Consider the following 71758-nt stretch of genomic DNA (forward strand, 5'->3'; position numbering starts at 1 on the left):
AAAAAATTTACTCCCTCAACCTAGTATTGGTGTTGGAAGAGTTGCTACCCATATCATTTTTTATGGCTTGACCGATTAATCTCTTTATATTTTTTATTTATTACCATGATAGAGATACAAAATTTATACTGTTATTTAACTGTGATTAATGTCCAAAATACATATAAAATACATAAGGTGTATTTTTTCCTCTTTAAGTCCCCAGCGTTAGTAAAAGACCCTTCCCCACACCACACACATTGTCTGTATCAAATCATGCATTCAAACGTCTGGTGTCTAATTGTCTATAGACGTGCGTCAAAAAAATTGTCTATAGACTGAACCATGTGCCCTTAATAAAATAGGGATAAGAAAAAAATAAAAAAAATAAAAATTGGGACCTCAAACTCATCGGATATTAACACAAAAAATAATTATTAGGATAAAAGCATGGCATCGGATATTTACGTGTAGTGCTCTGAATAGACAGAATTAGTTGGGCTTTTTTTTTTTTTGGAAGTAATGTAGTTGATGATGGAAATGATGAGCTCAGGTACGGTGCAAAAACCCTCAAGTAAGTATCAACTTAAGACTTGTATATGAAATTGATTAAATGTATGTATCTTGATAATTTTATAATATTCACCGTTATTCTTAAAAAAAAAATTATAATACCGTAATTCTTAATTTCTTTATAAAGCTCAAAAATATGCATATTTTTTCAATCATTCATCTTTAATTAAAAAAAAAACATATGTAATACAAAAATAAAATAAAATAAAATAAAGAAAATAAAGTTTAGAACCCTCTCTCTCTCGTGGCCTAGCCTCCGCCACTGTCTCTTTCAACACACCTTTCATGAAAACTACCCATACACACCATCATCATCATGTATCCTTTCTGTCAATTCTAAAAGGAGCGCTGTCTTCTCTTCTATCTCTTATTTCATGTCCAACTTTATTTTATTTTTATTTTTTTATATATTTATATACTTGTTTGTGATTTAATGGGCCAAACTCCAATTTACTCTTTATTCTAATTAAATAACAAAATATAAATATTGTGGGTTTAGCACCTTTCTCAAACAAAATTTTACGGTATATCAATATAAATCATCTTTTGAAGGATTAATTAGATGTACATTTCTTCAATCCTTTTAAGAGGGCTATCTAGATGCGATATCTTTTTAACTCTCGAGTTTATAAGACACAAGTTGTACAATTTGATTGTTCTTAAACTCGCTTTTTAAAAGCTCATTCAACTCATCGCAAATGACTTTTCACACTTGTTATCTTTTTTTTTTTTTACTTTATTTAATCAACGTCTTTTTTATCGTATTTATCGCAACACAAATCATTTATTTAGAAGAACCCAACACAAAAACATTTTCTATCCCATAATTACGTAGATTTGATTTCTCCTTCGCATCTGAAGATACGTAGGAGTAAAAAATCAGTCTTATCACTCTAAATTCTTATTTTCACTTATGCCATGTTATGCCATGTAACATTGTTGTTAACCCAAAGCAAGGAAGGAACAAACATTGAAACTAATTAATATAATGATACAATTATGTAATAGTTAATTAAATAATTATTAGGTAGTTGTTAAATAATAATTTAGGTATTAGTAAGATATATAGTATTTATATTAGGGAGCTTCTACGGTACATTCGAATAATTTGAATGTACCGGTACATCAAGTCAGTAAATTGATAAATTAACGATTATTTTTATGAATTAAAAAACTATTAACCTATTATTATATTTTAAAAATGATAATATCATAAGAAAAAACACAATATATTGTTTATATGCATGATAATAATTTTTCTAATATTTTCATAGAAAAAAAATTCAATATTAACTATAATGATGAATAAAAATTCAAAAAATATCAATTTTAATATTTTTGACAATTTTGATGAATAATATTTAGTTACTATAATCATTTTAATGATAAGAAAAATGATTTCCTTTAAAAAATATTCATTTACATATTAATTTAGTTACTTGATGTACCGGTACATTAAGAATTATTACATGTACCATAGAATTTGCCTTTATATTATTAGTTGAACTTTTATGTTATTGGGTTATTTTATTTGGCTTTATGTCCCTTAGGCCCATTAGGAGTATAATATATATGTAGTGTTTTATGCACTTTAACCTAATCAATGAATTTATCTTTTATGTTTTCTAACTCTCAATGAAAGCACCAATATAAGAGAGTTAGAACTACACTAGTGAAAACATAAAGAAAAGCATAAAAGAAAGCAAGTAAAATAAAAGATAAATTCATTGATTTCATTGATTAGGTTAAAGTGCATAAAATACTATATATAATATATATAATACTCCTAATGGGCCTAAGGGGCATAAAGCCCAATAAAATAATTCAATAACATAAAAGTCCAACTAGTAATATAAATATTATATATCTTGTTAATCCCTAAATTATTATTTAACTACTGCCAAATAGTTATTTAATTACCTACTACCTAATTTTCTATCATATAACATGAAATTCACTTCTATCCAACAAAACATTAGGATTTTTATTTTTATTTTATTTTAAAAACTCGATATCCGATCAAATGATTGATTAATTTAAAGACAATCAATTGTAAAACAAAGCAAACTTATTTATACATAATATTGTATTTGATAACACTTACTACATCTTTCAAACTTATTTAGCACCTAGTTTTTTTGGGTAACCATGTAAATGGTACGAAATACTAGTCCCTATATAATAAATTTGAACATAATCAAATGTTTGTGTCATTTGAAAATGTACTTGACAATACCAGGGAAATGGACGTTCACAAAATAATCTTCCCAATCAATCTCTTTTGGGTCGAAGTAAAATAAATTTGTCTCTGTTCCACTTTGTCTTGCTGCCATCCGCAACTTCTCTAGGTTTATATCATCAAATCTGTGTGCCATAATTAACATCCTCTGTCTTAGTCTATAATATAGTACTTTAATTTCACAACAAAAAAGTCCTCAAAATTGACACAATTTCTAGAAAAAATTGAGACCTATTCGGACTTTTTAGGCCTATTTAGACCTCTTTTTAGGGACCAAACTGATTAACGGAGATGTCTTTAAGGGACCTATTCGGACTTTTTTTTCTTTAAGGGACCTATTTGGACCTTTTTTTCTTTAAGGGACCAATCTGAAATAAAAAATGTCTTTAAGGGACCATTTTACTAATTAAGCCTTAAAAATCTGACATCAAATTTAAGATGGTCTGAACATTAGTTTATAAGTGTAAACAATTTTCATCTTACAAATCAGTTTTATAGGTTAAATTAAATCAAACTTCCAATTTAAAGATTGTATCAGAGTTTCCTCCATGATCCATTGGGATGAGCCACTGTCACCCACCATTTATATTCACGCACTAAGCTCAGTAGTGTTAGGCGTAAGGAGGTGTGTTAAGTGTCTCACATTGGATGTGAGATGGGTTGAACGTGAGTTTATAAGTAGAGATGATTCTCATCTTACAAATCGATTTTGTAGAGTTGAGTTAGATTCAATTCTCATTTCTAAGAAGTTTGAAATTCGACTCAACAAACTATTTTCTAGCTCGAATTCTGATCGATTAAAGCTAACGAACAATCAATTCAACTCGATGGCTCGAACTCAATTCAACTCAATGGCTCGAATTAATTGGACAAAAAATAACCTAAAAGGATTATATATATGTTCTTCAACAATTAAAATTCAAATATCAGTCAAATAATAAAAATTAACCAAGAGCCATATAATTTACGACCAATGATCAATTTTTCCTAGAAAATAGTTTTTTTCATAACTCTCAGATATGTCTCTTATGTTTTGTTGGTGCACTTCAATAATAGGAAAAGGGAAGGGTGTAAGAAAGTATATTTTTCAATGTGAGACTTGAATAGTAAAATTGGAGAGGGAGTTTCTGAGATTTTTAAGTGTTGGATTTGACTAAGTATCCTACTTTGAGCAATAATATAATAATTAAAACAACTTTATTTATCTTATGTTTGTTTATTAAAAAAATAGATAAAAATTTATATGACACAAGCATAACTCATCAACATACTATAGCTTTTGCATACCACAAATATAAAATTATATGAATAATTATATATATCGATGTGATTTATGAATTAAACAAGTCGAACTATACATGGTTTAAATCCAACTCATTTATTTTATGAGTTTAATTTTAAACTCGAGTTTAATTTATTTGATTCATATAACAAGTTCAACGAGTTAATTATTAAATTGATCTCAAAGTATTTGACTAGCTTCAATTCTTGTCAATCCTATGATCACTTGTTAATCTTTTGAAGTTTATCCAAATAAGTGTATGGTCACCCTAAAATACTTATAGAAAAGTTAAATAAGAAAGTTTATATAAAATATTTATATAAACAGTGTCTTACATGCCCTTAAAGAATAAGTAAGGTCGGTAAAGTTCCGCCAACCGCATCACAACTTGGATCTTCCTGTTGAGCTCAAGATATGTTCCCTCAAAATACTGGCACAATGCTAAATTGACCAGCTTCAATCCCTAATAAATGAAAAAATGTTGTCAAAAAGGTAGTATCTACTTGTTATGATCAATGTATAAAGAGAAACAATTTTTTTACATTAAATGTTGAAGTCAACTATTATGTGTATTTTAAAATAAGTGTAAGTTGCACAAAATAAAAATTAAGAATGAGAAAAATAAACATGGATATATTTATAATTTAATGTTCAAATAAATATCTAATAAGAACCTTTAACGGAAGAATGTAGCGAATGAGCATATATCTTTGGAAGCTATCCATGTCGGTTAATATGGTTACTTTGCCAACTTTAACAGCCATTCCATCTTTGTTAATCCATGGTTTTGCCTTGAAATATTTTAGTCCATAATCCTGAAAATTAATGTATCTGAATGGATTTCTAACCGAGGAACCAACATGATATACAACATCATTACATTGATTTGCGTGAGCCACCATAGCTACTAGTATTGCATTGACCACCATGTCAGCTGGTATCTGTTAATCAACAAATATATTAAATAATTCATCCAAAATCATGAGAAATGCTCATGGAAAGGATGGAGGGCGATTATTTTCCTTATTATGATAAAATAGGAGGATCAAAAGTGAAATTAAATTTATATTATTTTTTTGAATATTTATGTATCCAAGAGTATCCAAGAAAGTATCGGTATGCATCCGAGTGTCCGACATGCATACTTATTCTCCTATATTATTTTAAAGAATTCAAGCTTAACCAACAACTCACCACATCAACAACACAATTGATATCTGCAACGAAACATGATAGTTTTCCTTTCCCATAAGCAACAGCTAAACTGTCAATAGTTCTGTATAAAAAAAATTATAAGAAAACATTCCTTATCAGCAAACATTTTTAATTTTTCACATGTGACTTTATAGTACAATAGTTACAATTTTGTAGCAAATCACATACATTTCTAACATTGTTGAGTTCTGTGTTTTTGTTTAAATTAATAGATTAGATAATATGACTTATGTTATTGGACTTTTATATGGTAGTTTAATCTATTAAGTATTATTATATATTACTTTTGTAAGTCTTTGCCAAAGGAATGCTATTGCAATCATATAAAAAACATGGGTGAAATGTCATCTCCAATCATTTTTGTGGCTACTCAAAACTCAATTTATGTCTCCCCCAATATTTTAGATGGGAAAATGTCTTTTTATCCCCTTGCAAAATTAGTGAATTTTCATTTATCCTCTGTGCAAAAAAAAAATAAAAATCTATTTTCCCCCCTGCAATGTGAAGATTCTCTCATTTTATGCCGTAGGTGGAAACCTGGACAACTGATTGTGCATCTTTGCTGACGTGACGTGGCATGCACATGTGGAAATACATTTAATTTATATTTATTTTAAAAAATCCACGTAAGTTAATTTTTTTTTAAATAAATTTTTTTTTCGAAATTTTTTTTCTTAAAACTTTATTATTATTTTTTTTCAAAAAAAAATTCTTAAAACTTTATTATTCTTATTTTTTAATAATTTTGTTTTAAGAATTTTAAAAAAAATAAACTTATTTTTTACTATTTTTTAAAATTCTTAAAACTTTATTCTTTTTTTACATTAAAAAAAACGTAATAATAAAGTTTTAATAGTTTTTTATAAAAAAAATTACTTTTTTTACAGTAAAAAAAATTATTAAAAAATAATATTAATAAAGTTTTAAGAATTTTTTTTTAAAAATAATTTATTAGCTGACATGGATTTTTAAAAATATATATAAATGTACACTTGTATTTTCACGGGTGCATGTCACGTCATCAAAGATGCACGGTCAGATGTCGACTTGTTCACATAGGGGGAAAAATGAGAGAATCTTCACATTACAGGGGATAAACAAAAAAAAAATTGTGCAGGGAAGTAAATGAAAATTCGCTAATTTTGCATGGGGTAAAAAGATATTTACCCTATTTTAGACCCTTTAAAGATCCAACCGTAGTGTCAGAACCGATGATTTGACTAAAGATGTTCAATTATATTAAGTTGTGGTATTTTAAATTTGTGAAGTGTGATATCAGTTGTAGTGTCAAGATAAGTTCAAATAGGGTGACACCAAAATGGAAGAGCTACACATAACAATATATATATTAAAAAAATTAGAAAGTTTTATATTTACCTGACACCCTCAACCCAACCAGGAAAAGGTTCTTTTAAAGTACTTGTGACAATAGCAGGACGTAAAATAACAACAGATAAATTTTCTTTCAATTGTTCCACGAGCATCTCCCCAAGTGCCTTTGTAAACACGTATGTGTTTGGCCATCCATACACATTTGCCCTAAAATTAAATGAAATACAATTATAGGAAAACTTGTTTAATTTTTGCAATGTTATGTAATACTCCCTCCGTCTCAAAATATAAGCAAAAATTAGTCAAAAACTTGATATATTTAGTTTAAAATTTAGACCAAATATTTCATTTTTGTTGCCCAATTTTTACTTATAAATCTAAAACGGATCGGGAGTACAATTTTTTTTTCTTTCATGAATTTCATAATTAAATGCTGACATATCTAATATCTTCCAGTTAGAGAAACACAAAACAAATATTATAGTTGTGTCAAAAAAAATATATATTATAGTGTAGACATGGATATATGCTAGTGGAAAAAAACACAAGGTGTAACTCTAAATATATAGTGTAGATTTTCACAAACCTTGTAATACCTAGGTCCTTCATGGCCACTTTAATTTCTTGCTCTGTGGCTCCTTTCTCTTGTAGCTCACCCAATTTTTTGGTTATTAATCTCTTTTCTGCATTGATATCTAATCCAGCCACACCATTTAATGAATCACCAAAGAGATAGGGGCTTTCTAGTATGAGTCCACTTTTTTCACCACATACATAAGCTGAAATTACGGTATAAAAGTGATTATGCTAATCAATGTGAACTTAGGCTAATGCTATTCTAACTTTCTAACAATATACATTGAGATTGATTTTTTTTTAAATGACAAAATATATTATAATAGAGAGAAGAAGAGTACAAATATTGGGCCAAGCAGGACGATGGAAACTGACAATCCACCAAAACGGTCAAAAACTATAATACGCCGTTTTCCCCACAACTATTGATATTAATTACTCCATTCGTTCCTTTTTAATTGTTACATGCAAAAAAATTATATTCCTATTTATTTGTAATTTTCAAAGTTTGGTTTGTCAACAATATACTCGCTTATTTATTTATTATAGAGAAAAAAATAAATTGAATGAGATGAAAAATAATTAATAGTATTTTAGTAAATAAAATAAAATAAAAAATAGTATAATTTATATTTTGTCGTAATATATGTGTAAAAAATGACAATAAAAAAGAAAGAGAGTACGTAATACTAACCAGTTGATACATGGACAAGCACTTTAAGTTTGATACATTGTTTTGCAAAGCTCATGACATGCTTTGCTCCAAATGTATTGAGACCCAATGCTATATCATACCTGTATTTACAAGGAAAAAAGTAAATAAAGAAAATTAATGATTTTTGAAAAATTGAAGAAGGAGAAAATAATTCTTAATAAAAGTGAAACTAATAGTAGTCCAATCAATAATATATAAAAAATAAATAAAAAACTAAAAATAATATTTATTTTTGAAGAAGCTAAAATGTATATACTAAGAGGTAATAATAAAAGGAGTACAAATACCTCCCAAGCAAACAAAAACACTCCAAAACAAAAATAGATAAGGCCCAAACAGTCAGGCCCAAACAAAAACAGAATAAAAACCCCTTAGCCCAAACAGAACAGAAACTACTATACATACCCCCCAATCAATAATACATACCTTTCATAAAAGTTAGTAGTTGCAGCCAAATTTATAATAACATCTGTTTGAGAGGAAATATCTTCCATTAAATTGGAACCCTTCAATCCTAAGTCTTCACAACTGATATCTCCAGGCACCACAATCAACTTTTCAGAAATAAAGGACTTGAAATTTTTACCCAATTTTTCGCGTAGCAAATTGAACAAGTCCGTTGCTAATATCTACATGCCAAAAATATTAAACACGTATTAGTCATGACCTTAATTAATTAACAAAATGAGAAAGAAAAAAATGTGTGCGCGCCTATCTACATTAATGGTCGAGAGAAACTTAACAATAATTTTAGGGTCTTGTTAACATGTGCATATAAGGTACATATTAAGGTATGAAAAGTTAAAATACACAAAATTTAACAATAAGTAAACGTTTTTTTAACAAAAAAAAGTAAGTAAACGTTTTACAATTCAGTTATACTCTAATCTAAAATCGTTCATCTAACGGTAGTAAATCCAAATCCCCCCGTGTTGTTGCCCCGTGAAAACAAAATCATAGGATAGTCATGTGTGATCAAAGAAAAATCCCATAAAGTATTTTTTTTTTTTTTGAAGGAATCCCATAAAGTATATAACTTCACAGAATCACATCACATTCATATTAATAGGCTAGTTGCTATTATAGATTTTCAGCAGGGTCGGCCCAAAAGACCTAAAGTGAATTTTAAAGTGAGATTTTTTTGTAAACAAAAAAATAAAAGAAAAATTCTTTTCTATAATACAAAGTCTCAAATATTTTTCCATTTATTTATAGAATATAAAGGCTCACATTATTTTATATTGTGGAAGATACTATTTTTTCTTTTTCGGAGGCCTTTGTCTTTATTTCGAGTCCATTTTTTTTGTGTCAATTAATGAACTTGTGACTTATGAGAGGCATTTTATCTTGATGATTTTTTTTTCTTACATTTCTCACATATTTTCCTCTTTTTAACTATATTCTCTCTCGCATTTTTTTCTCTTTTCAATTTCTTTTCATAACCAAACGCACCCTTATAGTTTTTTCCTCAATATCAATATTCCAAAATGATATATCTGATACACTACTGATACGTCCGGTTCATATCATGGCTGCTTAACACTCTTCTCTTTAATATTTCATTTACCAATTTCAATATTTTTTTTAAAAAATTTGGAAAACAATGTTAAAAATGGTGGATTCTGTCAACAAAAAAGATGTATATTAAAAATTGTGTCTCGAATATAATTTTTGGTTTACTATATATATTATATGTATCTCAAACGTATTGTATCTTATACTTTTTAATGAATAATGTATCATCATGTCCGATTTATCCGATATTCGTGTTGTGTTCATGCTTATTGGATTATTTTGTCATTTTTGAAAGATAGTTTATTGGATTAATCAATTACTAGTCTTGATTTTTAAATAACGTGGAAATTTTCTTTTAAAAGAATACAAGGTGAATAGAGTTTTCACTTATTGTTGGACTAGATGATTTTTTATAAAGTATAATTATATAAAAAATATAGAGAGAGAGAGAGAGATATGCAATTATACCTGACAAATGTATTTGTAGAAATATCACAATAAAATGTGATTTTATAACACCTACATTATGCATTCATTTACCTCATTTTGCAAGCGACTAGCTGCAGATTTGTGATCAGATGCTCTTAAAAGAAGAAAAAGCTTTTTAACATTTGGTTGAACTCTCAATACCTTCTCCAAAAATACTGTAAAATACATGAACAATATTTATCAAGGAATGCATGCATATATGTACATATATATAATATATAGCATCAAAGGAAGGAGGGAGGGAGAGATAGAGAGGGCATACTTTTTGCAAGAAAACCAGTGGCACCAATAACTAAAATGGTCTTGTCCTCGAGAAAGTGGAGTATGCTTCCTACATCTTCCATTGTATAGGAAACCGAAAGTGTATAACAAAAAAATATAGAAAGAAAAGTGGCTTCTAAAATGGATGGAAAAATCTAATGCAACTTAGTTTCATATTTATAATAAGAGAAAAACCAAATGTCGGGATATATATCCCGTTAGACTAGCTCAGTTGGTAGTATTGTTTTATTTGTTTATAATCGGTCATTTAGCTCAACTGATATTAATGAAATGCGTGCATTTTCTTATAGGCTGAGCAGGGTCATGGTCCGCCTTAAAATATTTTTTCTTTCTATATAATAATAAATATATATATTCGCATTGATATATATATATATATATATATATATATATATATATATATATATATATTGGCAAATCCAGATAACTGAAAATGATAAATATAAAATAGCCTTTACTGTACCGTTTGGACAGTTTGAATGGAATGTACTTCCATTTGGATTAAAAAATGCTCCTTCTGAATTTCAGAAAATCATGAATGATATTTTTAATCCATATTCTGAATTCATAATAGTTTATATTGATATATATATATATATATATATATATATATATATATATATATATATATATATATATATAGGTTTGCTAATTTAGATCCACCTAATATATATAATTGGTCATTTAGCTCAACTGATATTAATGAAATGCGTGCATTTTCCTATATATATATATATATATATATATATATATATATATATATATATATATATATATATATATATATATATATATATATATATATATATATATATATATATATATATAGGGTGTTCTAACTTAGACCCACCTAAAAACATGAAGGTTTAAGTTAGCAAGGTGCACTTTTTCACTTTGGGCAAAAAAACCTTGACATTTAGTTATTTTACACTAGAAAATTGAGGGTTAGTTAGGTAAATTTTATTAAATGTTGATGCACTCATTTGCTAATTTACACCCACTTAATTATAAATATATGCAATCTAAATAAACAACATAAGAAATCAAAAAATGACAACTTAAGAAAACATGTTACTCAACTTTGAAAATGTGCACCTTGCTAACTTAGACTTTCATGTTAAAACATCAAATCAGTTTTACTAAACTACCCTTGGCTTGAAACTATATTAAAATAGTAAAAAAAGGTGTTTTGGTCTAAAGTGAAAAGGTGCACCTTGCTAACTTAGACCTTCATGTTTTTAGGTGGGTTTAAGTTAGCAAACCTCATATATATATATATATATATATATATATATATATATATATATATATATATATATATATATATATATATATATATATATATATATATATATATATATATATCTTTGCTAATTTAGATCCACCTAAAAACATGAAAGTTTAAATTAACAAGGTGCACTTTTTCACTTTGCACAAAAAACTCTTGACAAAATTGAGAATCAAATTTACAAAATTGTCCTTAATTTACAATTGGTTTGAAATAATGGCAAGTGGTTATTTTTGTCCAAAGTGAAAAGGTGCACCTTGTTAATTTAGACTTTCATGTTTTTAGGGGTGAGTCTAAATTAGCAATTCCCATAATATATATATATATATATATATATATATATATATATATATATATATATATATATATATATATATATATATATATAATGATACGTTAAATGACATATAATAGTTTGTCGCTTAGTGGTAATTATATTGGTGTAATTGAATAATAATTCAAGGTATGTGTACAAAAATATTTTCGATGAGATAATAATTGAATAAGAAATCCCACAAAACGTTACTTTTGTGTTGTACATATGTATCATAATGTCTGAATCATGTGCCCTAATAATTTATCTCAACCATGTGCCCTAAAAATTGAAGGGGTAGTTGATAGATGGTAGTTAAGAAGTTCCTTAAGCAAGCTGCAGTATTTTAGACAGTGATAGTTAACATGATTACTATGTTCATAAGAAGTGTTGTTAATATTAAGATTAATTAAAGTTGTCCTTTTTTTATGCAAAAAAAATGTTGTCCTTTTTAGGTAGCCGGCTATTTAAGGCACAATACTTTCAAAAGTATTCGTCAAAAAAAAAAACAAACTTTCAAAAGTAAATACTTATATTTATAGGTAATTTGATATCCTTACGTTTGTTTTACAATAAATACTCACGAGTGTCGTCCTACTTTTGATTTGAAATCCTTAGGTTTGTTTTTTTTTACAATAAATAGTTAAATACCCACACAGTGTTCGCACCACTTGTCCTACTTTTGATTTTAAATATATAATAAAAATTATTTTATAATAGATATAAAATATATAAGGTGTTAATTGACTTTACACTGTTTGATGATATTATTTTAAACAAAAATATAACTAGTGCTTTCGGAGTACTAATTAAAAAAAATTAAATATGGTAAAATATTCTTAAAATTCATGTATTCTATTTTTTAAAAATATCAAAAGTATTGTTTCTAATACAAAACTTATTATTTTGATTTTCTTAATTAGTGCTCGGGAGGGACTAGTTATATAGCATGACCCTATTTTAAAATACATAATTGTTTATTGTATAAGATAAGATTTCAATAAAATTTTATTTCTCAATATTTAAACCAAATTCTAATAAGAGGTTTTGTTTTAGATTGGGCCAAAGTCCAAATGTAAGGGACTAAGTCCCAGTCCATGAAAGATGGAAATTTCTTTTCACACTTCTCGCGCGTTTTTTTTTTTTTTTTGTCTTTCCAATTTTACTCCTTCATAAGTTGTAGGTTAAGTAATAAGTATGTAAAAACATCAAAATATTTTGATAAGAAACACCGTTCGCAAGTTAAAATATGAACTCTTCTTTCACCCCATAAAAATATTTTGAATGAAACCCTATATAAATGAGTGATTAAAAAATAAAAATAAAAAGATATTTCAATTTATAGAATTTGACGTGCATGTGATCGGTTTCAATTTATAGAATCATACTGTACGTGTGATTGATCGATATTACCTAAAAATCATAAATCATAAACGTCTAATTCAGACAATAATAATTATGAACACACAAATCAATGTGCTTTATGCTCCAAATCCACAGGAAAAACAGCACAATTAATCATTAAACAAAATTACTAACATTTAACAGTATACATTGGATTTTTAACTGAGAAGAAACTCTTAATTTATTTTCCCTTATTCAACATCTTACAAGAAGCAAGTAACAGGTTGATGGGAGAAGATAGATGTGACACATTTAGTTCAAATTTTTGGTACCTTTGAAGTGTGTGTTAATGCTTTGGAGACAGTTTATGATTGCTTCCTATAAAGGGTACTTACAGATCCTATATTAATACACTCCTACACTCTGAATATTACCTCCAACTGTGAGATGCATAAGTTTGGAACCTTCTTCCTTGATTTATGCATATTTGTTAACTTGATCAATCATGTATATGGAAATTTTGTTTGAATATTTTCCAGTTGGTCATTTATGACTGCATGGTAAGAATACTTCTAATCCAATTTTTTCGCATCGGCACCGACTTCATTGTCGGTTGCTAGTGAACTGCTCTCAGTTGGTTTGGTTGCTGGTGGTGAAGATGACTTAGGTAAAATGAGATTCGTTTGGTTTTCATTGGCATCGACTGTCTCATACTCGGATAACAGGTCCATGAATTCATTAAGCAATCTCTGGACTTTTCTGTTCGACGCCATCGATGGAAGAATATCTTCCCTGAGAAGCTTGTGTTTCCTCATTCCCTGCAAATATTCAATAAGAAAAATTGAGATCATGGCGCAATTATTTGGTTTTTGGTCCAATAGAGATTGCAACATCTTAGAGTTTGACATCTTTTAAAGAAATATGTGAGGTTGGAGCTAAAAAGCTTACAAGTATAAAAGGATCCCATGCTAAGTTATTTGAATTTGAAGATGGTTCCTCAACCATCCCTGTTGGAGGTCCAAGGAAACTCTCACAAACTTCCCTTAATCGAGATTCATCTGCTTCTCTGCAATCATTTCATAATCATTGTTATGTACAATTACAAAAAGTACTTAAATAACGTGTAGAAAACAAGGCCCCAGTGCAATTTATATAGAAAACAGAATATATGTAGAAATGCATGTTTAATGCAAGAACAATAAGGTTAATTAAATGGAATTTAGTAAATATCGAAACAAAAAAGAGAAGAACAATACCTTGCAAGAAAGCGTACGTAGGACAATAGGCATTGGCGATATTCATTGGGAGATCCCAAAGCCAAGGAAGAAGCCAATTGAGCTTCCAAATGAGCACGTGTCTGCACTCCATCATCAGTCACTCTGAAAAAATATTCGGATTTAGTAAGTATTCCTTTCAACATAAAAATTATAATAAAAAGATGGCGTGGAGAAATTAAATACAGAACGTGAGCTCAGAAACTTAGATAACAAGCACATTCTATTGTAGATATTTAGCATGCATAGATAAATATTAGTATATTACAGTCTTTATCTATCCAGCATTCATATCCCCCTTTAACACAATTTCATATTCATACAGTAAACAATAGCATTTGCAAATCAAGAACCAAAACCAACTACAGGCTGTGTGATGGCAATCAATCAATACACACCTTGTCCAACCAGGCTTTCGAGCCAAATATTTTCTGAGATCAACCTGTAAAGCAGCCAGCTCACCACTTTGAATTGAACCTAAACTCCAAGAGCTAGCAAAATTCGATGCAGGGAAGCAATCATCTGCAACCCTCAACCAACACTTGACACTCATGTCAAATAGAAAAGCATGGCGTGTGGCCAACACAACAAGAGGTGAACCAGATTTTGATAGCTTTGCAGTTATAACTTTAATAGTTCCTGAAAAGAAATGGTAAATTTAAATCAACATAAGAGTCGCTGAATAAAATGAAAATTGTTGAGAAAATCAAGGCAATTCTAAGACCACTTAGTTGAAAATCAAGTGCATGCAATATCAAACAGCTGTGTGTAATATATGGTACCTGCATCTTTAGTGGTTGAGTTAGGACTTGAAGCAACTAAAGAAGTCAATGAATCTTGAAGGAGACAAGTTCGATTAAATAAATCCCATAAATAAAGGGATCCCTTTCTTGTCACCAGCAACAATGTCCAGCACTCATCACAATCTATAAATGTCGCTGCGGATCCTGTCATCATGGTAGGCATTGCTCGTCTCCCACACTTTGTGTAAATCTTCAAAAGGAAGCAAAAGACAGAAAGTACATAAGCTAATATTATTCGAATTAATAACATTTTATGAAGGGTAAAATATGTTTTTGGTCCCTAGTTTCACAGAATTTTTGTTTTAGTCCCTGAAGTTTATTTTCACACTTTTTAGTCCCTGAAGTTTTTTCACTCAAGGTTTTTAGTCCCTACTTTTAATCAAACTATTGTATACTTTCACATTTTTGAATGATCTTATATATTCATGTTTATAACATTATAAGAACATCTCCAATAAAAATTTAGATTTTTTTAACATAAGATGAATTATTTATGAATTTTTATATGCAAAAAACTAAAAAATTCATATTTAATTCATCTCTTGTTAAAAAAAATTAAATTTTTGTAACAGAGATTCATATAATGTACTAAACATGACCGCAGAAAAAAAAATTAAAATTTCGAATGATATGCACGAGTTGAATGAAAAGTAGGGACTAAAAACCTTGAGTGAAGAAACTTCAAGTACTAAAAAGTGTGAAAACAAACTTCAGGGACTAAAACGAAAATTCTGTGAAACTATAGGGACCAAAAACATATTTAACCCTTTTAGGAAATCTGAATAGAAAATATAATCGGAAAGAAGGTGCAGAACACAAACAAAGAATATTAAATAAGCTATCCATCTACATGCAGTGGTTTGCAGTTTCACCCTCAATATGTTATATTTATGGGATATGCCGGGCATGAACATTAACAACCTGTATGGACTTCATTGGTGCAAAAAAGATGCTACCAAGATATTAAAAGGCATAAGACATGTAGTGAAAGGAAAAAACAGATAAGTTTAACTAAGTATTGAAATATGATGATGAAAGTCTTAGGAAACCAAGCAACAGAAAATTTAGTATAAAGGGTGTTCAGCCCAACTGCCACAGCTACCTATATAATCACAGCCTACATAATATCAGAAGTGTAGACAGAAAAGCTGAAGTAAAAGACGACCATGTCTATACATAACAAATGTAGAAAAACAATTTACCTGAAGACATCCATCTTCACACCCAACTGCCCAAAAATTTATGTTGCCAGCTAAAACGGTGACTTTTCCTGATATCCTATCCGACCAAAGTGTTTGATCCCCCCTTGTACATACAATTTCTGTTTCTTTCATCATAGACGTATTTCCCAACCCTACAATGTCATTTACTGTGTGTTCTTTTGGGCGTGCTTCCAAAAGAATAGGTGAAGTATCTTCCCCTCCTTTCTTGTCAAATACTCTAATAGAAAGTGTAGCACTACAAGCAGCTAAAGAACTAGAAGTCGTTGAATTTCCCAACTGCTGAACATTGATGCCTCCATCACCGGAAGTATCTGGAATTTTTTCAATTATCAGGCCATCAGAAATTATGGCCCTAGCAGTAACCCCAGAACATTCTTTTAAATCTGAATGTCTGATATGTGCACCTCCCAATGTACTAGCTCTTATGTCATCGTCGTTAGAAATAGCTTCGTCAGAATTCTTTCTGCGTTTAGAAGAGACAAGAGGAAAATCAAGTGCTTGCTGAGCTGCACCAGAAATGTTTTCCTGCTGAACTGGCATTCCAACTACTACCGGAATAATTCTTTTACGGCCATCAGGGCGTCTATACTCTTTTTGCTTAACGGGAATAGTATTCCGACTGGAGGTTGTAACCATGTTTAATTCATCACCAACAGGACCTCCATTCTTCTTACTGTCATCAACTTGAGGCTTGGCATTATTTGTAGCAACGCTAGCCCTGGCACTAACAAAAGCATTTTCCATTTTCTTGTTTTGTTGGGCATCAGTAACCACCTTTTTGCTAGATGTTTGCTTGGTAGAAGCTGCTTCTAGCAGTAACTGTGCCGGACTTTCTGCTAAGTTTACTTTACAACCTCTCACATCACCGTAACGACTTTTTTTCACCTCATCCAGCTCAACATCACCTAAACTCTGACCAAGTTCTTTTACCTCAAAATGAAATGTACCCACAGATCCATCCAAAGAACATGCAAAAAGTGAATATCCATCAGGGCTCCTGTTTCAAAACAGAAAGGAAGACAAATAAAGAAGACTCAATCAGAGAAATGATAATGTCAAATCTTAATAAAATAAATATCTATAAATAACATATCAAATGCAACAACTAGATATGAAGAGAAATACCAGGATAAATCCACAACGCTTTGAGTAAAAAAATGCTTGGCAACAAATAGAGGACGGGGACTAGCAGTAGTCCACACTGTTATAGTCCGATCCTGACTTCCGATGGCGATAACATTGTAAGGCTGTGGTTCTTTGGATCCTGTCTTGGAAGCACCGTTGCTCCACCCGACAGGTTCAGGCTTCGCTTCCTGAGAATTAGAGGAACTCTTTTTAAACATAAAATGATTGAACTTCACCACAATGATTGGAGCATTGTGTCCTAAGAAATCAAATGTTGCAGACCATTCGCCTCTCTCAAGAACAGGAGCAGAATGCCTCGGCTTCTTAAAACCATGAGTAGTGGTAATGAAATGACCACAAGGAGACCACCCAAGCCGTCTGAAAAAGGTTGATCCGAGCTGAAAAAAAGGAAATATTGATTAGGAAATAGAAAGTTAAATTGGATGAAGAACAATTATAAATATAGCTTAGTTGGTTTGCATTGTCAGTATAAAAAAGTTTTACATACGCATAAAATCACATTCATATCTTACTACATAGATAATTGCGGAGATATTTCATGAACTAGCATAGTAAAGTGGCACAATGATGAAATGTAATCGGATGCATATGTAAAACTTTTTTGCACTGGCAATGCATACCAATTAAATCCGGAAAATAAGAAACTTACTGATTTTGACCAGTGACCATCTGTCCTATGTGCAAGACTCCAATCACTAGTTCGCCAAATAATTACAGTTTTATCGTCAGATTGACTTGCTATAAAAGAGCCAATAGGATCCCAAGCAACACCCTTAACCAGGCTAGAGTGGCCCCTTAAAACAGCAGTGCAAATACCATTGCTCATATTCCATACATGGATAGTGTTGTCCAAACTCCCACTAGCCAACGAAGAATCATCAGGAGACCAATTAAGATCCACCTACTTCAACCATGGACAAATAGATCCCAAGTTAATGATGATAATTGAAAATGTAAAAGCATTCGGATAACAGGCCCGGTCATAAGCCAGTATTGAAAACTATTAATTGAAAGTTTCTGAAAATGAAAAGAGGTTGAAAAAGGAAAAGATATTGCATTACCACATCAGCAGAGTGTCCTCTCAGAGTCATTACAACTTTCCAGTTTTCAATATCCGGAGGCTCTCCACTGCCAAATTCCGTGGTTCCTGAACCAGGCTTTCTCTCATGAATTAATATTGCCTGATCATCAGACCCTGATGCAACAAACCTTCCATGTTTAGCCCACCTAACACAATTGACAGACCCAAAGTGATCACGCAGAGTCGCAAGAAGCCTATCAGAAGGGTCATAATTTTCCATGTCCGTACTAACAGACTTCATATTCCATATGCGAACCTGCACAAAACATAGTTAAGAATGTAACTAAGTGGAAACTAATCCAAGTCAGTGTGGTCAAATAGCAGCTATATAGCATAACAGAATTCGAACAATTCTCTTTTTTTTTAACTGCAAGTATATTTTTATTAATAATCAGGTCTATGCACAAGATGAACAGAGACCTGTAAAAAGAGGGACTACAAAGCAAAGGTGCCATATATAAGCGGAACACCAATAGAATTCGAACAAATCACTATTATTCCATGATAAACTATTTATTTAGTACAAAATGTTGTCAGATACTACTCCAGCCTTAATTATAAGCAAAAGTTTTTTCGTCATATTGATTGAATAACTAATGTATTTGTTCTATATTATCAGCGCTATAGCAATGTAGCATAGTGAAATTTGAACAAACCACGAATTTTCACGATCCACAATTGACAACATTGATTCAATTTCTTCAAGATTAATAATTAACAAGCTCAATTATGAAACAATATTAATTAGAGTAACAAAAATTGAAACACATATATACCTTGTGGTCACCACCACCAGTAGCGAATCTGAGTCCACCAGGTTGAACATCAATGGAGAAAATTTGCATACCTTCATGTCTAACCCAACTAGGTTTTTCAGCAATCATTTTCACCGAAAAAGAGTAAAGTGAAATTGGGGGAAGTTGAAGGAACTGAGAGAAGTTTAGCAACTAAGCTGAAAACCTAAAGAGATTCCTACGCAAATTGGTCGTAAGGATTTCCCTCAAAGTTCTCTGTAGAAACTAGAATCTAAATTTACTGAATTTGACACATGTAAAATCAACAAAGGGTTTAGCAATTTTCACGAAGGGGAAAAATGGAAAAACAAAACATTAACCCTAAAATAATTAAGTAAAAAAAACCCTTAAAATAAAACAAAGATTTTCTTAAGTAAAAAAAAAAAGGATTTTCTTGAACAAAAAAAGAAAGATTTTCCTATTGTTAAAAAAATAAAATAATATTCAGTGTAAAAAAATATTATTAAAAGAAAAGTACAATAAATAGCCTAAAAGATGAAGGACAAACATGTCAAAGTAAGTATTTAAAAATCGAACTTATATATATTTTTAGTTGATGTTCCAACTTTTTTGAACTACTCGAATTAAAATGAAATTGCAATCAAACATCAAAATAATTGAATTGAAGTAAAAGTTGATTCAAAGTTCAATATAATCATTAACTTCTTTTTTTATCGACAAAGTCTAACTATAATACGAATACGAAAAACTCCTTTCTAGGACAAAATATTTTTTATCTTTTAGATAGAATGTTTTACGATTTTTCGTAGTGATTATATTTGTCGGAGCGGTTTTTTTCTATGGACATTTATCGGAGAGATAGTCTATATTTGGTTCTACGTTTGGAACCTTTAGAATTAATTCTAGAGATGTAAAATTAACTTTGACATGTTTGGTTGCTCTGAAGTAGAGTTTATTTTACCTTTAGAATTAGTTCTAACTTGAAGCTAAAATTCATAAATTTTGAGTCTAAATATAATTTTTACGCTAAAGTTTTTCAACTCACTTAATATTTTTTTCATTTTTCGATAAAATAATAGAAAACTTATCAGTAGGAGAGAAAGATATACAAATTCTTTTTTGTTTATATAGTTAGCAATGAGGATCTGACCTAAAACATCATGTATACTATCCAAGCTCTTGGACAAGGCTTTATACAAATTTGTTTTTTACAGCAAAGATATACATATTCTAATTCTAAAAATAAAAAAATAATGTCCTTTTGAATTTAGCTCAGTTGGTAGGGACATTGTAAAGATATATAGATTCGAACAGATATTTTTAGATTGAACGTGACACACGTGCGTACTTCAACTTAGTACTCCACATGTCACTTTCTGTCTTGTTCCGCCGCAAAACCCAACACTATATCACATTCACAGATTCACTTCAAAAACAAACACCATTTTTTTGTGTCTCAATTTCCAAAGTACAGTACAGTAACATTTTTATCAAACAAAAAGAGCATGAAACTAAACCCCTCTTTAAGAACACTCACCAACACTTCAATAAACCCAATTCTCAGACTTAAACATTATTATTCCGTTGCAATCAATACCAAGAAAACCCCATTATGTTACACTGAATGTGATCCTCACATTGCACAATACCTGTTTGATAAAACTCCTCAGAGACTAACAACCCTTAAAGAACATAACCAATTACTCTTTCGTTACTCTCGCGATAATCAAACCAAAGAAGCCCTCAATTTGTTTGTGTCCCTTTTTCGTTCTTCTTTACAACCTGATGAATCCACATTGTCTTGTGTTATCAAACTTTGTGCTAGTTCCTTTGATGGGAAAATGGGTAGGCAAGTTCATTGTCAATGTGTTAAATTTGGACTTGTGTATCATGTTAGTGTTGGAACTTCACTTGTTGATATGTATATGAAATCTGAGTCTGTTGATGATGGAAGGAGAGTTTTTGATGAAATGGGTGAGAGGAATGTTGTGTCTTGGACTTCGTTGCTCGCGGGTTATTCGTGGAATGGATTATATGATTGTGTATGGGAATTGTTCTGCCAGATGCAGTTTGAGGTGGTTTTTCCTAATCAGTATACTGTTTCTACTGTAATTGCAGCTTTGGTTAATGAGGGTGCTGTTGATTTAGGATTGCAGGTTCATGCCATGGTTGTTAAGCATGGTTTTGAGGATGCAATACCTGTGTGCAATTCTCTGATTAGTATGTATTCAAGGGCAGGGATGTTGAGAGATGCTAGAGATGTTTTTGATAAAATGGAGAACAAGGATTGGGTTTCTTGGAATAGCATGATTGCAGGACATGTGAGAAATGGGCAAGATTTTGAGGTTTTTGAAATTTTTAATAAAATGCAACGTGCAGGAGTTAAACCTACTTATATGACATTTGCTAGTGTTGTTAAGTCATGTGCTAGCCTTAGAGAATTGGTGTTAGTAAGATTGATGCAATGTAAGGCTCTGAAGAGTGGTTTTACCACAAACGAAATTGTCATAACTGCACTCATGGTAGCATTGAGTAAGTGCAAGGAAATGGACGATTCGTTTAGTCTATTCTCGTTGATGGAAGAAGGTAAAAATGTGGTGTCATGGACTGCGATGATCAGTGGTTACTTGCAGAATGGTGGCACTAACAAGGCTGTGAATTTGTTTTCTCAAATGAGAAGGGAAGGTGTTAAACCAAATCATTTTACATATTCTGCGATCCTTACTGTGCAGCATGATGTTTTCGTTTCCGAAATGCATGCTGAAGTTATCAAAACTAATTATGAAAAGTCATCTTCGGTAGGAACTGCACTTTTAGATGCTTATGTTAAGTTAGGAAATACTAACGGTGCTGTTAAAGTTTTCAAGATAATTGAAGCGAAGGACTTGATGGCATGGTCAGCAATGCTCGCAGGATATGCACTAACAGGAGAAACCAAAGAAGCTGCTAAAATCTTCCATCAATTGATAAAAGAAGGGATCAAACCAAACGAGTTTACCTTTTCCAGCATCATCAATGCTTGTGCTTCTCCTACCGCGGCATCAGAACAAGGAAAACAGTTTCATGCCTATGCAATTAAAATGAGATTTCATAACGCTTTATGTGTAAGCAGTGCTCTTGTTACCATGTATGCAAAGAGAGGCAATATTGATAGTGCACATGAAGTTTTTAAAAGGCAGAAGGATAGGGACTTGGTTTCTTGGAACTCAATGATCTCTGGATATTCACAACATGGCCAGGCCAAAAAAGCTTTAGAGGTATTTGATGAGATGCAAAAACGAAACATGGAAGTGGATTCCGTAACATTCATCGGAGTCATTACTGCCTGCACTCATGCTGGCCTAGTGGAAAAAGGTCAAAAGTACTTCAATTCAATGATCAATGATCATCACATTAATCCAACAATGAAGCACTACTCTTGCATGATAGATTTATATAGTCGTGCAGGGATGCTGGAAAAAGCTATGGATATCATAAATGAGATGCCATTTCCTCCTGGTGCAACTGTGTGGCGCACTCTCTTGGGAGCCGCTCGAGTACACCGCAATATAGAGCTCGGAGAACTTGCTGCTGAAAAACTTATTTCTCTTCAGCCAGAAGACTCGGCTGCATATGTCCTATTATCCAATATGTATGCTGCAGCAGGAAACTGGCAAGAGAGAACCAATGTGAGAAAACTAATGGATAAAAGAAAAGTGAAAAAAGAACCAGGGTATAGTTGGATTGAGGTTAAAAACAAGACATACTCATTCTTGGCTGGTGATTTGACACATCCTTTGTCAAACCAAATTTACTCGAAACTTTCAGAGTTGAGTATCAGGTTGAAAGATGCAGGTTATCAACCTGATACAAACTATGTATTTCATGATATTGAAGACGAACAGAAAGAAACTATTCTTTCTCATCACAGTGAAAGGCTGGCTATTGCTTTTGGGTTAATAGCTACACCTCCTGAAATTCCAATCCAGATTGTGAAGAATCTTAGGGTCTGTGGAGATTGTCATAACTATATCAAGTTAGTATCACTCATTGAACAGAGATATATTGTTGTCAGAGATTCAAATCGGTTTCATCACTTTAAAGATGGATTGTGCTCATGTGGAGACTATTGGTGATATTTGAGCTATAATGTGTTGTTTTGAAGATGCTTAAGCATCATGTGCATTAGAATTCTTTTGGCAAAGAAAATTTTAAATTAGGCGAGACACACTCTCATGGCAAGGTCAGAGAGAACCGTCAATTTCATTGAAAAATTAGAATATAATTTATGTATAGTTTACCAATGGCGGAATTACGAACTTGAACCCAAGGCATGGCAGGTGTGAGCCAAGGTACAAAGAGAAACCATGAAAGCTTCTCTGTGAAGCATAAAGTCTCAAGGAAGCTTTATGTAAGGAGACTTGTCGGATTAGGAATTGAAATCACATGTACATTGCATTGGTTCTCTGCTCTAAGTGAGATAGGCCATGGTAGATATTGTTCAACTTGTGAATAATGATCCATCAACAGAACTTTTAGAAAGTATGCTTTTAATATTTGCTATAACAAAAAGGTCCATAGCATTTCTATAATTTGTTAACTGATTGCAGGAATCCTCAAAAGTCCCAACCAATTTTGCTTATTAACTGATTCAACAAGTAATAATTAATTTAGTTATTTCATCTATGTTTTGAGAGTAATTGGTGTCCAAAATTTATGTAACTGAATTATAAGTACACAAAATTTGGTAATGTAACCAAGTCAAATGAGCCATATTTCATATTATAAGTGCAAAAGTTACTTTTTGAACCAAGTCATCCAAGGCAAATACATGAGAAGGACGGTTCCAGTTCCATAGAAAAGTTAAGGTTTGAGTTTTGGCACATGTGAATAAGTCACATTTTCTTTAACTTTTGCAGCTGGTACAACCAAGCCTCATTCAGCCTCTCAAGAACATTCCCGGAGTTAAGATCTTCGAGTAGGCTTTCCTCACACGCATCTTTGAGATCGCCTATGTCGTATTTATTGGCTGCTCCGAGCAATGAAAGCCTGTGTTTCCAAAAATCTCCAGGTTTTATTGTGCCGTACATGTAACTTAGAAGGGCCGTGCAGGATTCTTGTGACATTTCTTCTGTGTGGATTGTAGACGACTCTTTCTCTTCGCTGCTGTCACGATATGAGGCCAGGAATGCAGGAGAAGTTGCGGACAAGACTGCTTTATGTGCCTTGAGTCTGCTGTTATAATGGTGAGGTCAGCATGTATAGCTTCGTCAAGCATGCGAGAGAGGCATCGGAGAGTGTTTGGTTTGGAGTTGCAACAGATTGCAGTTTTCCATCAGATGGCCATATAGAACTGGCTTCTCCACCCTGACTCTCCGACGGGAAAAAATTAAATCAAAGGGTAAGTAGCAACAGTCTAACAATGCTAGTCAATGGATAAAACACTCGATATGAAAGATGACATATAACAACTCTTTTTAAAAAGAAATATGATTTGAATAATATATATGCTATTAAATAGTAGTTAGTTGGGAGAGATATAGATTAAATAGAAAGATTATTATTAAAGTACTTAATTTATCCTCGTCAATTTTAATATAATATTTCAAATCTTCTATAATTTTACCTCAAAGATATGAAACATATAACAACTCTTTTTTAATTAAGAAAAAGATTTGAATAATATATGCTAAGCAAATAGTTAGTTGATAAAGATATATGTTAAATACAAAGAAAAAGAAAAATCTTTTTTATAATCTTGAAGATATTTATCGCAAGGATATTCACACACTAGTATATATATAGTATACTATTGAAAATAATCTTGAAGCATTCCTTCAATATTGTATCTATCTTCTTCATTCAAGTGCTCCAGCTCTTCAAGATGAATGGCGTTGTTGTTCATACTCTCACTAACAAATCAACAACAAAGCATTGTCCTCCTCACATTCAGACTACCGGATCAAAGTATTGTCCTCCTCACAAACGGCCTATTGTGTCGCACTCAAAATTGAAGACGAAAAAATTTTATGCCGGCTCTCCTATCTTCTCAATGTCTCCATCTCCTACCGTTGTTCCACTACCAAGTTACATAATACGGAATACTGTAACTCTTGGGGCACCATGTCCTGTTCAAAATTAATGTTATGATATATTGTAACATTCAAAGTATATACATAGGTACTAGCTATATAGTTTAGAGTACCTTATTTCTTCACGGGTTGGTCTAATCTCCATAAACTTTGTAGGCATGCAGTGTTTACACTTTTCACTACTCAAACAACTCGTTTGGAAATGAGATTTGTGTGTTTGAGTCCCTTTTTTTAGGATAAGTTAGAATATTTGTAGGATGTCAAGTGTAAGATAATGATGAAGATAATAAAGATGATGAATATGTTGATCAATTTTTTATGTTTATTTATTTTTAATAGAAAAATATTTTAAAAAATAAAATATCGTTTGTGGTTGCCGCTTCAACATTTCTATAATAAAAAAAGGAAAGAGATAAAGGGTTAATGTAATATATCATACTAGTTAAATAAAAGTATTAATTAAAATATATGTATGCATTTTAATTAGGTTATGAAAAATCAATCAAAAATTGGATATGATTCAGCAGTTTTCACAAAATGATATCGAAACACGTTGAGAATATTATTCGATTTTGTGCAGTTTTTATTTTTTTCTTTAATTTGTTTCAAATTTTAATTTGAATAAGCTTGAATTTGAGGTTGCTGATTCTTTAAGTGCAATATTATTTGATTATGTATCCGGATCCTCGGCTGCAGCTTTGTCTGCTGCTCTCCCTGCTGCTCTCCCTGCTGCTGTACACTAACCGTTGGATTTACTGTTCCTTTACTCAAAGGCTGGATTGCCTTGGCTCTATTATTCAATGTAGCGCACATGATAAATTTTTCATTGAAGCTTGTGAATAGTCATCTGCACACATTATTTTAATTTCTTTTTGAATTTAATTTATATGCATCATCGGTGTAAAGTTATTTTACACAAGCGTCCAATAATATACTGACACATCATGTATGGTAATTAAAAACACATGATGTGTCACATTCATTAAATGACGTGACAATACATCATTTGATGTATGTGTAAAAAATCTTTACACCGACCGTCCACAACAATTAAACTTTTTATTTTTTTAAAGTATAAATTTCCACTCGGGTTTTTGTTGTGGAACTCAAACAAAATAATGCTTAAAAATATAATTTGTTATATATGTTAAATTTATATACAAAGAAAATAAATATTTAATGATGTGTTTACAACATGACTAAAAATTTGTGACGGAAAATATTTGGAGACCAAAATTTGTTAAAATTTTTTTTAGGAATTAAAAAAAAAATCTATACATTTATAGAGACGAAAAAATTATATAATCCAAAAAAAAGTTGTTTACCAAAAATGTTTGTTTCAAGTACCTACAAAAAAATTTAGCAAATTTTAGTAATCCAGAATATTTTAAATTTTTATAGGAGAATTTCCTGTAATATTATAAACAAAATGAATGCAAAAATTCATTCAAAAATATGGAGTAGGCATGAGTTGGCTTAAATACATGGACAAAAAATTGTGACAAAAAATATTTGGTAGACCAAAACTTGCGAAACTAAATTTACTAATATTAACATATAAAATAAATATATTTTTAAGTATCATAATTTAGAATTTATAGAGTAGTTTTTTTTTTTTGACAATATAGAATAGTTTTGTTAAAACAATATTAAAATAATATGTACACATGACTATTCACACCTTCAATGAGAAATTATTATGTGCGCAACATTGAATAATAACAGCAAGACAATCCAACGGTTGAGTAAAAGAAGAGTGAATCCAAGGACTAATGCACAGCAGCAGGGAGGGCAGCAGACAAAGCTGCAGCCGATGATCCAAATTGCAATAGTATGTGTTAATATCAACTTAATGAACTTAACACATCATAAAATAAAATCGAATGTCTTTTCTTTCTTTTGGGGGTAATTAGTTAATGAGAATCAACAACCTCATTGAAAATTTTCAATAGAATTTTTGAATTTATCAACGGTAGAATTTTATACTTGAATTAAAATCGCCACAAAGGTTAAATAAGTTGTGTAGAAGATAATTGGTTGTTGTTTAATGCAAAAAAGGAACCGATAATATAGGCAAATCTATCAGTCACTCACTGAGCTGGAAATGTAAGACACAACAATAACATCCCCAACAATACGTCCATATGCGTCGCTTGAGATTATTTTCATCAGTGGATTTGTGCTCGTTTGAGATTTTTTAATTAATGAATTCAGTATGTCTTTCAGCAGTAGTTTGATGCAGCATAGCTGCTGATTATATATCATCCATCTTGAAAACTGAAAAACACAAACCTATCACTACCGCAAATTTTGTGCAACCTCGATACCATACCAACAAAAGAAACCACCATGACATAAGTTATTTTTCTAACCATTTCAGATTCCAATATACACAATTCAGGAGAAACAAAATGAGAGTATCCATCGTTATAAATCCACCTCCGCGCAACGGGGAAATTCACATCCCCAACAATAACATTAAAGGATGTGTTTCACTTGATCCAATAACTAAACAAATTACACATTATAACATATCTAAAACCTCTGGATCTTTTTGAAATGAAAATTTTTAATCTGCATTAACCTTCTTCTCCAAATTCCTTTGTGAACTTCTCATGAACCTCAAGGTCAGTTTTGCTTACTGTAGGCCTTTGTCTTGCCAGAACCTTTTCAAAATCTGTTCTCGTAATAGGAGGTGGAAGGATCTGCATAAATTTTAAGGTGTTAAGTATATCTTGTGCTTCAATTAAAGATATATATTTTGTAAAACAACCTAGTTCAAAAACATCACAACTCTATTTCTCCGATTCTAATATTAAAATTTAAAAAACAAATCCCACTGCCATCAAAATATATAGTATATTTGAATACCTGAGAAGCAAGTCCTTTTGTAGCAAGATCCTGCATTGTAGTTTGAACTGCACCTTGTTGCTTTGGTCCACATGGGATCCACATACCCTCTGGACTTTTAAAGAAGAACATAGCATCTTGGGTTTTGCGAACAGGTTCAAATAAAACATCCTTCACCTGAAGAAGAGAATAAAAAAATATTTAAAAGAAATTCATCAAGTAAAAGATTATTGAAACCAGTTATTTTTCATATTAGAAGTTAAGCTTACGCAGACGGATATATCTGAACCAGAAAACCCATCTGTCCTGCTAGCCAAGTATTCAAAATCCCTTTCAGTCAAATTATGAGGAGTATCTCCAAGATGCACCTGCTCATTTTATCAAGCCAAAGAAACAAAACGGTAAACCATTTGCTAGATTTTTATATCAAAATAAAATTTAGCATTTGATAATCATGCATATTTCCCTTGCCTTGAACATGTGTTGGCGAGCCTTCAAATCTGGTAGTGGAATATAAATACGCTTATCAAAACGACGCCTAATGGCCTGCAAATACAAATTGATTAGTCAAAATAACCTTTTATTGACTCTATGGGGTGATAAAAGCAGAATTATTTTTTTCTCACCTGGTCTAAAGCATAAGGTGTATTTGTTGCTGCAAGAACAAGAACTTTCTGATCATTGTTTCCTACACCCTATGCAATAAAGAGAAATATAAAAGGGAGAACATAAGCCAAAACTGTTGGAAACTACAATAATGCTTAAGAACAAAAAAGTGTATCAAAACAAACAGACCTGATCCAAAATACATTGTAAGAGAGGAATTCAAATATACCATGGATGTAAATATTAACTACTACGGCTTAGAATTGTTTAGAAACCAATAACAGACGATATGCTGAACAAAGGAAAACATGGAACTAATGATGGTTCAAGTGTTGCAGATATTGCACACTCAAACATCAGTTAGCCAAAAGCAGGACCAGCATGAAACAGCCCAATCTTAATGCACTATTCCACTACTATGGCCCGACCTCTCATTTTAAGACAAGAATAATTCATTGAAAAATATTGTTTAAAATGAAGGCTTAATTCATTTTTGTAAGGAATATTTAGGGGACCATCAAGAGACTTAAGACTTTGACCAGATTTGTTCCCAAAACCATAAGGGTTTTGGGTTAATGGGTCTAACTTATATACTCTTCGTTTTGTTCATTGTTAGCCAATGTAGGATTTCTTTATTTCACGTTTCACACTTAGATGCCCAACATTTTTCACTCCAACATAAAAAATTGAAGCATGAATTACAAAATTAACAAAGCATCCAGAAATTATCCGACATCTCCAAGTTCGTGAAATTGAAAATCAAATGTATCGGACAGAAAAATATAAACCAAGGAAACCTACATTTTAAAATGAACAAGAGTACAAGCATGCACTTAAATGGGATAATAGTGAACTATATAACTGAGCCTAAGTTTTGCATGATGCAATTCAATTATAACTTACTACGCTGCTTACTATGCTTATCAACATATCCTCACCATACAACTATTACCTGCATCTGCACCAAAAGTTCTGTTTTGATTCGTCTTGAAGCTTCACTCTCATTGCCTTCTCCACGCTGGCCACATAGGGAATCTATTTCATCAACAAATATGATAGAGGGGGCATTTTCTCGGGCCATTTGGAAAAGGTTTGAAACAAGTTTTTCACTTTCACCCATCCACTTTGAAACAAGATCTGATGAAGAAATACTGGTGAAGAATTCAAAAGTTAAAAATGCTGGCAAGAATATATCAAAAACAATTTAACTCTGCAAAATTTATTCTGTTCATATAAACAATAGAGCAATTTTACCTGAAAAATGTGGAATCAGCCTCAGTTGCAACTGCCTTAGCTAAATACGATTTCCCAGTTCCAGGAGGTCCATACAACAAAAATGCTCTCCATGGTCGTCTTTTACCTGAAAAAGGCCACAGCGAAGCATAGTAAACATTAAATAAAATTCCACATAACTATAAACATTCAATAAATGTAAATCTCTTATCCAGTCCATATATATAATTAAAGTTTACGACTCCCAAATTTATGGGCTGAATGAAAGAGAAAAAGTATGTAAAAATTTGTAGAACTTAATTTGAAAATAGCATTGCACTTGCTGGATAGAACAAATGTTGTCAATCGCAAATCACAGAAAATAGCAGTTTATTCAAATTCCACTATGCCATAGTGCTATAGCCCCGCTATAGCGTCTATTTGACAATACTATGTACTACTACATATCCTATCGCGGAACAATAGCAATTTGTTCAAATTCCGCTAAGTTATAGCACTATAGAGCCTCTACTTGACAACATTTGACATGCTCAATCCTAGATATCCTTATACTATCGTATCCCCTCTCCCCCCAAAAAAAAGACACAGAAACATATCCTTTTAGTTCATTATGCATAATTACTTTCAGTTGTGTAAATTTAGTAACTAGAAGAGAAGCTAATATTGAGAATGCAACAAGAACTACATAGCACGGTCACTTCAGATTAAATGCGTATACCGACACATTCAATAACTTCGATTTTCTTAAATTATTACTAGTGCCTACATGTCAATGTCTAATGTTAGTGCTTCATAGAACAAGAGTCTATTTAGATTCATTTATATGAGTTAACCTACCAGCTAAGTATTTATGAAACCGTTTGAAAGAGCTTATAAAAACAACTAATGACATTTCCTTAATCCAATTTCAACTTATTTCTATACACTCTCTATGATAGCTTATGAAAACAACTTATAGCCTATATAAAAACAATTCAATGATAAGCACATACTATATCCTATAAACGCTTAATTAAATTGTTTATCCAAACAGAACCCAAGACAAAAACACCAACAACAACAATAATTAACCAACCAGTAAAAAACTGAGGAAACTTCACAGGCAAAATAACAGCTTCTTGCAAAGCCTGTTTAGCACTTTCCAACCCAGCAACATCATTCCACTTAACATTAGGTTTTTCCCTAATAATCGCCGAATTCAACCCCGCCCTAAGCTTCGCCTGTTCCGGATCCTCTCCATCACCTCCACCTTCACCACCACCACCACCACCACCACTACCATCCTTAGGCTTACTCTTTGGCCTTGTAGCAACAGCAGCATCACCATTAGAAGCTGGACCAGGTCCACCATCACCAAGTACAGCCCTGATCTCTTCAGCACGACGTAAATACTCGGTGAATCTCTGCTTAATAGCTTCTCTGATTTTAGGGTTCTTTTCGTACTTCAAATGAGTTCTGAAATACTCCAAAGCGTTCATATATAAAGGAAACGCTTTTGCATAGTTACCAGCATTGTCTTCATGAACCGCTTGTTTCACGTACTCTATCGCTTGTTCCTTGAAATTGCTGTACATGATTTTTCAACAATGAGAAATTGAGAATTGAAATCGGGAAAATTGAAATTGAGAATTGGTGTGTGAATGAAAAAGGGGAAACCCTAGAGATGAAGCGCGATCATGGTCGATTTTGGGGAGATGGTGGTGAGGATCTGATCGGAAGAAAGGGGAAAAGAGGGATGGAGGAATCTGTGGATGAATGGTTTGGTATTTGGTGTCTCAAAAAGCGCGTTTCGAATAAGTTTTTGTGAAATTTTTCGTCCTCAACTTATGAAATACGGAGTATTGGGTTTAGATTTGATTTTGTAAAATTTTTGGGAAAAAAAAATTTAGTAAAATTTATTTTTGTTTGCACAATAAAAAAAAATTAAAGGACATAAGTTAACGGAGTAAAAGAATGTTACACAAATAATTTTGTCTGCAACATCACTTCACGTATGTATGGTTGTTATGAAACTACTTATATGACACATAAGAGTGGTGATTTCTCATTTTAGTATAAACTTTCATTACACCTACTACTTACCATTTTAAACTCATAAAAAAAAATGAAATCTATAATAATTTTTCTTTGATAGGAAATATATAATAATTTATATGTACTTATATATACTAGCGGGCCAGGCAGGCGCGGAACGCGCCTGCCTGTGTCTAACTTATGTACCAAAAAAAAAGATACGCCTTATGTTATGGTGAGTTTGTTAATAAAAATTTTTTGTTGCTACTAAAAAAAGCAAGGGTAATGTTGATATTATGAAAATTATACCCCAAAACTCATGTATTCTTTTTATATATTATAGTATAGAATAGATATAGATGAAAAAACCATAAAAAAAAAGAGGAAGTTAAGGGCAATTATGGAATAATTAAAAAACCATAAAGAAAGTTAAGGGCAAAATGGACCAAAAAAAATCCAGCTCAAACTCCCTTATCCCCTATATATATATATATATATATATATATATATATATCTGTGTGTGTGTGTGTGTGTCTGGTTAAAATATGTTAAATATAATCGATCGTTAGTTGATTCAATAGTGATTGACGTTGAACTTAAACTTTTATTAGATATGGTAACCCTTATTTGGCAGAACTTTGGGGAGTTTTGGAGGGGTTTAAACATGCTAGGCGTTTAAATTTTTAAGTTGTAGAGGTTTGCTTTGATTCCCTTGTTGTTGCGCACAACATCACTTCAAATAAAAGTGGTAGTCATTTTGAAAAATCTCTTGTGAATAGAATTCGAAGACTCCTAAATCTTGAGTGGGGAAGCCGTGGTGCATCATTCTTATGGCAAGGTGATTTTTTTGTGTATATGCATTGGCTAACGAGGGGTGTATATTGGAACATGGAAGTGTTTTCTATGAGGCTTGTCCCTAAAAAATTTAGTTACTTGTTGATGTAATAGGTGTAACTAAAGCTGTAAAAATGGGTCACGCTATCAGGCGTCTCATTGGTCCTATATTTTTACACGGGCTGGACTTCAAAAAATGAGGGCGGACCTTATCGGGCTGGGATAGGCGGGCCAGACTTTTTCATGGGTCGTCATAGTCCTGCCCCTCGGGCTTTTGGCCAGCCCATTAAAGAATTAAAAAAATATTAAAAAAAGTCTATAATCTTTTTATTGTTACTAGCGGGCCAGACAGACATGTTCCGCGTCGGCCTGTGTCTAACTTATGCCTAAAAAAAAATATGTCTTATGTTATGGTGAGTTTGTTAATAAAAAAATTTTGCTGCTAAAAAAAACATGTGCTTTATGTTATGGTGAGTTTGTTAATAAAATTTTTTTGTTGCTACTAAAAAAATCAAAGGTATTGTTGCTATTATGAAAAGTCCACACCAAAACTCATGTATCCTTTTTGTTTTTTGGTACAATGTATAAAACTTGGAATATGGTTAAATTTACTAAGGATAAATTAGTAAGTTTGATATTAATTAATTTTATTATATTAGAAGTATAAGTAGATATAAAATACTGAGCTAAGAGGTGAAAATAATAATAATAATAATAATAATAATATGACAAAAAAATTATTGGATTAGGATGAGAATATTTGTTTGAGATTTGTTTGTTTATTTGATTAGGATAGAGAGAAAGATATTGTTGTTTGGGAGATTATGTGAGAAAATATAGTGATACGAATTACCGGAGATTTAGTTGAGAAATATAACAAAATTTAATCTATTTTTTTAAAAAAAAAATATATACTACGAAAATTAGTGGAGCCAATCCATCAAACCATGTAGGCCTTTGCTTATCGGTCGGACTAGACGGGCCAAACTAGACCGATCCTTTATATGACCTGGCCGGTGGCCATTTTTACAGCTCTAGGTGTAACTATCCCTCATTTTAATCATATGATAAGTTGTTAATTAAGACAACTTATCCTACTAATTTATACCAGATTAATAGGCTATATACATGTCTAGGGGATATCTGGTGGCTGTGCCTTAATACGTGTGGCGCGTATGTTTTAGGGGTACTTTCTTCGGACACAAATATAAAAAAATAATAATTAAATTTTAGTCATTATTATAAGCATAAGTTAACTAATTTTAATCTAATTAATACTATCATTCCTAATATACCCTTATTTAATTCTATTTTATTTTAGGCATTTATTTCACTTTTATGCTTTTCAAAATGGGCAATATAGTAAATTTAACTCATGTTTTGCATTAAATAAAAAAAATTAACTACACTTAATTAAATTTCTTAAACACCGCGTAAATAGTTTTTTTTCTTATATTTATGTCCGGAATGAGTATGCTTTAAACAATCCAAAACGGCGTGCTACTTAGTAATTCTAAAGAAAAAACTTACTAGAAATTATTTTATTTTAATTTGTTTTTATGGTAAGTTAATTTAAAACATATGAGAAATGGATTATAAAGAGAGAAAAAAAAAAGAGAAATGGCCATCAAGTAAGTATTCAAAACACCATCTTTTATTTTGAGGTTTTTAATTTGATGTTCTTTTCTCTCCAATTTTTTGGGCGTAAATCAGTTATCATCTGCGCGCAACTGGAGAGATTAATCTCTTGAATATTGTGAAATTCAAATGAGTAGCAAACTCTCCTAAAAGTTTTAACATTGCTGCATCAAAGGCAAGAATTGAACCCATAATTTTGGTTAAGCAAGAATAGATGTGCTTTTCTCCCCAATTTTAATTACTACCGATTGTAGTTTTTTAAGTTCACTTTTAGGGTGTGTTTAATTTGTTAAAGGGTAAGTACTGGACAGAACAGTACAAGACAGAACAGTACAACACATGACAGAACAGCACAGAACAAACTTTTGGGATATTGAACATTTTTTTTGTCTTATACGATATTTTGTTAATAAAATGGTATTTTGGCATTTTAGACAACTTGTACTGCGGATAAAAAGTTGTGCTGTGGTTTAGTGAGGTACAAAAAATTCTGTTTTTGTCCTGTCCATTGCTTCCCAATTTGTCCAGTTCCTGAAACAGTTTTACAATCAAACTCCTGTCCAGTCCCTTATTTTTAGCGAATCAAACGGACCCTTAATGTATTGTAAAAGTATTCCCATCTCTCGTTTAGTTTGTTGATTTATCACTATTATTATAAATTTTTTTTTATCAATTTATATTTTGACTCACGAGCAAAATATGGCAATATGCAACGAGCAAAAAGCACTCATATTTTGACTCTTTTTCAAAAAATAAAATAAAATATATATATTTTGACTCAAGTATCAAATTAAGATTACGGAGTATTTTTTTTTTTTTGAAGGAAAGATTTCGGAGTATTATATAATATAAAATTATACATGAATTATTCAACTATATAAAATTAAAAAAGATTTATTTTGTATTGTACTTTTTTTTTTATTTTTACTAGATTTTGATTGTACTTATCTTGCTAAAAAAGTTATTTAGTATTATTAAAAAAGATTTACTTACCAATAATCTTTAGTATTATAAAAAAAAGATTTACTTACCAAAAAAGATTTAGAAAAAACTAACGTAGCCAACAAGTCTATTCTAAAATAAATACATCAACATCATGTCCACATAACACACATACGATTCACCTAGACACACTGTGCGTCCTTTAAAAATCACAACCTAACGCTAAATAATTCACGCGGTTGCGCTCTGTTTGGTTACAAGATTATTAAAGAAAAACACGTTTCTCAATTTTCTTCGCTTTTGCAATTGGATATTCCTTTCTTTAACCTTTTCCTTCAAATTCTCCTTTTAGTTTTCCAGATTCTCTTAATCGTTTTCTTCATAACCTCTCCAATTTCGGAGATTCCATAACAACAATTCTCTGTAACGGTAATATCTTCTTTCTTTTTCTCATCGATTTAGGGATTTGAATGATTTGAAATCTCATCGATTTAGGGTTTTGAATTCTAATCAATTTAACGATTCTGATTCTGATTCTGATTCAATTGTTTTCAGAAAAAAGAATGGCGGAAGAACACAGATGCCAAACACCGCAATTATGCGTCAACAATTGCGGTTTCTTTGGAAGCGCCACCACGGAGAATCTATGTTCAAGATGCTATCGTGATTTACAGCTTAAGGAACAACAAGCTTCATCTGCAAAGCTTGTTCTCAATCAATCAATCGTAGCGCCGCCGAAGAATTCGCCGGCGGTGGCGGTGGTTGCTGAACTGTCTTCTTCGTCTTCGGATCCTGTTGCGCTGCCTAGCGTTGTGGCGGTGGAGGAGAAGGCCGAGGAGAAACCGTTGAAACAGAATCGGTGTATGACGTGTAGGAAGCGCGTGGGGCTCACGGGGTTTAAGTGCAAGTGTGGGATGATGTTATGTGGGACCCACCGTTATCCTGAGCAGCATGATTGTGAGTTTGATTTCAAAGGGTTGGGAAAAGAGCAGATCAAGAAGGCGAATCCTGTGGTGAAAGGGGAAAAGCTTGAGAAGATTTGAGAAAGATGGAAGGGTGTTCTCGTATTTTCATGTTTGTTTTCGTTGTTACTGATTATTGAACCGGGTTGATTATTCGGTTATTAGCTTAGTTGGGTTGGTCTATGGCTTGTTATTATTGCAGAAAATTATTAGTTTATTACATTTAAATATATTTTAAGTGTTATGTTTACCTTCAGCTCATTTTTTTATTTGTTTTACTTGGAATAAAAAAGCTCAGACGGAAGCAAATGTATGATCCGTAAATTGGTATCATCATTGGAGATACTCTAACATGGGCACCATATAACCTCTTATATCATAAGTCCATGTGGATTTAATACTATATTTATTATGACGATACCATATATTGATCAACCGATTCCAATATCTCGCCCAACATAACACCAAATAGCAGACGGAAGCAAATGTATGATCCATAAATTGGTATCATAGTTGGAGATACTCTAACATGGGCACCATGTAATTATGGTACCATATAACCTCTTATATCATAGATTCGATACTATATTTATTATGATGATACCATATATCGATCAACCGATTCCGATATCTTGCCCAACATAACACCAAATAATGCATCACTTGTATCGCTAATCACCCTACAACTAATAAGGTTTTGCCTAAATGACACCTTATACCAAATTAATTGCCATGAAGAAATAATTATTTTGAAGGAGCCCAATGCCTCCACACCCTTGCCAAGAGATAATTTAAGTCATTCACTATTCTACCATCCGTGAACATTAAGTAGGCCGATTTAGCATAATAATTCCCACTAGAATCATATCTCAAAGACTAAGAATCATCCGTCCCTAGAATTGGGGCCTCAATAACAACTTCATGGAGCCTCTCCACACTAGAATCATATCTCAAAGACTAAGAATCATCCGTCCCTAGAATTGGGGCCTCAATAACAACTTCATGGAGCCTCTCCAAAAACTGAAGCTCCCACACCAGAACCTCCCTCTTCCATTTAAAATCGCAAACTCACTCATCCACCCAATTACCCATATTAGGGCTGAGTATCGGCCAGACCAAAAATCGTTAAACCGATAAAAATTACAACCTTTTAATTTAGATCCAATTTCAACCGTCTACATGTTCAGTTTGTTCGGGTGTCGTGTTATACGGGTGACATGTATAACAAATCGGTTTTAACGGCTTAAATTGAAATTTTGTTGCTACATCTAAAATTTCATTGATCCATAAATTTTAACCTTTTCAAATAATTCAACACCTCATACACAAACCAACAAAAGATAGAAGAATTAAATAAACAACAAAGAGGGTTAATACTTAGATGGAATTATTTTGTTTGGAATTTGTAGATCTAAAGACAATAATAGAAGTATAAATTAAAATAAACCTAGAAAATATAGAAATGAAAATGGACCTAGAATATTAGAGTATATTTTACAACTTTTTTTTCCAACATATTACAAGGTTATAACATTTCTCTTATCTATCAAAGATGGATTAAAACAAACAAAGAAAAAAGTATATAAGAGAGAGAGGTGCCCGAAACTTGGAAAAAAAAATTAATTTGCATCTTAGTAATTGTTCGGTCGGTTTCGGATATGAAGAAATAAAGTTTTAGGCACCCGTCCGTATACAACTGTTCATAACCAAATTTTCACAATTGTTGACCCGAGACCTGACTGAATGCTTCCATATGTTAGCGGTTATATCGGTTTCGAGTCGGGTTGTAGGTTCATGCTCAACCCTAACCCATATCCCCCACCCTATCCAAAACTTGATCCGAAACTTGTAATAGCCTTTTATACTGGATTTTTAATGGACTATTTGCCACTCATGCGGGTCAAACCAGAACGAAGTTGAACCACTATCTCTCACCCTCTTGAGTTTTGATCCATGTTTTTCTTCTTCTAGCTTTTTACTCTACATTTTCTTAGCATTTGTATTAGTTTTCACTATAGTGTTGAGTATTGACAATGAACACTCGTTTTTATTCAAATTGAAATTCCTTTTACTTCAATTTAAATACATTACAGAACCGTTAAAATATAAAACCAATAATAAGCATGCACTTACATGCTCACAACACAATAATAATAACAATCGATGTTCTAAAATTTTCACCTATATCATTTAATGCTTTGAATTTTTATTTTTGAACTACAAAGTGCTTCCTAAGAAAGATTAATCATCACATCATATGCATTATGGTCAAAACAAGCTAATTTTTATTGGAATAAGAGATGCAATTTTATAAAATATAAATTAAATTAGAAAAAAATTAAATATTATAAAATACAAATATGGGATATAGTGAAAGTGAGGTACAAATATTATGAAATATAAATACGGTATATGGATAGTGAGGTGGGTCAATATAGTGGTAAAATGGATAGTATAGAACTTTCATATGTATCTGTACCAAAAAAAAAAAAAAAAAACTTTCATATGTATCTAACTTTCTTATATTTATATATATGACTTATAAATAGAAGTTATGGTTGATCCAAAAAATTAGTTATGGTTGATATTATTTATTAAGTATTATATTTCCGTCATTCTCAATAATATTTTCTGGTTTCATCTCTACTTATTTTATCTATTTTTTTAAACAATTAATATTAGTATATCATTTATTAATTTGATAGTATTTTACTAAAGATGATAATAGAGCCCAAAACTATTCTTATCACTCAATTCATTAACCCTCTCATTTCTACCGAACCAATCTTATATAATACAAATACAAAAATATTTCTACTTGCACGCCATTTCCACTACCACTACTCAACGAAACTTGCTGTCTGACCATCTCTATGGTTCTATTAGGAAGACTTTCAATATAAGGAGCCGATCGAATCCTTCATCGAACTATATCGACTTTGATACCACGGTCGGATCACGAGGGGGTAGCCATATGGATCATTCATATTGTACTTAGAAAAACTATACAAGTGAGTTTAACACCACATCTTTACCCAAAACCTTAAAACATTAAATTTGTGAATCTTCTCACTTATAAAATGTTCAACCTTTACCTTTCTAAATAATGTAGGACTTAACGCATCTCACACTTGCCACGACACTCAACTATTTAAGTGTGTGTGAGTTTTTCTTTATATATATTTTTAAAAAAATTAGAATCAAATTATAAATTAGTGAGATTGTGTTTATTAGGCAACATATATATAGTTTAGATACGAAAGCATGATGCTAGTTTAGCTAAATAAATTAGTGAAGTTTTATTTAGGCATAAATTATTAGTGAAGTTAAAAGATGGTTGTTGTGATTTTCAACAAGGCAAACGTATTACCCGACAAAATATGGTGGAGGTCCCTTCAAATTCAATAACCAAACACAACCTCCCAATTTTTTTCTTTCTATTATTACTTTTTGCTTTGGTCAAGCCTGCCTCAAAAGACTCCAAATTACAATATCCCTTTTATTTTACGCCCAATTAATCACTTTTTCTCACGTGTATTAATAATCACCATATCTTCTTTAAGATAATGAGGTCCTTGCAACATAGCAAGATCACTTTTCTACACACGTACACTTGATTAATTGATCACCATTTTGAGTGCTTTTCTTAGCAGATCATCGAATAGTATGTGACTTGAAATTGGTGTAGGATTTGGTTAGCTCAAACTACAGACTAAATGACATGAAAGTATAAGGAGCAGATATGTGTATTCTTTTTAATTGAACAACAACAAATAGTATTGAACCACCAACAACCGAGGCACAAGATATATATTTCATCCGTCCCATTTTATAAGAGCTATTTTGACTAAATGACATTATTCATTTATCTTGTTTTGACCATATTCTTTTTAATAATATTTAGATATAAATATTAACATATAAGATCATGTTTGATTTGTTTTGATAAGTATTTTTAAAATATCAATTTTTTTATAATTTTTACTAATAAAAAATTGAAGATATTAGTGATCAAAATTGTGCGTTGGCAGCATATACATGCATTAGTCACATTATCTCTTATATTTTGGGACGGGGAGAGAGTATATCCTAGAGAACAAATCTCGTAATTACAGTAAGTAGCTATAAGTAAAGGGGAGTCAGATTAAGTAGAACAAATCTAGTTTACCATTTCACTACGAGTTAACTCGTTCAAAATCAATTTTTTCATTAGTTTACTAAAAAAGAAGTTCACCACCGATTTAAATCGATTTTCATAACTAAAAACGTAAATTAGAGATTTTATGTGTTTACACGCAATTTTAACAACTATGGCCGTAAGTACAAATATCATAAGTATAATTACAGTAAAAAAAATGTAGAGATCTGAATACAAATTCATAATTTTTTACCTCTCCATATTAAAAATGCGTGAGTTTGCCACTAAATTATGTGACGAAAAAGAAAGAGAGTGAGACAAAATAGTATTATTTTCATATTTAGTAAGTTTGCTTGTGAAGAAACATGTATAAACAAGTTCACATCAATAATTTTGTCAGCCACTCTTAAACAGTTAAACTTACTTTCCAAGAAAAAACCTATTTCTTTTTCATGAAAAGATATTCAATACATGAACAGAACAACTATAGTACTAGATTAAGAGAAAAAAGCCAAACAAAGGTACTATACATTTTTTTCTTTCTAAAATTAAGTATGATTGAAGTATTGTATTTATTATTTGTCACGTTCTTTGAATTTATTATTCCATGATGTAACCCTTACCATGCTCAACCAGATCAGATGCATCTAGTTAGTATATACAGTTTTTTTAAAGATAAACACATCCTCACAAATTTTCAAATACCCTAATGAGTCCCAAATAACCTAAACTATCTCCCTTTGAGGAGCGACGAAATAAACATTTGACAAACTCAGAATGTTCTAAGCTATATAGCCGACACAATTAACGACCCTTGCTTGGACATCGCTAATCATCCGATCAATTTAGCTTCATTTGATAAGAAAATGTTTTTTTACCATCAACGGCGCAAAAATCTTCCATAAATCCACCGAACTCGACACATTTTCCACATCCAAGTGCAATGGAAGTGGAAGAAAGGCCAATAAATGAGCATATATGCAAATCTTTTTCAGAATATACCTCCTACCTCACACCCTCCGAACACCGTGCATCCTCTGTATCTTTTGATACTCAATATATTTTATGTGACATACATCCTTTGTGGATATATAATCTTAATTAACCACTAAGATAATATTAACGCAAGTTGGTTGATGCGCAATGTGTAAATAAATATATTACTAATAACAAATAATTATTACTATCAAATTAAAGTGTCAACAAATCTTATAATAACAACAGTCTAACTAGTACTCAATTTGCAATGGGGATTACCATTTAGTAATGAAGCAGATAAATTTTCTCCATTGAAAAGGTTACAAAAAATTAAACATATGATGCAACTCTTTTTTAGAAAAAAAATTCATATGCTTCATCACTTGAGATAATCCACCATCTTATTTAATATCTAATATTTAGCTATAACCACAAAGCAAATTAATTAAACTCTTCCAAAGTCCATACCTCTTATGTTAATTAGACCATGCATGATCATGCACATTATTTAAATTGTGGTTGCAATCGCAATTGCGGACGCAGTATAAATTTTTTAGAAGTCTCTGCAACAGTATCACAACCGCAATTTAAAACCATGATCATGCATGAGCAACTTCATCATCATCAGATCCGGTATTGCTGCATTCTTTCTCATCTTCGAACCCTTCAAGAGAAGGATTTGGGGAGTGACCTTTTCCGAAGGATCTGACATGATCTTTAAGAGATCTTTTGTGTTTAAAATCAGAACCACAAGTGCAATACCAAAACTTTCCACAATTTTTCTCATGAGTTCTCCAATCACCTTTAACAGCAAATGCTTTAGAACATTTTCTGCAAATAAATGGTTTTGTTCCATGCTTTCTTTTGTAATGAGTTTGGAGAGTTCTAAAGTCTTTCAATGGTTTTGCTCTTGGATGATTGATGTTGTTCTTGCAACCATTAGCACAACAATAACATGGTAGTCTTAACATTGCTGCTGGTTGTGTTCCTTTAAGTGAGTCCGGTCCTTTCCGGAATTCGGATCCATGTCCCCACATATGCATCTGCAAAAAGATAATTATTATTTTTTTTATTAGTTTGAGTTTTTGAGCTATGATCGATCATTCATTTATAATTTATAATTTTAGTGTTTTTTAGGCTGGTAAAATTCAAAATTAGTCTTGATCTACAATATACGAGACATGAATCCTCTACAACTGCAATATGATGTTGCAGTTGTTTGAAGCGTTTGATTTAGAGAAAGAAACAAAGAGGATCCAAACACGAATATATCTGGCCACACCGTTATTGATTTTTTTTTTTAATTCCACATAAAATAATTCCCTGAAATAAGTTTATAAAAAGTGTATCGGTGCATCACCTTACAAACTAATTTATAAGAATAAATTAGACCAAATATAAAGCTTAATATCTGTCACTATTATCGTGGAAATAATTATCGATTAGGGTGAATGAATATTGAATCTTGCTTGTACTTCGTACTCTATCTTAAAATAATTATTTTTTCTATCAAAAATTGTTAATCTTATTCATAAGGATCTAACTAATTATACATCTAGTCAAATTCTTCTCAAAGCTATGACTAGTACAAGAAATCTTTTTTTTTTTTTTTTGAAAGATAGTACAAGAAATCTTGAATTATATATTTTTTATCAACCAAAAGAAGTGCATTAAAACATAAAAGTACAAATTAAGGGTGCTATAACATATTATACATAAAGCAACCTAATTTAAAAAACCTATAGTATGAAATTCACATAAAAATTCAAATTTAAGTAGTTCTCTTAAGCTTTTGTCAAAAAAAAAAAAGTAGTTCTCTTAACCTCAATTTTTTGGCCTAGTAGTTGTATATATTAGTGCCTCCTCTCCCATAGATCTTGCACTATATACACATTTCATTATGTATTTATACTAAGTTGTGATTTTATCCTCATTTAATTTTAGCCCAATATTGGAAAGGAAATATAAAGGCATGATGAAGATATGGTCTTTTACTATATAGGATAGGATAAAATTAAAAGAGCCTTTTAGTAAAAGTTGGGATACCCTAGCGGGGCAACAATCCATTAATTTTGCTACTATTTTTTTTAAAGTGAAAAGGAAAGCAAAAAAGAAATTAAGGAGAGCGTGTTGCATCAAAGATTAGTCACTTAATCAAATGATTAGTTTTCTTCTTGATCATTATTTTTCTCCTCCTCCTCATCATAATGTTAAACACCTAATTAACTAATTATTTACCAGCAAAAAAAAAAAAACTAGCTAGTTCATATTGAATTGGATATATAAAGAATATAAAGAATTTTGTACCCAAAACAATAAATAAAGAATTTAAGTTCTAATGCGCATTATAGTTGTTAGTACAATTATGGGCTTTTGGACGCAGAAATTTGTCATCATAGTAACAAAAGATATAGAAATTTGTAGTAATGAGTATATGATATGAAGAAATAAATTTAAAATAGTGTGTGAATTTTGTTATTAGACCGTTCGATATAAAAAAAATTCAATAAGTTTGAATTAAAACATAGTTGGGTGAATTATATGAGCAAAGTTATATAGATCCCGTTGATCATAGAAACAATTAATGAAAATAGTTTAATTTCCCAACTTTTTTTTTTGAGAGGAGTTTCATTTCCCAACTAGTTAAAAAACAAACCAAAAATTTAATTTATCAACTTATTATGGAGATATAGTAACATTTCAATCGAAATTATTACTATATTGTTTTTTGACTCATTGAAATGACTACTATATGGATCATATGATATGAAAAAACAGGCATGATTGCTTAATTTTCAATATCTCAATGTCTCCATATTATCTTTGGAATGATTGATCCTATCTTTATATTCTTGGCTGAAAAATAATAAATATATTTTTTAATTTGCACACAAATTAAATTATGAGTAATTATAACTTTAACAAAAATTCTAATTAAATTTTATTTATTATAAATTATATTCTACGACAAATTATGGATCCATAATATTGAATTCGAACCCTGACTTTGAACAATCATTATTCAAAATTTATTTACTTCTCTGGTTAACTACGAATCACCCGAATCCATTTTTCTAAGAATTAGAGGATTAAGAAAAAAAATTGTACTAAAAATTGAGAACCAATTACTAACCTGCATATTGTTGTATCTATTGAAAGTCTTGTTGCATATGGAACAAGCAAATTGCATAGGTCCAACAAGGATCTGAGCTGGAGTTGGTATCCAAAACCTTTTTTCTTCCTTAAAACAAAAACCATGCAAGTTTTTCTTTAATTCTTCTTCCTTATTAACTTTATTCTTCTCATCAAAAAGCTTATTCTTTTCATCATGATTATTAGTTTCACCTCCTCCTATGTTAGGCAATCCAATGTGCAAAGCCACAGTCACATGTTCCACTTTCTCTTCTTTTACTTCTAAATCTTCTTTTTGCATCCCATGGTTTTCCTCAAAGGATTTAATTCCACTATAGATAGGTAAAAATTGAAAAGTTTCTTGAGATATTTCTTGTTGATGAGTTAAAGATGATGAAGGAGAAGATGAGAGTGATGAAGATGGTTTGAGCCATTCAATGAAAGTTGGGGTTTGAAGATATAAATTCTTGTCTTCTACATTGCACTTATCCCTCAAACCCATCTTAGTTTTTAGAGTGAGAGAGAGTCCCTAGATTTGTGAAATATATTCAATTATTCTCTCCCTAGAAAGGTTTATATGCATGACTTTATGTATGAAAGCTTGGCCATATATGTATTAGTGAAAGGATGATTTTATTTATTATTTTATTAGTGCGAAGTATCTTCCAACTTCGTTCGTCGGTTATACTAATTGTACCAAAAAATCTAGGTGTGTCCACTTTTAGTGTATGTTTGGTTCCGCTTTTGGAGAAGTCATAATTGATTTTAGATGTGTAAAATTAATTGATTTTAACATGTATAGAATATAATTAATTTTACCTTCAGATCAACTGATTCTAACTTTAAGTTAGAAATTGTAATTTTTTATTTTCTATAATTGATTTTCACACTCAAATTTATTGTTCAACTTATTTTTGAATGAATAATGTATTCAGACATAAATTATTTTACTTTTGACTGATCACTTTCGTTTAAAATTAATTTACTCAAAATTAATTTTTATCACCACAAAATCAAGAATACATTTAGTAAGGTCTCTTCTAACCGGACATTATTTTTCATTTACAACACAAAAATATAAGACTTTTTTTTTTTACTAAACAAAATTATAAGACTTTGTTTATAAAATTTGAGTCCAATTTCATAAACAACTAAAAAACTTAAATTATCAAAAATGAAATTAAAAAAGAAAAATGTGAAATTTTTCTCTAAATATGTCACTAAATTTAGTAATGAAAAATTCAAAAAATAGTTCCTTTTTTCATCACCAATTTTTATTTTTTTTAGTAGTGTTTGGACCAACTAAATATTAGTATGTGGTTTTGTTTGTCTTTATGGAACTTTTCTTTTCCTTTATTTTAGATTTTTCTTCCTTTTGTATACCCTTATACTTTATTTTATCTTTTTTTGGCTGTTAGCCTTTGTTTGTTTCCTTTTGATGAGAGAAAAAGGGAGACTAATTGGTTGGTATAGAAAATGACATGCAAAATAAGAATCACCAATTAAATATAATAGAATCTTAGAATAGTATGAACGATGTATGTAATATGAACTACTAGCTACTACTTTGTGTAATTAATTGGTACAATGTGAAGCCAATGAGGTTTATGATTTTTTCAATTCTCATTCTACTAATGGAATTTGACCTACATGTAACATATATCACATATTTTCTCCCACATTGACCTTAAGATTGATCAAAAATTTAGAAGATGAAAACATAGATACATTGGTCAATACCTAAACGGAGAAAATATATTGTAAATGATGAAAAAAGTAGCAAGACCTAGATAGAATGTTATCTAATGTTATGCTATATGTTGGTTATTAACTTCCTTAAATCAATAATTAAAAGGAAGACGTGACCCTTAATTGTTTATATTTAAATTATAATTTGTGTTGAGGTTGTTGCTAACTTAAGCTATAACCAAGAAAATGAGTTAATATATACCTCTCAACATTCTACATTATATTGTTTTTTAGTGACCGTAAGTTTTTTTGTTTAATTCATTCTGTATGTACAAATTTAAAAGTTGTTGTTTTTAATTAGTCGAAAACGTCAACATATTAGGTCACGTGGCATGAGGAACAGAATCAGAAATAATTGTAAAAGTGACAAAATTTAGCACAATAAATATAATCGATAATTTGTTTTCAAGTATATAAATAGTTAAATACATTATTGATCTCTATATAAATATTAAGTTTAGTTGCAACAAATAATTTTATTTACATTGAGTACTGTATTTTACATAACTAAATTGAAAATGCTATAATTTAAGAGACTAAAATCATATTACATGGAGTATTATTTTAGAGTATTGCGAAAGCTATATTTACACTGTTGTTATTAACAACATAACACACTTTTTAAATTACACCACACAAAAGATTTTCAATACAAGATTCCAGAATTCCACTTCTGCTCCCCCACTAAGCTATTTGACATAGATTTAGATACCACTAATTGGAGAGTTCGAAGGAGTAATGGGAGCAACAACATGTCAATACAGTATTTATCATCGATTTGCTAATAATTTAATTTGTTGTTTATTATTAACTTTACTCTAAAAAATGAGTTATATAAAGCGAGATGCCCACTCTATTGGAGGAGTCGAGAAAAAAAAAAAAATCACTCCAATTTGCCCGACTAAGAACCATTTTGAAGACAAAACTTTTATATGCTGAACTACGCCACCCAATATGATTCTTATTAAGAAAAAATATAATGCAGCTAGATTTGCCTTTATTTGGCCCAACACTTACCTAAACTTTCATAAGCATACAAATATGACTATATTAAAGTGTTCAAAATATACATGTCTCTGAACATGTAGTGTTGATGACACCAAAGTCGATATTGATTGAATATGTACTAGAGCGAAACTAATTAATCCTTCAACTTGAAACAAATGAACACCATACAAAAACAGAAAAACAAAATACACCGTACACAGACGTGACAACAAAATACACCGTACGAAGAAGGAAAATCAAAACAAAAAAATATGTGAAAATCGCACTTATTTATTATAACGAGAAAGAAAAATGATTTGGAAGGATGATTTCAGACCAAGATTAACCTTAAATCACCTCTCATTGATAGACTAAAAAAAAGAAAGAAAAAATAGTAGCGACGACTAGGATTAGACGAGAAGAAATGTACAAAAAAGAGAGAGGGTAAATAGCGTTAATATCAATGGTTAGTTGGTTGTAGTGATTGGTGCTGATTTGGTAGGGATGATCACTGTTCGATCGTTCACAACTGTAATCGAGAGGGGGCTAGAATAAGTTGATGTCAGAACTGACGCCCAAATCAGATTAGACAGTATAGTGAATCGAATATTGAGGGTGAAAATTCACAAAAAAGAGAGAGCATTAATATATATATAAAGGGTAAAAATGCTGTTTATAAATTACTTTTTAACTTTGATTTTTAAGTGATGTGATTTTTTTTGGTAAGTATTTTATTGGCTAGAATTGCCCATTTCTTAAAGTAAATAAGTGGAGTTTTTGAATTTCGAACTTTAATTTTTACATATAAAATACTAATGTCTCTATTAACCGAAATATATTTACCGTGACATGTCAAATTTTCTTAAATACCAAAAAAAAACAAGAAAAAAATACAAAGCAGATTCACACTGTTACCAATACCATTGCTACATATATATTTTATGTACATGTATTCCGACCAAAATACACTCTATGCTTATAGGTTTTTCTTTGACAGATTCTCTGCTAATAGACTTGTCGTACCAAAAAGGCAAGAAGACCAACAATTAGAAAAGTTATAAATTATAATGTCTAAGATTGTAATAATTCTTTCTCTCTGTGCATTTCATTCATTTTAGTGGTGAAAATAGTTCATATTGACTTGGTATATATTATTGTCCACGGTACACAAGATTGTGATACAACACTTATGTCACTAAGTTGTTCTGTGATTTTGTTTTACATTGTTTATCTCCAGCATTTTGTAAATCTGTAGGAACTTTTTTTTTTTAAACAGCCAAAAGTTAATAATTAGTTGTTAATTTTAGTATTTTTTACACCTTAATATTTTCAACTCAAACCAGTTGAACTATTCACATATCCTTTATAAATTTTTAGAAATTAATTCATTAAGATAACTGAAATTCATTTAATCGTTAATTTATATTTCCCAACATATAGAAATATTCTTAAATATATCAATCGTCAGTTGGTCAAGTGGTGATTGACACTGAACTTGGTAGTGAGGATCACGGTTCAATCCCCCACAACTGCAATCGAGAGGAGGCTAAAATCACTTGATGTCAGAACTGACCTCCGAACCAAATTATGCACAAATTTGAAGTTTCCACGAAGGAAGCACTATTGTAGCACATCATTCTCCTGTCCGCAATTGAAGGACTTGGTCTTGGTGGAGTGGTGATAGTGGAACCAAGAAACAAATTAGTTTATGTGGGTTGCATGGACTAAAATATTTTGAATTATGAAGGAGTCACGTATTTAATAATCTTGATGACTAAAATTCAATATAGGTGTGTTCTAACTTCTTTCTTGTAATCATTAAGTTCATGAAAAAAAAAAAGACCTATTTTCAACATGGTCCATCAAAATTAAGAAAGAATTTGGGGTTACAAATATGTGGAGAATTAAAACTATAGCTTGGTATAGGCCCAAATTCCTGCCATAATTACATAACCGTGTTGAATCTTCAAGAGTTCAATTTCTAAAATATGATTTTTCATTTCTTTCTTCTAAATGGGTTGGAGGAAGAGCATTCAAGTCTTTCCTCGAAGTTCATAAGGTTTCTTTCTTTAGGTTTTGAACTAGTTCATCAGCATGACCTTGGTTATTAATAAGATTTTTTAAAATTAAAAAAAAATTGTGAAAAGAAAATGTGGATGAGGGTGCAAAGAAGAATGAATGAGAAAATGTGGGACAATTTTGGGGTTCTTGAGAATTTACTATTGGTGTAAAAAATAAGCGAGTTGCTGAAATTCGGTTCACCTTTGTAAATAATTTTATAAATTAATTGTGGCTTCAAAATGAATTATTACATTATAGTCTACAATGATATTTGATGAATATTATATGGTAGAAAAAGTGTTTAAAAGTAAGATTTTTTCGTCACTTTACAAACTAATTTTATAGAATTAAGAAAATTACCACTAACTCAAATTTTAAATTGATATTAGAGCTTATATGGGAAGCCAAAGTAGAATAATTAATAGTCGTATATTAGAAGATAAATCTTGCAAATATATTTGTTTGAATAAATTTTCCAACACATTCTTAATGTCTAGTTGTGTGATTAACTAATTAGCCGTTTGTTTGATTGAATTTGTCGTTTGTCCGACTCAAAAGATGATATATATGCAAATTTGCACTTTTGACAATAACCCTCTTTGATATATATATGAATTATAAGATCGAACTTTTGACTACATATACATAGATGACCATTTCGTGACGAGGTTTATAAACCTTTATTATTTTACATTATGCTTTATAAGTTTGAAGGAAAAAATAATATAAATATTCAATTGTCTTACTATTTATATATTTACAAATCATTTTTTTTGTATTATTATTATTATTATTATTATTATTTTAATAATAACTTTTCATTCAAAGCAAAAGATGAAATATATTTTATATGGAAAATGATTTGAAAGTACCTAAAGATAGTGTCATTATAATAATGCTATCTTCACCCCTTGTACCTTTGTAAATCTTAATTTGGGCCATACCAGTTTTCCGCTTTTCAATCTCTTGTACACTTTAATTTCTTGAGATTACTATCATGCACCCCTGTCTTCTTCCCCGTATACCTTCCATAAATTACTCCTCCGGCCTCATATATAAGCAAAAGTAGCTTTTCTAGATTCATTGAAAAAATGATGTATTTGGTCTATATTTTAGACTAAATACATCTATTTTCCAATGAATTTAAAAAAGTTATTTTTGCTTACATATGAGGCAAGAAAATTGTAAGCAGTGTTTATATATGAAATTAGCTGACTATTTATATATGAAATTATTTTTTGCATCTATATATGTTTTTTTGAAAACATTTTAAGATATATATATATATATATATTTTCTATTTTAAACTCATATATGTTTTTTTTTACAAATAAACTCATATGTTAAAAGGCATAAGAAGGGTTTAATTCTCTAATTTACATTTTGATTTAAAGGCCTAAAACTAATAAAATATTTTCATGTGAATTAACTCTTACTCAGGGATGACAAAAAAACTCGTATATGCTGTTAACATCCTAATAATGATATTTGTACAACCAATTTGAAACAACTCTCTTTCTCTTTCATACTCAATGTTCTCTCTCTTACTAAATTTTTAGTGGGGGCAACTACCCCATATCTCTTTTTGTACACCCGTCCTTGCTAATGCTGCTAAAATATCACCACAAAAATTTTCTTTAAGTTTGTATGAAAAGCTTTACCTTCTAAATTCATATCAATACAAGAAATTGGTTTTATCTTAAAAAACAACTATATATCATGCGGTGAATTTGAACCTCTTTACGAATCAACAATTATAAAGAGTTGAGTTAAAATTTCACTAGCAATCAATAACCAAACAATTAAATTTCTAACAATCTAATTAAACACACGCACAAAATCCTCATGCAAGGAACAAGTAAAGAAATTAATTAAGAACAAAGAACACCAAGAAATTGGTTACCTAGTTCGACCTAAAAAGGACCTACGTTTATATATACCATGCTGTCTCATGCGCCCCCACACATGCCCGTATGCGCCTCATGTAATAATTAATAATTTAGAGATCGACATATTATATGAAATTAGAACACACTTACTTGATAATCATAATCACAAATCATCGTTACCGGAAGCGCGCCAATATCGAAAACATCGATATACTAGACAAGGTCTTCCTCTGCCTATCACATGCTCCATTCTTTGAGGTCTTTGATGGGTAAGACAACAAATGAGCTTACTGTGTTTGTCCGTGATGGCAAAGGGGACCTAGCCAATCTTATATAAGATCACAACCCTAGTACCACCCAGCATGGACTCTAGAGTTGGGCCTACACTTTGTTTCTACACAAATCAGAATTAGTGTTCAAGCCCATTATTACTGATCACAATTATCGGGCTTAAGCATCATCAAATGGATCACAACAACATCAACCCGTTTTTATTAAAATCAAAAGCCACAATTGATTGCAGCCCACAAAATATCAGAAAATATTCTAACATTCTCCCACTTGGGCAAAATCAATTGTGTATATTTAATTTAAAGAAAACACTTTGAAAATGACTCTCGGGTTGATAACATATTTTAACGTGGCCACATTGATCCCAAGATGCAACATCTAATTAAGACTCCGTCCAACAAAAGTTAAATGATATCGAATCATAGCGGTAATTATATCATTATCAATACAACACCTTCCATGGTTACAAATACCACCAAACTTCGTCGACTAGTCATTTATGTAGAGTGTAGCGAGAAAATGATATGTCTGTGATCTCAACCATACTATCATTTTCTTCGTCAGTCCTCAATTTCTCTCAAATGCCTTAAAGCCAGAGAAATTCTACGATCCATAAGATACCACAAGTCCAAGCTCCAAAACAATGTTGACTACTGCAGTATAATGATCTAATCAACATCGAGCTCCAATATTTTAGACATAATTTCTCTCAAATGCCTCAAAGACAGAGAAATTACATGGTTCTTAAGACACCATAATGCCTCAGCTCCAAAATAGTGTTGATCACCGGCTAAGTGATCCCGACAACACTGAGCTTATTTATTTATGTTTTCACATAATGCCTCAGCTCCAAAATAGTGTTGATCACCGGCATAGTGATCCCAACAACACTGAGCTATAATATTTATTTATATAATGCCTCAGCTCCAAAATAGTGTTGATCACCGGCATAGTGATCCCAACAACACTGAGCTCAAATATTTTTATATTTCAAATTTCAAATAATTTCAAATTTATATAAGGAGTTAATATAAAATTCAAACTCTCACTAATCAAACATATCAAGAGAATATAAGTTATCTCCCACTAATCAAGTGATCTATGATGTTCAACATTTCAATGGAAACATAATTGGAGAAATTCATTTGAATCAAAACCAAATTGGATTAGTATTATCATAAGAGGCCAATATAATAGTACAATCACCTTTGGGCAGAATGCACTCACTAGGGATAAAAAACCCTAGTCAAAACCTCATATGAGTTAATCAATGAGTATACATTGAACTTTGAAATTTGTCACCTTTAGGCAGGCAAATTCCTCCGATCAATACATCCTCCAATAACTTCATCTAAAATTAATTTTTAATCGTAACATATAATAATCACCTTTGGGCAGAAAATTACATGTTACAATTAAAAACATTCCTCAAACTACAAAGAAAATCTCATCGATCGATATAAGCGGTCCCACTTTGGTGGTGACGGTTTATACCAACACACAAAAGTTTCTTGCATAGGAATCATTTGCTCTTTTCAAAATACAACTCAGTAAAAATATGCATCATTTAAATGCATCTAAACTGATAACTCATTATATTTTAATTTGCATTCTCAACATGTCTTGAATTATTCAATGCGGAAAAATAGTATTTGAGGGGAGAGATCATTACTGTGAATCAGTCAACTCAATATAATAAATAAATAATTTATGCAGCGGAATAATATGAGACTTCATTTGAAATATTATTGAGGATATAAAGCAAATAGTCCCGAACTTTTATAAATAACATAGGACTCCTCAATATAAGTCTCTATAAACATTTATAAATAGTTGACATGTAAAACTCTCTCACTTGATAGAGAATTATAGTTGAATTACCAGTACAAAAGTGTTAAAATATTTAAATAAATATTCAACTATTTTCTCTATCACACAATGGACATGTCAAACAATGTCACACTAAATTTATATTTTTCCAGAATAGAACTCTCAAAATATTAAACTTGAAATACTCTCACTCAATAGAGTAAAGTTTTAGAAAATTGAGTATATAACAAGAAATCAATTAATGATTATATAGAGAGTTTCTAATTTTATAATATTCCGAAAAATAATGTCACTTTCATATATAATTGCACATTTATTATTTCAAACGAAGTGAATAATATCTTAAAAAATATCTCATTATGCGCAATTATATAACAAGTCATAAGAGGAAAAATAATTGCACCACTAACTTCCAAGATTGTGACTTTCATCCTTGCAAATAGAGTCGATGAACATCGATGACTTTACGATAAGATCTTTGACAGTGTCATCTCAAACAGCTCACAAATTAACAGTAAACCGTCATATCATAATAAAAGACTTTGATAATAAATCAATACAAAGATAATTCAATTTTAATTTGCCTTTAATAATTGCTCAAAAGACTAACTTATTTTTACACAAAGCTACAATATATGCTGTGTTCATGGCATATTTAATCAGATCCAAATTTGGTTCAGGATTGAATAGAAATTTATGATATTGTGTATAACAATTGTATATAAAATACTAAAACAATGTATGTGCATATCAGTAAACTGAGACAATCCAGGGAAAAAATAGAACAAGTAAAACAGAACAAACTAACCCCATCAACTGGATCGAATTCAAATCAAGTAAAACAATTTCGATAAACATGATTGTTGATTCAAGAAATTTTATCCGATCAAAATAGGGTTCTAAATTTGATTGTTTTAAAAATAAAAATAAAAAAATAACTGAACCAAAATAGACTATTATCATCACATACAGTCAATAGCCATTGAAAACGAAAAACAAGCAACAACCATTATTAGAATAAAATGGTGACATATACAACTTCTTTCCCTTTAAACAATTTCCCGAAGACCATTAAAAATTAAAATTGACCGGAAGCAAAACACAGTAATAACATATAATTATCACCACACGGCAAAACCAATCATCGATTTTATGTATGGAACAACCGAAAAGAAAAAATAAACAATTATGAACCCTAAATCAAATTATGGTTTTAACAAATTCTAATTCAACAAAATTAGGGTTGTAACTCGGAAAAGTTTTAGGTCAGCCCCAAATTAAATAAATAGTGATTGACCGAAAAATAAATATAGCCGAACAAAAATTCTCTCATTGATCAAACATGGCTATGATAAAAAATAGGGTTCTAATCATATAATATTAGGCTCTGATACCACATGTAATAATTAATAATTTAGAGATCGACATATTATATGAAATTAGAACACACTTACTTGATAATCATAATCACAAACCATCGTTACCGGAAGCGCGCCAATATCGAAAACATCGATATACTAGACAAGGTCTTCCTCTGCCTATCACATGCTCCATTCTTTGAGGTCTTTGATGGGTAAGACAACAAATGAGCTTACTGTGTTTGTCCGTGATGGCAAAGGGGACCTAGCCAATCTTATATAAGATCACAACCCTAGTACCACCCATCATGGACTCTAGAGTTGGGCCTACACTTTGTTTCTACACAAATCAGAATTAGTGTTCAAGCCCATTATTACTGATCACAATTATCGGGCTTAAGCATCATCAAATGGATCACAAAAACATCAACCTGTTTTTATTAAAATCAAAAGCCACAATTGATTGCAGCCCACAAAATATCAGAAAATATTCTAACATCCCCACACAAAGCATAAGGACATATCATATCCTCTCATACGCCACATGCATGAGGCAGTAGCAAGAATCACGAAATTCCTCCTTTTCTCAGCATTCTATGCACCCCTCACTTGAGGCTGAATAAAAACCTTCCTTTAACAAAAAAAAACTTGAAATTTTAAAGTGTACACAACATATTTACGATCTGATCTAATCATTATTTGCAAGTTTTAATTTCCTCGCATAATTAAAAGGCAATTCAGTTTCATGGTCTTAGCATTGAGTAAAATACTGCACCACTCTTGAATCTATAAAATAAACTTGGTGCTTGCGATTTGACACATAGAATTGAACCAATTTTCAATTTGCACATTTCATTGTGACTTGCGGTCAAATTTCAAATTAGTGTATTTTCACTAAAAAACACACACATGTCAGAGGAGAGATCCAATGAGAAATGAAAATATCTCTATAATAATTCATGTCATTTCATTTAGCTAGGGCTAGCTAGCATGCAGTTTCAATTTCCCACGCTGCATAACCTAAGCAAAAGTACACTTCCCTACGTTGTTATAGCTTTTGGCATATCCACATCCACATTAGTTAAAAAAAAAACAAGTGACCAGAAAGTTCAATTTGATTATAAACATATGCGTAGTCTTAAACAACATGTAATTTGATTAGTAAGTTTTTTTTCTTCACTTTTATAAGAAAATTTTCAAATTATAAGATAAATTATTGATGCTTTATAAAAATACCCCTAATTAAATAGAAAGAACAACTAAAAACAAACAATTTCTCTCTATATATAGTTGAAGAGTAATTTTATAAAAAAAATGCAATTATTGACAAATGTTATATAAATTTATTTTTTTCGTAAGTATAAGAGGATCTTAATTAGAGCATTCACTATAAAATTACTATATAATTTTTTATATTAAATTGAATATTTTATATGCATGATTATAGAGATTAATCTCTTGAATCTCTTTTAAAAGATTTAACAGAGCTAATTTCACATATTAATTAAACATTTGATTAAACTGAAAGAAATACTCCTATATTATTTTCATAATCATCTAAATATTCTTGAGTATATGCATGCACTTGCTCAATAAAAAATGTTTAATCGATGGATTGTTTTTTCCATTCAATTTGAATGTGATGTATGCATGACACATTTTTTTAATTTCAGACCGATTGATGGTGTCCTTTGATTTCACATTGATTTCACATGCTCGTTGACAATGTTTCCTAGCTATGCTCATCTTCAATGAACACTTTTTTATTTATCCGTTGGTTCAATCCATTGGTTAATATCCTCTTTTATTTTTTATACATTTCAATTCAATGCATGCAAGTTCTAAATAAATATAGAAATAAAGTAATTTCTAGTTAGAGTAATATGCCATTTTCTGAACCAAAATATCCTTGAGTAATTTCTCAAGTTCGTTCTAACATAAGAGGGTTGTGTTATGTTGATATTCCTTTCTACTTTTATCTTGTATAGTATAATAATTTGATGATGAATTGCAAAAAGGAAAAATAAAGTGTTACTTGTTATAGGGACACATAACACTGTTTATTTTATATAAAAGCTTTTTAGGTCAGAAATTCAGAACGGCGTCTAGCACGCTTAAATTCTTTTTTATGAACACTTGGTCAATATTATTACACATTAATCAGGTCATTCCAAAAAGTCATTTTGGTTGTAAGAGATGTTCAATTTAGAGTAAGTCATTAACAATGTCCTTAATTCATTTTTGTCCTAAATAATGGTTATACATGTTATGTTAAAGTGTACTCCCTACAATAACACTGCTATGATAGAGTGCTTTGTAAGAGATAACTAATCGTAATTTCTAATATAGCCTACTCACATATTTAAAATGTGAAGGAGTAAAGATTTTAGAGTTTAAACTTTGACCCGTTTAATAATATCTTTTATAGCTATTAACTAAAACTAACTCATAAAAAAAAAATCTTTAAAAGACGAGTGTAAAAAATATAGTTCAACTTAATAAAAAAAGAGTTTTTTTTTATTTAAAAAAAAAAAAAGAGTTAATAAGAAAGAGCTCCTTCTTCATAGCCGCCGCCCTCCACCTTAACCTAGTTTTTTTTTTCTTCTTGATCTATCCAGGAGGGGTGGTTTTAGGGTCAATTTTTGACCCAAAATCACCCCTCATAATTGTTTTTCCTTTTCTTCTTTATTTAAATAAGTGATCTTCACGTTGATCAAGTTTTTCTTTTGTGTTTTCTTTTTTGTGATTTCGCCGTCCTAGATTTCTTTTTAGTGCGGCGTTGTGTTGTTCGTCGTCTTGTGCGACGTTTTTGTTGTCCCGTATTGTGCGGTGTTCATTTGATTTCTATTGAAAAGATCGGCTTTAGTCAATTACAGATTCAACCAATGATTTGGGCTTCAACGCTGCAGATCCGGAGGCATGGATATTTCGGTGACTTTAAGTTTATTATATTATTTGTTGTAGGCATTTTGCCGTTGTATGCTATTAACTCGGATGCTGTGAGTTTTGTTCGCAGATTCATCCTTTACGTTTTTAGCGATGTTGATTATGTGGTTGTATTTTATGTAATCTATCAATTTGAATGAATGAATATCATTTTGTTATTGTCAAAAAAAAAAAAAACTTAATAAAAAAAGAGTTGTGATAAAACAAGTAGAAAAAGAATCTCTTAAAGTTGTAGTTTTCTTGTGGCAGCTCCTGCTTAATAATACCGACTTACTAGAATATTTTCAGGCGAAGGGTTTGGTAGATCATGACGACTTAGCTTGTTCTCTCTAATGTTAACTCAAAGGAACTTTATGGTTGTTTCTTCTTGTGAGGCGTTGTTGTCGCTTTGGTATAGTGTGCATAGGTGGTTGGGGTGAGAGTTTGTATCTCCGACTCCGATAGATGCGTGTCATTTTGATGCTCGCACTGGCCTATGAGTGGGTAGGAGAGTTAGGTAATTCAATTTTACTTTAATTTGACATGTGATGTCAATTTAAAATTTCAACAATGATATTATTTTCGGTAAAAATTGGAGCCACTCGTGCTTTTTTATGACTAGGAGATCAAACCTATATGTGCTGGAGAGTGTTGTGGAGGGGAGTATGACTCGGTCGAGTCTTAGGTAGGTTGGTTGCATACCCCTTATATTCTTTTGGAGCCGATTCTTTCACTTCCCTATCTCGGAAGGTGGTATTTTAAGTTTGGTTCTTCTGGTGTGTATGTTGTTGTTTTTGGCTATACAATAACATATATATTATGAACCCTGTAACCCTGTGCTCCTTCTATGAGTGGGAGGAGCAATCTATTTTCGTTGGAGTCGATAGTGGTTGGTGGGATTAATTGTTGGTGTCGAGTCTTGATGTCTCTGGTGGGGGTGGGTTGCCTGCTCCAAGTCTTCTCATACCGCTCTCTTCTCAGTTATTAGATGTATTGGTTTAGGTTTAGATAGTCGAGTGTGTTATTTTTTTATGGTAAGAACTGAGGAGTTGTAGCCAACTGGTGTCGTTAGTTTGTTTTACTTTATTGTTCAATTTGGTTCTCTATTTTTGGTGGGAGGTTCTTATGATACTCTTATTTCTTGTGTATTGCTCTTTCTCTGTTTGTATCTTTGTTTAATATATATCTTTGCCATTAAAAAACATAAAAATAAATAGGATATATGTTATGAGTGCTCATCCACTATATATATTTATAACTTGGCTAAATACTTAAATTGTATATTATATAATTAATAAGACAAAAAAATATTATATTAATAAGAAATGGAAAAAATACAAAAGGTTCTCGGACTCCGTCGCTGGAATGAGTACAATTAATACTCTATCCAAATAGTAGTTGGTATTGCCCTAACAAAATCTTTAGTCTCATTTTAGTTTAGACTTAATTCTATATTTTGGTCCTATATGTTAATTTTATGTTTTAAGTTTGTCCTCAATATAAATTTGTCATTTTCGTTAAATTTTTGGTTAATTTATCTAACTTTCCGTTAAATTTTGAGTTAATTTTATCTAAAACTTCTACGTAGCATCATCTTAAATTGTCATACATGGACGATTTAAAAAGAAAATTGACAAAAATGAATAACTTTTTTTTTAACCAACAAAAGTGAATAACTTAAAACTTTTAAACATAAAGGACCAAATTAAAATTTAAAATAAACAACTAACATGCAATTAAGCCTTTATTTTATCATCAGATTTATTGCCATACATTTTCTATTTTTTTCAACGTCTTCTGGCAGCTGTTTCTCTTTGAGCATTGAAAAAAACAGCAGCCACAGGAGGCCCGAGGTCATTGTCTTCTGAAAATTTGTTTGTGTTAAAGAGATCTCTTGATGTTGGTATTTTCATCACTGTTTGTCTGCGCTTTTGTTTGTAAAGAAGGAACACAAACCTATGGATTCCTATGTTAGGACGTGGCATTTCATATTTCATCACTTCTTTCCCTGTTCCATGAAAATTCATTAATTAAATTAACAATTAATGATAATATTGAAGTGCATAACTTAAGCAAATATATTAAATCGTTGCATGTATTATTCGGTAAAATTTCAAGTGTTGAACTTAAGAATTGCGTTGTATTAATAGATTTAGTGCAATTTAAAATAAAAATAGTAAACCTAAATGACTTACCAAATGTAGCATCCGTTGTGCCCGGTATATCTGTGACTATCCTGTGATGAACAATTAAAATATAGGTTAAGATAATTTTTTTTAACTCAAGCTTCATATACCTTAATCAGGTCTAAAATCAAAATTTTCTTTTCGATAGTTTAACAACGAATTGTTTGAAAGAGTTCAAATTGAAATCTTTGGTGAAACAATTATCGATAAAATTTTATTTATATTTGGATGAACTCTATAATACTATATGACCTCATATCTAGAAAACATAGGGTTAAGAATAAAAAAAAAAAAAACTCCTTTTCGTTTACAACATAACTTTATATATGTGCCTATTTATTTATTTATTTATTTTTGATGGAAATATTTCCTTATTTATTTATGCATGAAATTTTAATTTTTTTTCCTTGATTTTCTTACCTTGATTTTTTATTCATGCATGATATTCCGTACATGCACTTTATACTTAATTATGCCTATATTTCATAACAACTGATTTTTTATTTATTATTTCTCAAGATATATTCTTGAAGCACAATCCTTAGAATAAATTCTGTATGCATTTGTGGAGAATAATTCCTTCAAGTATTTAGACCGCCGGCAAATAGCGATACATATTTTTATATACATTATACATCAAACCATATAGTTTGATTTAATAATAAATAAATGGACACTTGCAGCTAAAAAAAATTATAAACATCTGTTCATGTTATTAGTATATAGTATATACCAGTGTAAGTGTTCCTTCAAGTACGGATCACTAGGGCCAGGTACATCTGGATCTATCATGACCTGAAATAAATTCATGAAAAGTTATAAAATATTTAAGTGTATATTTGGTATCACGGTGATTTCCTATGATTTTACAAATACTACTGTAGCTCTGTAAATTATGGTGATTCACCGTGATTTTCAGATATTCACTATAATACCAAACATAGGTTAAGAAAGGAGCCGAAGGACAAAGGTTGTGTCATCATGTATACATATGAAAACATTAAGATGAGAAAAAGAAGATGAAAGATTTGTACCAAAGTGAAGAAGGTTCTAAAGTCTCCACCATGAATCTGAACCTTAGGTTTAGTGGTAACTGAAGAAGGAAAAAATTCATGACCATTGTAAACTTGCTTAGTGTTGTAAGTGACTGACATTTTCATAGTTGTAGTGAAATAATCAACTACATCTCCAATCACTCTTCCAGTAATAAGAGGATCTGTTAGAATAGTACTCATAATGGCTTTTGAGATTGAAAGAGAAAGATTAGTTAATGTTGCTTTTGAGGATACTGTGGTGAACATGTAAAGCAGAAACCCTATATTTATAGAGTTCATACATAGATAGGAATAGGACTCATGGCCAAAAAAATAATGATAACATTTTAATTTTTTAAAAAAAGATCCGGAGCCTTGTGAAAAGGATACAATTGCATCATATTAATTAACAAGAATAAGTATACAGTTCAATTATAGAGAGAAAAATTCTTGATCAGACTTTACTTACCTCACGACTAAATTACCGAGGTCCCCTTTCCCTTAGAACTAGAATATTAATACAAAAAAAATGATAACAATAAATTATACACAATAAAATATTTTTAGATATTAGGTTTAAATATACTTTTGGTCTTGATATCACAATATCAGAAGCTGTGTATCATTCTATGAATTTGAGTAAAGTATTTGTAAATTTGTGTGGATGCATTAGCAAATATTGGAAGCAGCATGACAGATGGTTGTGCCTTTTCTGATACATGTCTATTGACATTAGCCATATTAATTCAGCGGATGTTTTGGAAATCGCAACCCCTAGATTAGTTCCTTTGTAATCGTTTCTCTTTCACCAAAAAAAAAATTGACCGAATTTTACAATTTCAAGCATGAAAACAATGATTCACTAATGTCATGCCACACTTGTTGTGAGCAACCACAGAAAAAAAAAGGGGGATAATTTTTTTTAAACAAAAATGTTGTAGACTAGAATCGAACCCACGACATCGTAGCAATAGGTGATTAAGGGGATAATTTATTTTTTAACTATGGGATAATTTGTCAGAAAAAAACTATGGGTTTTCTTAAATAAGTTAAGGTATCAAATTAAATGAATATGTTGATAAGGCTAGTGATTCCCAATTTTTGTTATGATTAATCCAAAGGGGGGGCAAGGAGAATCTGAGGTGCCAAGGCATCAATATGTTGTGTACATTTTTCAATAACAGTATAAAAAGGTTACAACCTTCTTAAAACATATTCATGGTAATGTTGGTGATTATCAGTGCCGGTCCCGAGTATTTGGAGGCCCTGTTTAAAAATTAAAAACGGATCTTTAATAAAAATATAATTTTTTTTTTAAAAAGTCTTTCTCTATTTAAATTATAAATAACATAAAAAATAGTCATCATAGTAAATAACATGTAAAACCGACATATTTTAATCAATAACATTAAAATACATCTTCAATCTAATATCATTATCAACTTTACATTTCCTTCGGGGGGAAAATAAAACTTTCTTGTAATGTTGCTTCGTTTTTTACAATCAACCGCAAGTTACTTATAAAATTAAGAGTGTGTCTATTAAATTTTCTTTTTCTTGAGTAATAAAATATTTTTTGTAGTAACAAAGTCATTAATTTTTTTTACATATATAATTTTTTTAATAAATCGATATAAACAATCGAAGGCCCCTAAATGTTTGAGGCCCTGCGCGGTGGCTCACCTTGCACACCCACAGGGCCGGCCCTGGTGATTATTATATGGATAATTTAAAAGAGAGTTTGGAGTATAAAGGTATTGCACTCACAAATTGACAGCCACGGATATGGATTCCCTGCAGTCAAATAGTGACGGCAGGTGAATCACAACCATTGGATCCAATCACTATTTGAATCTGGATTTTGTAATTTTAATCAAAAGGCACATGGTGATTTGACTGCATGACTGCACCAAATTCTGACTGCACTGAATAATAGTGACTGAGTAGTAGTTAGTGCCTTGAGGTCATTTCAGATAAAAGAAGAATCACTTTTCATAAATGAATTAAAAAGCTGCAGGAAGAGTGAATACAGTAACCCTTATTGCCCTTTGAATCGAAACAAGTTTTCTGTGGTATGTTTTTACACCGTTTTATATTACAGCCGTCCGATTTAAAATGTGCTGCTAAGATTTTTGAAAATTCAAAATTGTGTGGAAATTTTGTAAAAATTACCACAGCAAATCTGCACCCCCTTTAAATCATTGTAAAAGAATATCTCAAAAATATTTATCATTTAATTAATTTTTAAGAAGAGTCTTAAACAAACTATTTCCTCTATTTGTTTTTTTTTTTCTTTTATAAAAAAATCAGACTGTTAAAAGGCATACTTAGACGATCTCCAATGGACAAAATGGTATAGTACCTATTAGATTATCATGGTACTTATTAGGTACTACCATTGGAGCACGACACATTTTAGTACGAAATAGGTACCACTTCTCAAATAAGCACACTCTCTCTCATAGTACCTAATATAATTTTGTGGGACCCATTTATAAAAATGTAGAGTTATTGATGAGATGTAGAGTTATTTGTGGGACCTATTTAGAATTTTTTAAGAGGTGCTGAGTTGGAAAGTTTGAGTACTTATTAGGTACTATTATTAAAAAATTATAAATGAGTGATGTGTACACACGAGACCCACTTAGGTACCCAAAATTGGATTTCTCCATTGTGGATACTCTTAGTTTTGAACTTTTTACACAGTTTTTTAAAAATAAAAAGTACATAAATACAATACAAGTTCATGCCAGAATAGACATGGAGTATACACGCAAACCTAATCAAGCATGAGCTTAAGATTCTATTTTTCACCATGTCGAAGATCGAGGCGGGTTCAAGGACAGAGAAGGTAAAAATCATCCCCGTTCCGCCTCTTTATCATACCTAAATACAACTCGGTTGGTAGCTGTAAAGATATTAATATGCAAAGGGTCTAAGTTCAAATTTAAAATTTCCCACTTATATGCACACATACTTTAATTAGTTACTAATTAAACTACGTACCAAAAAGAAAACAATTTAATTAGTTACTAATTAAACTACTTACCAAAAAAAAACAATTTTTTTTTTACTAAACCGTAGACTCATGTCGAGTCAGTTTTTTTTTTTTAAGCAAAATTATATATTATAAGGAAGTATAACGGGTACTCAATCGTCCTTAATCACTACTACCTAGTAGTCAATTAATTATTATTGTTTTGCTTTCAGTGTTATTCCTTACACAGGCATACAAAAAACAAAATAAAAGTCTAGCAACAAGATTCATTTTGCTCCAAAGACATCCATTTCAAATACTAGCTAGGTAATACTTAATTAGCTTGATGCTTAGTACTATAGTGCTTATTTTATTATAATAGGAATCTCATCTTCTTATTTACTTCCACCATGTCCTTGTTATATTTATAAATAATTAATTGTAAGGTTAGAATTGAGAGTAACTCATCCTTCTAATAAAACCGACTAGTAAAATGAAAATAACCTCTATTTTATAAATTTATATTCAGGCCAACTCATATTCGATGTGAGACTTCTTAACACACTGAGCTCACGTCTAATACTATTGAGCTTGGTGCGTAGATATAAATAGTGGGTGACCCAACGGATCTCGGAGAGACTCTAATACCATAATAGAATTGGGAGTAACATATCCTTACAAAACAGATTTATAAGATGAGAATTATCTTTATTTAATAAACTCATTTTCTAACTGACTTACTCAATGTGTGACTTCTTAATAGTTAGAAGTTAGATAATTATGTGTTTCTTTTTAAGGTTATCTAGTTTCCCAGTTTGGTAACTAGCTAGGTTGGGCCAAGGGTATCATATCTTGGCTTGATTGTGAAGGCGACATTTTATATGATATACCCTACACTTGGGAATTTTTGGATTACATCATGAATAAAATTATAGTTAATATTGAGAAAATGTTAAGACATTGTGAATTGAGATTTTTGGATTACATTGTGAATCGACTGGGCTTCAAATCAATTTGGAGGGACTGGGATAAGACTCATAAGAGTTTGTTATGTTCAAAATTAAAGTTTGTATACTAATTAATGAGAGTCCAATAGAAGAAATCTTGTTGTGGCAGAAGAAGAGCTTAATTCAGTAATTAATTATGATTTGAGGAATATTTTGAGGATTTGAAGTAGTAAAAGAAATCAATTTCTTGATGTTACAATTTTTTAATAGTGTGTTTGAATGAGAGAATGTTTTGTTGGATTTAAAATTCTTCAATATTGTAAATTATATTATTTGGATGATAAATTTGAATGAATGAATGAGGGTTAATTTTTCTTGCAATTAGGCATGATAATGGGCGGAGACGGGTTTTGCTCTCCCCAAACCCAAACCCATAAAGTTTGGGTTTCCCCAAACCCATTTCAAATTCTAGCGAGGATAAAAATGATAACCCCAAACTCATACTCAACGGGGATCGGGTATCCCCATCGGGTTTCGGGTATCCCCATTACGCCTCTTTCCACATGAATTTAGATTGTATTTTAGTATTTTTTTTATTAAAAAAAAAGGTTAAATGTCCAAAATTATTTTCTCTCAACAATATTTTTTTAAATAAAGAAAAAAAAAATAGAGAAAATATTTTGTTTAATACTCAAATTAAAAATAAAAATTAAATATATGAATGTAATTTAAGAGATTGTTTAAACTTTTCTAATTTAAAAGAGATGAAATCTAATTTTTAGTATAAGCGGGGCAGATTCGGGGTGGGTATCAATGTACCCATTACCTGCCCCAAACCCATATTTTGAAATCGGGAAAAACCCAAACCCGAACTCAAACTCAGTCAACTCAGATTTTCCCCGTCAAAGCGGGTATGATTTGGGCGAGTATCCTTAGGTATGAGTTTTATTGCTATGCCTACTTGTAATACTAGCTTATAGTTTTCTACACTACAATTTTGGTTCCTTTCTTTTCAAATTATTGGGTCTGTCAATAGGTTCAAATTCAAAAAAAAAAGTTTTATTTTCCTCTTGGCAATGGCAGTGCCTATAATTTGGTGATCGAAGTCTACATATTGATATCATGGAAAGTTTGTTCAAAAATAATTTTTAATTTTTATTGCATGAGGATGCATGATTTATTAAACACATATTCTGTTAAGAAATGCAATTGTAGTGAAATTTTGCTTCTACAATGACATGTTATAAATGGACCTACAAAAATGGGTTAAGCAACCCAAATTAAATAAATCTTTCTCTTCCTCCCCCCATTTTTCTCTTATCCATCCCCCCTCCAGAAATTCCTTTTTTGTCCCTAAGAATAAAGTTTGGAATCTACATTCCGAACTAAAAAAAATTCAAAAAACATTGGATTCTAAAATCTAAACTTTTTTGAAAAAAGTTTGGATTCTAGAATTCGATTTTTTTTTAAAATTTTTCGTTTGTGTTTTAAGAATCAAATAATTATTTGTCGACTTTTATATATTGGAAAATATCATTTCACAAGAAAAAAAGAATGATTTCATTGTTTTTGAAAAAAAAATCACTTTATCGTTTATAAATATTGTAATATTTTTTTATCATAAAAATATATTTATTATTCATTCTTATGAGTAATAAAAATTCAAGAACCGACAAGTTTAATAAATAGTATTTAATTTTTTTACAGGACAGATAATATTTAGTTATTAAAACTTTTTAAATGATAGAAAATAGTTGTTTTTTCAAATAAAATTATAACGGGAAATAGTTTTTCTTAGAACCTCTGAAGCACCGATATGCTAAAATAGTTTTCGAATCGTATCCGATACGTACCAATACGCCAATATGCTCCGATGCATTGTCTGCGTATTGAAGGACTATCTGAATTTATTTTTTAAATAAAAAATAAAAAAAATTCGGTAACAGCATGTTGTGATACACCGCCGACACGTCATTTCATCTACATAGAAGATAGAAGAAGCTATTCAAGATTACTCCTTGGTCTAAACCAATAATCAAGAGGCATAATCAAGAAGCAACACATTGTCGTCCAACTTTAAAATTCCAAGTAAATTTCTTCCAGAAAATGTTTTATAACCCTATTTTGCTTTTCTTCTTCATCATCCACCAAGGAGGGGTGGTTTTTGGGTCAATTTTTGACCCAAAATCACCCCTCTAAGTTGTTTTTTTATTTTCTTTTCATTTAAATAAGTGATTTCACATAAATTAAGTTTTTTAGTTTTGTTTTTCTTGTTTTGTGATTTCGTCGTCTGAGTGCGGCGCTTTGTTGGTGGTCGTCATTGTTACGGCGTTTGTTTGTCCGTCTTGTTGCGGTGTTCGTTTGGTTCATTTTGAAAGGTAGATTTCAATCAATTGCAGATTCGATCAATGATTTGGGCATCATCGTTGCAGATCCGGAAGCATGGACATTCTGGTGACTTTTATCATATTATATTATTTGTAGGCATATTGCAATTGCCGTTGTATGCTATTAACATGGATGCTGTGAGATTGTTTGCAGTTTCATCCTTTTTGTTTTTAGCTATGTTGAATTTGTATTTGCATGTGATGTACTGTATCAATTATTGGAATGAATGAATATCCTTATTTTGAGTCAAAAAAAAAGATGATAATCGTCCTAGGTTTAATTTCAATATATGTATCTTAAACGTATGATATCCCATATTTTTAATGACCGACGTATCGCCATATCATATCAAATACTCATATTCGTGTCTTTGATCCATAGTTTAAAACACATGTTAAGAATCTAAATAAATAATTTTATTTTAGTGAAAACTCTAATTTTTTTTTTTTTTAAAGTTAAATGCACAAACTTTTAAAGAATCGAGAAAGTAGGGGTTTCAAAGATAGCTTGTAGTTTAGGGTGCACAGGGAACCTTGTGCAAGAGGCTAGTGTGCAATGACTTTCTTCGATGGTGGCTCGCTTAAAAAAACGGAGCCTTCACTACCCGCCCGACTCCTATCTTTAATTTTAAGTCAAGTTCAGTCAACCACCACTTGTCTTCTATGTCTTGGTTATTTAACTATTAATTTAAAGAACAAATGTATCCACAAATTTCCATGATATCAATGTATCCACAAATTTCCGGTAGAAATTCTAAAAAATATAATTGAATTTATTTAGTCACCAACTCAATACTTTGCATGTGCATTGAAGTTGATTTGATTAAGCTTGCAAGTTTAGCGTTTGATAAAATGCCTGTGAGAGATTTGATTTCTAGGAACTTATTCGAGTGCTGTGAGATTGAGTTGGTTCATAAGGTGTTTGATAAAATGCCTTAAATGTTGTATTATTTTTTGTAATGCTATGATTGATGAGTATGGGAAATTTGGTATTGTTGTGGATGTTTTTAATGGCTAAGAATGTAAGAGATGTGGTTACATGGACAAGTATGATTTTTGCTTTTGTCATTGATCATCTACGGAGGAAAGTTTGAGTTTGTTTACAGAAATGTTGAGCTTAGGTGTTAGACATGATGCTCTTGTTATTTTTAGTGTCCTTTTAGCAATTGCTGAGGAAGGGAATCAATGGATACATATTTATGTGTTTAATTATAAGATACAATATAGGTCTAGTTTTATTGGAATTGGATCAGCACTTGCTAACATGTATGTATGCTGAATGTGGCCAGATACAAAATGTTTAGTGTATTTAGAAGCATTTGTCACACTGAAGGAATGTTGGAGATTGGAGTTCTTTGCATGAAAGGGATTGTGAAGCGATTGAGGGTTTTTTGGGAATTGGAAAGGGAAGACCTTAAGCCTGATGATATAACTTTCTTAGGGCTTTTTAAGTGCTTGCAACCATGGAGGACTTGCAGAGGAGGGTCAATTTTATTTTGAAACCATTCAAGTTGGTTCCCATATTTCAGCATTATGGGTGCATTATTGATGTTTTGATTTGGATGAACATTCTCAGTGCTTGCTTGAAGCACAAATAACATTGTAATGGGCAAAACTTCTGAATTGCAAGCTATAGGAAAATGCTTCAGAAGATTCAAGCTGTTATGTTCTTCTCTCAAATATCGATGCCAAAGAATGTAGGTGGGATGAAGTGACTAAGGTTAGATCAATGATGAGTAAAAGGGGTGTGAGATTAATTCCTCGATGTAGCTTCATTCTTGTGAATGGTAAAATCCATGAGTTCTTCGTGGGGAAGGTCTGGTGTGATCAAAATGTTCTATCTAATTTGGAAGAGGTTGTGTCTGAGTTGAAGTTCAAGAGATATGAACCTTATCTTAACAAGAAAAAATTAGATATTGAAGACGACAAAAAAGAGAGTCAATTGATTCTTCAGCTAGAAGATGGCTCTTGCTTTTGAGTATTGAGTATCCCACAGAGAATTCCCATTTACATAGTGAAAAACTTAAGAATTTGTTGTGATTGTCACACATTCATGCAGCCGGTTTCAAAAGTCTACAATTATCCAGTTATTGTGAGAGATCAAAACTGTTTTCACCGTTTTCACAAGGGTTGCTCGAGAAATCACTGGTAACTGTGGTATCATAATGAGTTCTTGATCCTTGAAAAAATATCATTTGCCATATGATGACTTGAAAAGGATATTAAAAGCATGTATATGAACTTGTAAAACTCTTGTTTAAACTTACCTTATGATATAAAAGTATTTATGATACATTTATAAACTGTCTTTAAAAGTAAATATGTATATGAGCCTGTAAAAGTATTTATGATACATTTATAATTTGTCTTACGTTGCCTAGGTGCAGGTACGGTACTGGTACCCGAGACGGGTAATGGTACGGGGTACGACATTTTTAGAAAAACTAATGTACGTGTATGGGCATAAATTAAGGTATGGGTATGTACCTGATACTGACACGCGTACATACCTGGTATTGGTACTCTCCCTCAAATGGAGTACCCGTGCATAAGCAAATTATAACAAAATTTTCAAGATAATATTTGCTGTCTAGAAAAGGGATTTCCTCTTCTTTTTTTTTTCTCTAATAATATTAACATAGAAAAGTGATATTAACTCTCTCTTTAACACTATTTTTCCAACACTTAATAACAAACGTCTTTTTCTTGAGAAAGAGACAGATTTCTACTCTCTGTCCTCTCCCTATCTCATGTCCTTTTGTTTATCCTCTCAACCCCACACACTCTATCTCTCTCGTTATTCCAACAGCAGAACCAAGTGTGAACAAAATTACATCCACAACTTTTAATTGCAATTGCAGTTACAGAGTTGGCAACAAGTTATATTCTCTTTGCTTTTATAATTCTGGACTTTAGACTAGTAATTGAAATAGTATACAAATCAGGTTGAGTTTTCTGGCAACATGTTCTTTTAAATATATTTACATTGTTATCTTCATGATGATGATTGTTGGTCCTGATGTTTTTTTTTTTTTTTTTTTTTTTTTTTTTTCCAGCAACGATGAATCGAATATCAGTGGCAGTGGCGGTGATTCTCGCAGGGTGGACTTATATGGCTATAAAGCCTCCTCCACCAAAAATATGTGGATCCATTAATGGTCCACCAGTTACTTCACCTAGAGTGAAACTCAGTGATGGGAGACATTTGGCCTACCGAGAGTTTGGTTTTCCGAAGGAAGAAGCTAGGTACAAGATCATTGCCATTCACGGATATGGCAGTTCCAAAGATGCACATTTGCCTGTTTCTCAAGTAAGAATTTGCTCCTATTATTTACTCTTATGTCTTCCTTAATTAGCTATATGACATTTGTAATACTTAATAAAAACTTTGCAAATTTTATTCTTAGGAGAAAGTTGATGAATGATCAGTAACAACATGATAAGCTCAAATCTTATAGGCACTATTTGGATAAACAAATTATTTAATGCTTATCATGTAAGTGTTGATGTATAAGCTGTTTTTAAAACAAAAGAAAAATAATTTAAAACTGTTTTCTTATAAACTATATATAAACTGTTTTCATAAGCTATCTAATCTAGAGAACTTATAGAAATAAGCTAAAAGCAGATTATAGACATGTCGTAAGTTGTTTTCGTAAGCTCTTCCAAACAGTCTCACTGGTAGATAATTGTAGCTGAGTGCTATGTGAATGTGCTGCAGTTTAATGAATAATTTTATAATTTTAGTTTTTGATTATAGCCATTATGTTTTTCTTTTTATGTAGGAACTTATTGACGATCTAAGGATATATTTCCTCCACTTCGACAGAGCCGGGTATGGTGAGAGTGATCCATATCCATCGCGTTCAGTGAAGAGTGAAGCATATGATATTCAAGAACTAGCAGATAACTTGCAGATTGGGGAAAAGTTCTATATCCTTGGAGTGTCAATGGGAGCTTACTCTGTTTGGAGCTGCCTAAAATACATTCCACATAGGTATGTTAATTTCTGATTTCTAGCTTCATTTTTTGCTTTTGATAATTAATATTATTGCTCTCAATCATAGATAAATTATTTATGTACCACCAAAAAACTTTTTAAGTGATTAATGCAATTCAGATAAGTAGTTAATTATGTTCAGTCGAAAGTCATTAACCATCAAAGCAACTTCATTAATCACAAATTAGGATGTGGTGGTAACCATCATTTTCAAGTGTTCAACAACATGTAAATTTGAACACCAAAAAATTTAAATTGTGGTTAATAACGCTAAATTCGTGGTTAATGAATTTAACATCTGCGATATTAGTTAACC

General features: G+C 31.0%; 8 protein-coding genes across 9 annotated transcripts in view; 3 read left to right on the forward strand and 5 right to left on the reverse strand.

Annotated features, from left to right (window-relative positions):
• Nucleotides 1-2530: 2530 nt before the first annotated feature.
• LOC123897501 (fatty acyl-CoA reductase 3-like) lies at nucleotides 2531-10450 on the reverse strand. The gene is made up of 10 exons (XM_045948170.1): nucleotides 10178-10450; nucleotides 9967-10070; nucleotides 8338-8540; nucleotides 7891-7991; nucleotides 7207-7399; nucleotides 6666-6827; nucleotides 5268-5349; nucleotides 4748-5014; nucleotides 4409-4536; nucleotides 2531-2916 (listed from the first exon to the last, which is right to left on the reverse strand). The coding sequence occupies exons 1-10, from the start codon at nucleotides 10257-10259 to the stop codon at nucleotides 2763-2765; spliced, it is 1476 nt and encodes a 491-aa protein (XP_045804126.1). The 5' UTR covers nucleotides 10260-10450; the 3' UTR covers nucleotides 2531-2762.
• A 2843-nt stretch (nucleotides 10451-13293) lies between these two features.
• LOC123895707 (protein HIRA) lies at nucleotides 13294-19781 on the reverse strand. 2 transcript variants are annotated; one of them, XM_045946190.1, is made up of 10 exons: nucleotides 19446-19781; nucleotides 18650-18925; nucleotides 18238-18489; nucleotides 17568-17965; nucleotides 16422-17439; nucleotides 15199-15409; nucleotides 14815-15055; nucleotides 14399-14521; nucleotides 14091-14208; nucleotides 13294-13960 (listed from the first exon to the last, which is right to left on the reverse strand). In XM_045946190.1, the coding sequence occupies exons 1-10, from the start codon at nucleotides 19551-19553 to the stop codon at nucleotides 13715-13717; spliced, it is 2991 nt and encodes a 996-aa protein (XP_045802146.1). In that variant the 5' UTR covers nucleotides 19554-19781; the 3' UTR covers nucleotides 13294-13714. The 2 variants fall into 2 exon arrangements, with proteins under 2 accessions (XP_045802146.1, XP_045802147.1); XM_045946191.1 differs by lacking the exon at nucleotides 19446-19781 and having other exon boundaries at nucleotides 18238-18492; nucleotides 18650-18742.
• Nucleotides 19782-20813: 1032 nt separating this feature from the next.
• On the forward strand, nucleotides 20814-24966 carry LOC123899943 (pentatricopeptide repeat-containing protein At2g27610-like). Its single transcript, XM_045951212.1, has one exon. It carries the CDS (start codon nucleotides 20930-20932, stop codon nucleotides 23537-23539), a length of 2610 nt encoding a protein of 869 aa, XP_045807168.1. The 5' UTR covers nucleotides 20814-20929; the 3' UTR covers nucleotides 23540-24966.
• A 2879-nt stretch (nucleotides 24967-27845) lies between these two features.
• LOC123897140 (protein SUPPRESSOR OF K(+) TRANSPORT GROWTH DEFECT 1) lies at nucleotides 27846-32017 on the reverse strand. The gene is made up of 8 exons (XM_045947651.1): nucleotides 31260-32017; nucleotides 30206-30311; nucleotides 29904-30102; nucleotides 28972-29040; nucleotides 28817-28891; nucleotides 28615-28713; nucleotides 28367-28522; nucleotides 27846-28200 (listed from the first exon to the last, which is right to left on the reverse strand). Exons 1-8 carry the CDS (start codon nucleotides 31756-31758, stop codon nucleotides 28075-28077), a joined length of 1329 nt encoding a protein of 442 aa, XP_045803607.1. The 5' UTR covers nucleotides 31759-32017; the 3' UTR covers nucleotides 27846-28074.
• A 3763-nt stretch (nucleotides 32018-35780) lies between these two features.
• LOC123899570 (zinc finger A20 and AN1 domain-containing stress-associated protein 3) lies at nucleotides 35781-36823 on the forward strand. The gene is made up of 2 exons (XM_045950736.1): nucleotides 35781-36040; nucleotides 36167-36823. The coding sequence occupies exon 2, from the start codon at nucleotides 36175-36177 to the stop codon at nucleotides 36652-36654; it is 480 nt and encodes a 159-aa protein (XP_045806692.1). The 5' UTR covers nucleotides 35781-36040; nucleotides 36167-36174; the 3' UTR covers nucleotides 36655-36823.
• A 5046-nt stretch (nucleotides 36824-41869) lies between these two features.
• On the reverse strand, nucleotides 41870-45430 carry LOC123899635 (zinc finger protein WIP3-like). The gene is made up of 2 exons (XM_045950812.1): nucleotides 44823-45430; nucleotides 41870-42732 (listed from the first exon to the last, which is right to left on the reverse strand). Exons 1-2 carry the CDS (start codon nucleotides 45321-45323, stop codon nucleotides 42289-42291), a joined length of 945 nt encoding a protein of 314 aa, XP_045806768.1. The 5' UTR covers nucleotides 45324-45430; the 3' UTR covers nucleotides 41870-42288.
• Nucleotides 45431-59602: 14172 nt separating this feature from the next.
• Nucleotides 59603-61373, reverse strand: LOC123898577 (CEN-like protein 2). Its single transcript, XM_045949565.1, has 4 exons — nucleotides 61132-61373; nucleotides 60831-60892; nucleotides 60107-60147; nucleotides 59603-59919 (listed from the first exon to the last, which is right to left on the reverse strand). Exons 1-4 carry the CDS (start codon nucleotides 61330-61332, stop codon nucleotides 59699-59701), a joined length of 525 nt encoding a protein of 174 aa, XP_045805521.1. The 5' UTR covers nucleotides 61333-61373; the 3' UTR covers nucleotides 59603-59698.
• An 8735-nt stretch (nucleotides 61374-70108) lies between these two features.
• LOC123898026 overlaps nucleotides 70109-71758 on the forward strand; it is a 2658-nt gene continuing 1008 nt past the window's right edge. Inside the window, exons 1-3 of the mRNA XM_045948870.1 lie at nucleotides 70109-70387; nucleotides 70499-70752; nucleotides 71228-71439. Coding sequence (XP_045804826.1) covers nucleotides 70504-70752; nucleotides 71228-71439 — 461 coding nt within the window. The 5' untranslated portion in view covers nucleotides 70109-70387; nucleotides 70499-70503. The remainder of the gene's footprint in view (nucleotides 70388-70498; nucleotides 70753-71227; nucleotides 71440-71758) is intronic.

This window comes from Trifolium pratense, linkage group LG7, assembly GCF_020283565.1.
Source record: "Trifolium pratense cultivar HEN17-A07 linkage group LG7, ARS_RC_1.1, whole genome shotgun sequence".
Taxonomy (NCBI): domain Eukaryota; kingdom Viridiplantae; phylum Streptophyta; class Magnoliopsida; order Fabales; family Fabaceae; genus Trifolium; species Trifolium pratense.

What these genes read in the sequence shown, in the direction of transcription:
- LOC123897501 (XM_045948170.1), bottom strand. Translation starts at nt 10,259, where the DNA reads ATGGAAGATGTAGGAAGCATACTCCACTTTCTCGAGGACAAGACCATT. An exon ending in AAGGACCTAGGTATTACAAG is followed by an intron (nt 6,828 to 7,206) that starts GTTTGTGAAAAT and finishes ATTTAATTTTAG; the next exon opens with GGCAAATGTGTATGGATGGC. An exon ending in TACTTATTCTTTAAGGGCAT is followed by an intron (nt 2,917 to 4,408) that starts GTAAGACACTGT and finishes TATGGCACACAG; the next exon opens with ATTTGATGATATAAACCTAG.
- LOC123895707 (XM_045946190.1), bottom strand. Translation starts at nt 19,553, where the DNA reads ATGATTGCTGAAAAACCTAGTTGGGTTAGACATGAAGGTATGCAAATT. An exon ending in GAGGACACTCTGCTGATGTG is followed by an intron (nt 18,490 to 18,649) that starts GTAATGCAATAT and finishes TGGTTGAAGTAG; the next exon opens with GTGGATCTTAATTGGTCTCC. An exon ending in CTCAACCACTAAAGATGCAG is followed by an intron (nt 15,056 to 15,198) that starts GTACCATATATT and finishes ATTTCTTTTCAG; the next exon opens with GAACTATTAAAGTTATAACT.
- LOC123899943 (XM_045951212.1), top strand. Translation starts at nt 20,930, where the DNA reads ATGAAACTAAACCCCTCTTTAAGAACACTCACCAACACTTCAATAAAC.
- LOC123897140 (XM_045947651.1), bottom strand. Translation starts at nt 31,758, where the DNA reads ATGTACAGCAATTTCAAGGAACAAGCGATAGAGTACGTGAAACAAGCG. An exon ending in GCTGATTCCACATTTTTCAG is followed by an intron (nt 30,103 to 30,205) that starts GTAAAATTGCTC and finishes ATTCTTCACCAG; the next exon opens with TATTTCTTCATCAGATCTTG. An exon ending in AACTTTTGGTGCAGATGCAG is followed by an intron (nt 29,041 to 29,903) that starts GTAATAGTTGTA and finishes TTTATTGCATAG; the next exon opens with GGTGTAGGAAACAATGATCA.
- LOC123899570 (XM_045950736.1), top strand. Translation starts at nt 36,175, where the DNA reads ATGGCGGAAGAACACAGATGCCAAACACCGCAATTATGCGTCAACAAT.
- LOC123899635 (XM_045950812.1), bottom strand. Translation starts at nt 45,323, where the DNA reads ATGGGTTTGAGGGATAAGTGCAATGTAGAAGACAAGAATTTATATCTT. An exon ending in ATAGATACAACAATATGCAG is followed by an intron (nt 42,733 to 44,822) that starts GTTAGTAATTGG and finishes ATCTTTTTGCAG; the next exon opens with ATGCATATGTGGGGACATGG.
- LOC123898577 (XM_045949565.1), bottom strand. Translation starts at nt 61,332, where the DNA reads ATGAGTACTATTCTAACAGATCCTCTTATTACTGGAAGAGTGATTGGA. An exon ending in TTAGAACCTTCTTCACTTTG is followed by an intron (nt 60,893 to 61,131) that starts GTACAAATCTTT and finishes AATTTATTTCAG; the next exon opens with GTCATGATAGATCCAGATGT. An exon ending in CACAACGGATGCTACATTTG is followed by an intron (nt 59,920 to 60,106) that starts GTAAGTCATTTA and finishes TTCATGGAACAG; the next exon opens with GGAAAGAAGTGATGAAATAT.